Source organism: Cygnus olor, chromosome 1 (assembly GCF_009769625.2).
Source record: "Cygnus olor isolate bCygOlo1 chromosome 1, bCygOlo1.pri.v2, whole genome shotgun sequence".
NCBI lineage: Eukaryota > Metazoa > Chordata > Aves > Anseriformes > Anatidae > Cygnus > Cygnus olor.
The window spans coordinates 98077943-98149257 of record NC_049169.1 but is presented as its reverse complement, the minus strand read 5'-3'; the positions used below and the strand labels follow the sequence as shown (position 1 = coordinate 98149257).

Below are 71315 nucleotides of genomic sequence, written 5' to 3'. Positions count from 1 at the left end.
GGGAAGTGGTTGGGCTTTGGTCAATGGAAGAGTTAGTCACACATCAATGAGCTTGATGGGCTTGGGAGGAAACATGGAGACACTTTTCTTGTTCAAGGACTGAGAAGGGAGAGTTTTAGTCATAAAACCTGATTACCCCCTAAGCCTGGGCACCACCTTTACAGACTAGGCGTTGCAGGAGGCTTGTGGTGGTGCTTAAATAAAAGCAGAGAGTTGAGATCTGTTGAGATCTCCCCCTCTTTCCCTTCCCAGATCACTCACCCCTGCTCTGAGAGATTAAATCAACCACCTGATGATTTTGGGGTGCAACTGAGGTGCTGTCTCCCCCCCTGGCCAGTCTGCCTCATGAGTGCTCTGGGGATAAGTACAGTGAACATCATTGTAATGTTCGATGGTCACAGGGCAGATAAAATCTGCATTAGGGCTCTCAGGAACCATTAGGACATTTGGTTGGGGGAGAATTTTCAAGGGTCTCTTCTGAAACTTGTCAGTTTCCAAAGTTTGTTACTGATTTGGACTATTGCCTTGCCCACCTTGAATCAAAGATTACACCATCCTACTGAATTTCCTCAGGAGTGACCATAGGAAAAGCAGGGAATATAAGGAACTAATTTGGATCAGCATGTCAATACCCAGTTAGACATGCTCTGGAATAATATTGTGCCAATTCCCACTGGTTCTCATTTTCTCCATTGGGAGCCCAGCCAGAAGTCCTTCAGGACCCTGAGTTCGTGTTACCTTGGCCCTTGACTCTTCTTAGCTTCTGCTTTGGGGCTTACAGATCTGACTTTTAGACAATGATGTTTTGCAGAAGACAGTCAAACGAGCTTTGTTTTCTCTCATTTGCTCTAATTTCTGGATGCTGAATAACCAGCTTGTGTGCGTTCACCTTGCAGCCAGTCTCTTGAAGGTCATTTCAGACTGTTGGACTAAGCAGGGCAGCAAAGCTTGGCTGGCAGCCTTCACGAGACGTGGAGAATCAGTCACCTGGCACAAGCCATCAGGAGGACTCATGGCCTGAAGAGCGCAGAGAGTGGAGGAGGCCTCAGAAGGAAACTGATGGGGGGGTCAGGTTGGGAAGAAGTGGGTGTGAGGGTCCAGCCTAAAAGTTTCTTGGTGCATGAGGACTGGAAATAAGTGGGAGCTGTGTGAATTGCATAAGCCAAAGTCCCTCCCACATTCACTGATCTGCCCTGAGAGATGAGGTTGTGAAACCTTGGAAACCCGCAGCACGGAGGTGCTCACTTGGACACACACTGCTGCTGACGGCACAGCTCAGGGTATCCTAACCCACGCCACACAGGCTGTGTTGTGCGGTGAATATTCAGCCCTCGGTCAAAGCCCAGCTGTCTCACCGAGGGGATGGTTTCCAGAAGGAGCCACATTCCTGACTGTGAGGAGCTGAAAGGACTGCATATGGGCAATGCCTTAAAATAGACAGAGATATAGGAACACAGCTCATTTCCCAGGCAGCATGGACACGTGCTGACATCTCAGGCGTTTGCTCACAGAGGGAAGTGCTGCTAAAACTACAGCTGACAACCTTGGTGACAAATGTCACTGGTTGCCTTGGGGTCATTTTCAATAAAGTAAAGGATTCTGGTGGAGATTTTTTTTTCCAGCAAAATTTGCCTCAGCTTTATTGTATTCTGCCTCTCTAAAAGGCAAGTTGAATGGGAAATAAACTCCCCCTCTACCAAATAATCTAGATATTAAGGAAAAATATGTATCTTGAATTGGGATAAAAAGTTAAAATCTCTAACTTCTCAAAGAATTGATATTTTACTAGAAAAAAATCTTTTTGTTCAGTTGAAATGTTTTATTTCAGCAACCTAAATGTTTTATTTAGAACCACTTATGTACAGTTAGCCTTCTCCTTTTTGTTGACTAAGGATTGCAAATCTATGGTGAAGATCTTTTTTACTTTAAAAAATGTCTAAATATTATGATACTTACAAAAGTGATCCCCTGAGCAATATTTCAAGCTGACACGTTCTTTGAAAGCCGTGCTTCCCCTGGAAATGATTTGGATGTGATTAACTTCCATTAAAATTTGAAAAACAGTTTGGCAGAAGGGTTCTAGCAAATTCTACTGAAACCTGTATCTCTGAGCTGTAAAACTCTTCCTGATGGTTTGCGAACTATGCAGCGATGGGTTGCAAGACAGATCTTTTGGATGGCAGTGAGAGAACTCAGTGAGATGAATTTCTCTTGGCTGCCTTTCTTATCCTAGCTACATTTGCTCTTTGAAGTAGTTGTTACATGGTCCCCCAGAAATAATACACCACAGTGTCAGCTGTTTCTGGAAAACGCTGTGTGTAGTGTGTGTGAGGCTCGAAGTGCTGTTGGGACAGTGCTTGGCAGGTAGGAATAAACATGCTACAGCCATTCAGACATTGCTGGTGGAGAAACCCCAAACACCAGCAAAGTAAGGCAGGTCAGAGCACAACATAAATGAGCAGATGAATGAGAAATTATCTTTTTCTTTACTGCCCGCCTCATGCTGAGCTCTCCAGCCAGCACAGCCCCACTGCCTTGCGGTGTTGACTGGAGTATGTGGCAGCAGGCGACGGCGTGAGTTAATAATTAAACAAAAAAGCGTCATTACTCCCCTTGCCACTGCTGTCCCTCCCATAAATATCCTGCGTGGTAGAGAAATGATCCTGTGCAATGAGAACAAAGAAGCCTTTTCAGGATGAGCAGATTTTCCTCTGCTGGAGACCTGCTCTCACTTTACTCACTGCTCTCACCGGTGTTGGAAGGTTAATGCACTTGGTCTCCATAAAGGTGTAGTTCAGGAAAGACGGATGAAAAGGACACAGGGACAATCATAGCACTGATTTCCATGAATAATCTCCGCAGATGTTAGCCAGAGCCATTTCCTTATCAGAGAATACATTTCTAATAGTAATGTTTCAGAGTCTGGAAGGAAACATTTTAAAGTTACCTTTGGCATTTCAAGGCTAGAACAATTTTCACTGAGCTTCTCTGGACCTCTAGATAAAATATTAACTCTGAACTGGGTGCAGAGGCCCCAGCAGGCTGTAAAGCAGCAGCACAGATGAGGAGACAGGCTCTGGGACAGAGATGGTGAGATAGCATCCATGTCTTTAAAACCAATCTGTGTCTAGATTCACCTGACTGACACACCTGCTGAGTCCCCAAAGCCTTTGGCTGCACATCACAAAAAAAAAAAAAAAAAAAAAAAAGGCTTGCAGGCAAGCTCCACAGATGCCAGGCCCAGGAAGGGTGTCCCCTTTGCTGAAAAAGCTGGTCACCCTAACTCTGGAAGGGAAAAGTGGAGAGCCACTGTAATTTCTCTGCTGTGAAGCCTCTCTGAAGCCCCTTCTCTCACACCAGTACAGCTCCAGCAGCTCCCAGTGATGCTGGGTGGCACCTGCTGGCCTCTGGCATTTGCACTGGGGCGTTATCAGTGCCTCTGAGCTCCTGCCCAGCCTCTGTCCTGCCAGGTGCATAGGTGTTTGGCCCACATCCATAACGTGGAGTTCAGGTGCTTAAACTCTTGCATGGAGACAGATAACTGAGCCTCTGCCTTTCTCTGCTCTGCAGAATGGCCTCGTGGTGGCAGAGCACTGTGGGGTGGCTGGGAAGAAACAGATGGGCAGAAACAGGTATTTCCCCAGGGATTTGATTCCTGAGGACCTGTGCTTCAAGCACTTAGACAAGCTGCCTCTGTACATGACAGAGGTGGAAGACTCCCCCTGTCTTTGCTGGCCAGTGCCAAGCTGAGTTGGTCCTTTGCTGTTCTTCTCAAAGGGGGCAGATGTCTTGTGGATGGTGTCCTCTCCATTTCCACATGCAGTAAGAGCAAGGAAATGGAAACACCGGGGTCCTGTGGTCGAGGCAAAGCCAAACAACAAGGTGATGGGAGTGGGAGTCCTGGCTCCTGTGAGCCAGCTGCTGGCTTATATTGCTTCCCTGAAGGCTGGCTAAACACAAAGCATGTGCTTGCTTCTGCTGGGCTCAGTCAGGTGTGTTTGTGGTGGCTCTGTGTGGTGCTGGGCATCCCTGCATGCCCAGAGCAGCCCCTTTGATGAGGCACCTTCTTCACTGACACCTCGCCTGCCAGCTCACGCAGCCAGAGCCACCTGGACAGACGCTGCCTCTGCTTCAGGGACACAGATGCTGCATGAGAGGTCTGCAGTAACCTGCAAAGGATGTTCAGCGGGCTGCAAAAGGAAAGAAAAGCTGGTGAGAAAAGGGGTTGACACCGGGCACTCCAGAGCTGTGTTGTCCATTTTATCACTGACTCTTTTCTCTCTTTCACCCTGCTCCTCCATCCACAGCATCACAGTAGGATGGTACGAGGAGCTCCATGTTTGCAAAGACCGAGGAAAGCCTGGACATGCGTAAAAGGCAGAGCTGGCAAGCTGACCAGCTTCAGGGTCACTGCACTGTTTCATTCCCCGCTGAAGCAAGCAGGGGCACTTGTGCACAGAAAGGGGGACAAAGCCTATCTCCTTGCCATTGCTCTGAGCTGGACGGGTTCACAGTGACCTCCTGAGCTGTGCCTCGCTCCTGGCCTCCTGCCTCCCTGCTTGTCAGAGTCTCAGCCTAATGCGTGCGGAGGAACAGGCACCTCTCTGTAACCAGACAGCCTGCCTTGCCTGCCTAGGACCAGGACATCGCGACTCAGCTCTTTGTGGACTCTGCATTCCCACCGCTTCACAGGCAATGGACATGCAAAGAGTTTCCCAGGACAACTTTGCAGAAAGTGGTCACTGTCCCAGCAGGAGCAGGATGTCTCCACTATATGTCGTATCACTTTGGTTCAGCTGTGCCAATAAGTCTCTGTTTACAAATGGATTTTGTTTACTTACAAATGCAAGTGGATCTAGTTCATGGATAGAGTTTAGCTACAAAGAAAATAAACAAGTTTCATACAGAATTAGGATGGCTCTAAATTTCTTTAGGTACTTCAGCATCCTGTTTAGCTTGAGACGCTGGCTGGGTTGTGCCCTGACCCAGTACTAAAATGCTGAAAGAAGTCCTAGAGCTTCATCTTTACTGCCTCTGGCATTAAAGATAGATGAGGAGACACCAGGCCAGATGCTTTGGGCAGCCAGCACCTTCTTTCACCTAAAGGAAAATGGACTTCACTCCACTTGCCTCTTGCAAACCACAGTTTCTTTAGCTGTAGTGATGGGAAAACGCATGGAATTAAGTCCTTTTGTCTCCGCTCCTTCCCAAAGAGCCTTTATTTATTGTTTCTACTTGACACCTGGATGGGACGCTATTCCTGAATCCTGGTGTCGAAGTGTTTGCCCTGTCTGCAGCTCCCCTGTAACTGCACGAGGTTTATGTCACAGCAGGGGACCTGGCACAGTCTGCATCTTTCTTCCTCTGCTTGGAAAGAGTAGGGGCAAATATTAGTTCGCGATGAAACTGAATGTCTTCACTTTGTTCGGGACAGTGCACTGATAATGACACTGCCTCACATGCTTGGCCAGCCTTGTGCCATGACCTGGGAGGCTGCCAAGCTTGCATTCAGCTGATCCCTCGCTATCTGTGAGGGATGGCAGAGCCAATGCCCGCTCAACGGGACTTTGTCCTCCCGATGGCAGGCACCTTATGAAACATCAGCCATTGCGTGTGCTGGCATGGCAGAAAGGCTCTTGCCCTCACAATAGCGGCGTTCTCTGCAAACTCAGCTGGGAAAGACCAGCACAAAATTAAACCTGAATGCGTGCAAGCTCAGAGCGCTTTTCAGCAAGACCTCATCAGTTAGTGGCAGTACTGGAGGCAAGGACTGCAGGCTGGATGGGCTTCCCACAGCAGGAGTGTCTGAATTACGGTGTGTGCATGCATATATATACCTCTACACTTGCATGTGCTTTCTCTATGTGTAGGCTAAAAGCCACAGATATATCACCATCCACCACATCTCGTATATTCTGTGTACAGGTGACAGGGCAGCAGGGGAGGCCCCGTCTTGTGGAGGACCGTGCAAATTTGACACTGCCTCAGGCTGTTGCTGTCACAGGGCTTTTTTATGTGTTGCCTCCCTGTTCACACGGAGCACATCTTTGCTGATGCAATTGAATCTGTCCTGTCTAGAGATGCTTTCAAAGTGTGAGAAAATCCTGTTCTGGCTTCCATAGCCTTTTCAAAGGGTGGCTTTAGCTGTTGCATTGATGCCTTTGTGTGGGGATCCAGCAGGATGAGGCACATCCTCTGAGCACGCGTGGGCCCTGTGGGTGTATATAAGTAAGGGTTAAGGAGGAGGCGAGGCTCTAAAGAGTGTCCTCTTGTTCCTGCCAACACCTGAGCTGGGAGGCTTACCTCTGAGCCCAGGCTGTGCCAGCTGCTTGCAGAGGGAGCTCTGCTTGTGCCCTGGTGGAGGGAGCAGGACTGGGCGCTGCGGGCAGTAGCAAAGCAATTCACCAGTGTGGCTGTGGTTTCCCAAGCGATCTGCCCTTTTACTGGAGTGCAAATTAGCTGACACAGGCAAGGGGAAATGTTTGCTCAGTTTGAGATCAGAGGCCCTTGTTTTGAAAGCTCAGTTTTATCCTCAGTCCTAACTTCTCTCCACACAGCTTAATCACTGGTCTGGGAACAGAGGATTTGAATGGTCTCCAGAGCTATACAAGCAGATTTGGTGGCTCTCAGTAGTGCTCTGTAAATAAGTCCCAGCGGGCAGCTCTGTAAGTAAACAGCTTCTTTGCAAGCACCAGTGCCTTTCTCCATAGGTCACTCCATCTGGCAGAGGATGCGAGAGAAGGGCTCTGCTAGCTATTGCACGGACAGCCTGAGCACCGCAGAGAACAGGCAGGGACAAGCTGCAGCCACCAATTTACAGTCTTACCCCCTGCTTCTTTGCAGCTTAGCAAGAACGGGATTTCTATCAGGGAGCCAGGAGGCCAGCTGTGTGGCCCAAACAGCTGTGCCTTGACATCATCTTTGTCCCTCGGTGCGTGTGTGTTACAACATAGGCTTTAATTACACAAGTGTGAACTCACCTTACCTACAGGGCCTGCTTTGTTACAAAGCGGTTTGTACATGCAGGAGGAAAGGTGTGGTTTGGGGATGAATGACTGAGGGGCAAATTCTCTCTTAACACTTCATGGTAGACTTCTAAAACAGGGCATTTTGGTGCAACCAAGAGTAATGTGTGCCCTGAGACCTTGCCAATATTTTCTCGAACATTTCCCTAAGAAAATTATATTTTTGAACCATTTGTATGGAATATCTCAGAAATTCCTCATTTACACATGCACGTGGTTGAAAATTTAAAGAAAGGGAATGCATATGCATAAGCATTCCATATGCATTAAAGTATTCATTTCCATCAAAATGCTGTTTTTCTTTTTAGATATGTGGTTTTTGTTTGTTTGAGAGTGTGTGTGTATTTTTTTTTTTTTTGCTTTTGGTTGTGTTGGTTGGGTTTTCTTTTTGTTTGGTTCTTTTGTTTTGTTTTGTTTTGTTTTTTTCCCAGGTGGACAATATCGCTTAGCCCCCGGGGACTTGATGCTATCAGGCAAGATTCAAATTATTGAACCACCGAGGATATAAATAAATGCCGCTAAATGGTTTAGCTCAATGGCCTTTGCCCTTCCTGGGGGATGGAGCTCATCTTCCATCAATATGATTAGCGGAGGAGATTGTGTATTGATTAATTGTCCAGACTCATTTCTCATTAGCCTGTGATGCATGACCTTTTCCAGTGACGGCGAAGCAGTGCATTTTACTCCTTACGGTTGGGTGTGTGAATCCCTCAAGCTCTTGAGGGCCCATGCTGCCAGGTCCTGGTGGCTGCCCCTATGGGTCACTGACAGCCCCCCTTCAAGGCATGCCTCTGGGGCAGAGCAGAAGCAGCTGGGGTGAAGCCTGCCCTGCTGCTCCCTTGCCTGTAGCCTGCCCCGGGGAAAGCATCCCGGGCATGCAGGTCTATGCAAAAAGCAAGCACAAAGCACGCCCTGGAGAGCAGGTGTGCACAGCGGTGCATGCACAGCTCACGCCTTGGCTGGTGCACTGCTGAATGGCCAGCCTAATCACCCTGCCTGGGCATTGTCCCTAAATCCCTGCCTTCCTGCCAGGGCTGGAGTGCTGTTGGCGGGGCGTTGCTCTTTTCCTGGGGAGGAACTGGCAGTCCCACAGCGAGGGAGTGCCAGCGCAGCTGGATGGGGCCCCAGCGCGTTTCCAGCACAACCCAGGCCCCCAGCCTCCGGAGCTGGCACCTTGCGCTGCCTATTGTGTGCATGGCTGGGGTTTCTGTGCGAGTGTTAACCTGTTCTTCAGCTTCACAATAACACCCGGGCACTGCTGCCGCACTTGGCCGGATATTTCTTTTCCCCAGGGGCTTGGCCCTGGGACAAGTGGGATAAGGAGGTGGCATTCGCAAGCTCTATTCCTGTCACTGCCACGCGGCGTGACCTTGAGCAAGGCTGACGGGAGGCGAGGGGACACAGTCTTGTGATGCTGCCACCGGGCTTTGCTGTGCTGGGGCGGGTTGTTCCTCAGCCAGCAAGTGGAAGCATCATTTCTGGGATGGAAGCTTAATGGAGGAAACAAACGTGCCCCACGTGAGCGATGCTGCTCAGACGCACTGTGATGGGAAGTGTGGTACCCGAGGGAAAGAGGCAGGGGAGCTGTGGGGAGGACTGGGATTCAGGCATTGGCAGAGGGGAGCAAGAGGTTTGACACCTTCAGGATGCTCCAGAGCTGCATACTGAAGCACGAAATAAGTCACGTATTTGCACATGCCTGGTTAAGATGGTTTTACTTCATTCTAGGCTATCAGGAGATGTGGAAACCCCACTGCAGCAAGGATCCTGTTCTCCCACCCCAGTCTCCGTACCCTAATTGCAGCACAGAGATGGATATGCTTGGGTCATCCTTACTGTACCTCCTGAGCAGACACGAGAGCAGAGCTCATCAGACATGTTAGCAAGTTCTTCCCTGCTACTATATAACTTGAAGTTCAAGAAAAAGCTCTAAGACTGGAAATGGGGAGGAAAAGCAACAAGGAAAAATGAAAAACTAAACTCATCAGTGAAGGAAAAGAGGAGGTGGGAACAACTCAAAGTCAGAGCCCAGGGAAACATGAGGATGACATCCAGGAACCCGCAAAGGAGAAGAGACTGCAGGAGGAGCTGCAAAGGGATGGGGGAATGGACAGAATGGAGCCAGAGACACCAAGGAGCACTAGGGAAAACAGGTCTGTGTGACTGGGGACTCTAAGAGGAATCATCGCCCTGTTACAAAGGGGATCCGGAACTGAAAAGGAGCCTGACAGAGAGAGAATAATCCAGTGGCACCCTTCATGTTGAGACAAATGAGGGCCAGATCCTCACTTAAGAGACTTGGGGTTTATGTGGGCTTTTTGTTTGGGACTTGTGTGTTTTTCATGTCTGCTTTTGATGTGTAGTTGGAGGAGAATGAGCTTTAAGATAGTGATGAATGAAGGAACATATAAGAGGAAGGATGTAATACTCATTGCAGCAAGAAGCTCTGTCCAAGACTACAGACCCAGTATGCATTGGAAACTGTGAGAAATGGTGGCAATGTTGTCATTACTAGTGGTTTTAACTTCCCCGTGAGGAGAATAATTGCTACTGGCATAGGCTGGACCCAGGTATTCCTGCACTCGCTGGCATATTTTCTCGCCAAAGAGGCAGCAAGATAATCAGAGCTGCTGTTGTGTTTGACCTGTTCTTGGTAACCAGTGAGACATTACAGAACAATGTGGCAGAAGATAACTTTTAACCTTGACTGGGCACAGACTGATTCTGTTTAAATTAAATGGAAGAGTAAATATCATGGGACCACAGCGAAGGTTTTTCCAACTGTGAAACGGGAATCGTCACAGAAGCTATGGGACTGAGGCGGTGAAGCAATCTGAGCGAAAAGTCTCAAGTACTCGTATGTCGAAGACAGTCAGACTCAGCATTGCAAAAGCTAACTTGCTTTCTTCAGAAAGGGAGTAGCTGAAGAGCACACAGAAAACATGCCCCTCTGGTGACAAAACTTCCTCAGTAAAAGACGAGAGTGGTCAGCAAGAAAAAATACATTGCACAGGTCACAAAGTTTAGGGAAAAAGACCTGTCAGTCAGCGGAAATCAAGGAGAGAGAGACCTGGCAAAGAAAATCATAAGTTGCTGAAAGAAGTTCTTTGTAAAGATAAGAAGATCAAGGAAAGAGACCAGACCTCTGCGCAGCGAGGCTAAGATCAAGGTTTGCCTCATAAACCCAACATTTTGCCTCATTTTGCAGGGTAAATGATGTAGAAGAAGGGGATTGTAAGTGGTAGCTAAAACTACCTGTAAACAGTTCCATCAGAAGTCAAGGCAAAACTTGCAAGGTTTATTCAGATCAGGAGGTTCCCAGAGATCTGAAAAAATGACATATCAAGTAGTAACAAATCCAAAAGCGAGGATGTTCGATCAACCTGTTAGACTGAAGTGTGGATAGGGATCACACAGTTGAACAGTACCAACTATTTTACTTAAATTTAAGTAATGGAACAAAAAAGACGTGCTGTTATTTACAGACCCAAGATGTCAGAACAACTTCTCTTGTTATTCCCAAACAAAGTAGGAACAATTAAACACGTTGAAGTTGTTCTGAGATCTTGGGTCTGTAAATAACAACATGCCATATACGGACAATGGGACAAAATTCAAGCTGGTTATATGAAATGTGGAGTGTTTTGGATTATCTTTATATTGGAGGAGAGAAAACTCATTTTTAGACATTGGTTATATGGAGCATTAAATGTACTTGTGTTTCACAAGGGTGGTTAGGAAGCTGTGAAAGCAGGGGAGTACAGGGATTCGCAGCTGAACTAGAAAGTGGGTAAGGAATTACTTGATAAAGAGACACTGGAACATAAAGCAGTAGGCAATTGCTGATGAAATTCCTTAGGGGCTGTTTTTGGCACCAGTCAAATTCATATCTTCAGTAATGACCTTGGAGAAAGAAACGTAGATGTTTGCTGAAGAGACAAAACAAGGAGGCACTGCCAGTACTGAGGAGGACAGAGGTACCTTCCAGAGCTGGAAAAGGAGTAAGAAAAATGTACCAAGTGCAAAGACTGGCAGGAGAGTGATCTGGAAAAAAGAAAGAGGTGATGGTAGGAGTCTAGCGGTCTTTGCTTTTTTTAGCCTAGCAATATGAATGTTAAGAGGGCATATGATTGCTGCCTATTAATACATCAGGTGGGTAAATCTCAGCAAAACAGAACTGCTATTTGAGCTAAAAGACTGAAGAGTACTGGCATGCGAACATATATGCATCACCTACTTAAAATAGAGGCCAGATACTAAGAGATGATTTTAACTGTAATAACATGGAGGCTTCCTTCTCACCGTTTGTAAGCTGTTTTCAAATGCATGCCATAAAAAACAGCTCTGGAGCCAAACTTTTTCTCTCCCTTGACCAATCTTGAATAAGCTGTCCCTCTGCTCTGTTGTGGGAAGTTAGCTAAACCATGCTGTTGGCCACTCCTAATTCCAGCTGCAGAAGGTCAATCTGCCCAAATGCCGTAGATTCAAGGGTAAGTGGTTTTGCCCAGCTTAACCTGAGCTACAAAATACAGACCCTCATCTCATTGTTCGAGGGATCTGGATGCACAGCTGGCTGCTAATAGCTAGAAGAAACTTCTAGAAGAAGAAACTTCTAGAAGAAGAAACTTCTCTGGTGACCTCCCCAAAATGCGCATGTTTGGCACAGCCTTCAGAGTTTTGCACTCTCTGATAGAAGTGGACATGTTACCACTGCTCCTCATGGGGCTCTGGGCAGTAGTCCAAGAGGTAAGGGAAATAAATACATATGGGTTAGCAAGATGTCTTCCACCACAAAACATCTTTCATCTTCCCTTTTCATTTTTCTTACCCTGCATACATGTGGAATCAGCTAGCCCATCCCTGCTCTAAAAATAACAGAGATCCAGGACCCAAACCCCAGAAGAGAGGCTGAGCTGTGTTCCTGAGTTGCTTGTGGAGGCCCCAAGACAGAGGCAGGTCTGTCCTCACGTGTGTGCCTGCTACACTTAATGTGAGCTGTCCTGCCTGGCCTCAGGCACAGACCAAATGGGGGAAAAATAGCTCCTGAGAGAGCCAAAGGGAGAGGAGGAGAACATCAGTCATGTGCCCCCTGTTCTGAATGATGTGGTCAGCTCCACCTGTTTCACCTCCATCCAGAGATGTTCATATTTCATTCAAGAGTGGCCTCTCCTTGTAGTTTGGCTACTAAGTATGAATGCAGCCTGGAGACAAAACTTCCAAGGAAAGATTTGGTCTCACTTCATCTGGACTGTGCGCGTACATGATCACCAGTGCGTGGTGTTCCCACTGAGTGCTTTGCATGGTTCAAAACTATAGAGGAGGCTGTGGCACCTATGTTGTTGGCTCCTCTGTACACTGTTGTGTGCTGCTGTCACTGGTTAAAAAAGTATTTCCCTATCTTCTGAAAGGGTGATACTGAAACATCAAATTCAAATATAACGTACTGTGCTTCTTTTGTCAGACGCCCTTAAGGACAATGACAGACTTAAGATTTGTTGTAGAACACTTGAGGATATCTTTCTGTCTGTCTGTCCTTATCTCCCTGTACTATGCTGTTTGTCCATGCAAGATCCTTTTTCCGGCATGTGGGGCTCTGTGCTTATGTTTCTGAACGTGTCTCATCAGGACCTGTGTGCATCATGGCATGGACCCTATTTTGTGTCTCTGCGTGTCTCTCTGCAAGTTCCTCCCTCTGTACCAAGAACGTGAGAAATGTAATGAAGGTGAAGTCTTTATGCTAACACGTTAAAGAGAGATGGAAATGTGTCTAGAATAATCCCATCAGCTTGATGGCTCAGACTAGAGCTACATGGCCTGTGCAGCCTGGGTCTACTGGAATCACTGGAAAAAAATGGGCTTGTAGGGCACTCCTAGGTGTTCAGATACTGTCACACTGCGTGTGCTCTCCATGCAAAACACACAGATGCCAGGAGAGGAAGGCTTCACTACCTGGCAGTGGGGTGGCAGAGGGGTTAGCAGAGGAAGCTGAATGTGGGAAAAGTGCCTTCTAGCTGAGTCCCTCGTCTGGAGAAGCTCTGCCATCAGGGCCACAAGGACTCTCTCCCTTGGCCAAATGCTGGACATAACCACTTGCTGGAGATCACTGGCTCTCAGACTGGATCTTCTTGAAAAAGTGTGTGCGACATGCTGGAACTACCCTGGCAGTGATAACTTGCCCCTTCTCAGATGCTGGCGAACATTTCTGAAGTCTTTTCTTCCATGCGAGAGGAGAAAGAGGTCGCCCTGACAAACTCCAGCCGGCGCTCACCACCACCACTCCCATTCCCCTACACTCACCTGCCGGGAGAGGCAGGAGAGCAGTGTCCAAGTGATGAGTTTAGGATGTGCTGAGGGTAACCAGAGAGGTGAACCACCCTGCCCGCCCCTTCCCAAGGGCTAGGGGGTGGCAAGGGGTCCTGAAGGGAGCCAGCCAAGGCATCCTACCCATAGCTGATGTGGTCCTAAAAGATGCACTGTTCCTACACATCCATGAGCAACTTGACTGAGGTAGAGGAAAGAAGGGAGCCCTTTGTGGCCGCGCTGGGAACAATAACCCTTCTGTGAGCCCGAGAGCAATACTGCCCCGACCAGCATCAGCTGCCGTTGTTTCTTCCGCCACGCTGACAATGCACAGTTGCAGGGCTTCTCTCCCTGCGCGGAGAATGGGATTTAGTGATACCATAAGTTAGTCAAACCGGCAGCCAAGATGCCAATTCAGGTCCCGTTCAATCGATGCAGCGTTTGCTTTGTGTTGTTTTTCTTCCACTTCCTCTCTTTCGCACTAAGGCTCATTTCCTCTCTCTTTCTCTCTGCAGTATGAGCACCACAAACGTGCACAGGCTTTCACTCATCTCTCTCCCATTTGCCTCCTGTTTTGGAGGAAGCAGCTGTGAATTTATATTGCTAGGGAGATTGAGTGTTTTTACCAATACTGCCCTCCGAGGAAACAAACAATATTAATCATCGGAATTAGTACCAGTGTGCACCAGCAGCATTGCATCCACCCGAATCACAGCATCACAGCGTGGTCGAGCCTGGCAGGGACCTCTGGAGGTCAACTGGTCCAAACCTCTGCTTGAGCAGGGCCACCTAGAGCACCTTGCCCAGGACCATGTCCAGGTGGCTTCTGAAGATCTACAAGGAGGGAGATCCACCACCTCTCTGGGCAACCTGAGCCAGCGCTTGGTCACCCTCACAATAAGAAAGTGTCTCCTGATGTTCAGGAGTGGGATTTTGGGGCTGTCTTTGCTGGAGGCTTGGGTAGACATGGTGTGAGGGTCTTCCAGCAAATTTCCTCTGGGGCCAGGAGAGAGGCCACAGCCAGTCCCTGCTGGTCTGGTCCGCGTTCAGGGAGCACGGGTGAGGAAGCAGGGCTGTGATGGTTGGGTGCTGGCCCTGTGGGCATCACATGGGTCCCGAGCAATGCAGCTTGGCTGCTGGTTGATGACCTTGCGTTGTCGTTAGATAACCCCTGGGGGAAGTGCCAGCCGGGAGCTTTGTGCACAGCAGCTGTCCCGGGAGAGATGCACGTACCCTCTGTATATATATAGCCAGGAGGGAGGCATGTGGTCTGGCTAGATTTTGTCTCCATCCGCAAGCCGCCTGCTTAACTGCTCCCCATTGCTGCATATTCCTGTAAAATCAGGACTGTCCTGACTGACTCTCATCCAAAGTGCTGGAGATTGGCCGTGCATAGAGACACCAGCTCATAGGTGCTCAGGTTGAGCCAGGAAACTTCTTGAGGACCTCCCTGGTCTGTCTTGTTTGTATATTCAAGGGTAAACTGGTGTCCAGATCCAAAGTCAGGAAAAAAGCGCTGTCATGGTTAGATTGGGAAGAAATGTGGGGATGTGATTTGAACCCCTGGGATTTCACCTGGCCGAGCTCATCCTGCTATTGCGAGGAGCTGTGAAACAACAGTCCTGTGGCTCCAGGCTTTTGTGCTGAAGGGTTTACATCAGCTATAGGCGCTAGGAAGCATTTCTTGGGTCAGAAAATGGGCAGAACGTGTGTGTAATAAAGAGAAAGGCACCTCCTCACTGACCATAGGCAGGTCCTTGCCATGCAAATTAGTGCCCAGATTGTGGAGTGATCTCTAGCCATCAGCAGGGCACCAGAAACACGGAGGAAATGTCAGAGCAGGAGAACGGAGCATTTACAGCTCCACCGGCACTGCGGGGCGGTGGGAAGGAGCAGAGGAAGTTCAAAGCCTGTTTCACTCTGTGCCTGGACAAGGTGTGAGGAAACAAAACGTCCTCGTGAAGCAACCCCTGTGCTTACACCAGCTGGCTCGGGTGTACTTGATGGGTTTGGTAGTTTTAGGGGAGGAGGAAGGAAAAGGGGAGTGCAGACAGCTCCTTTAGAGGAGACCAGCCCACAGCTGGAACCGAAAACAAGACGGGTGGCTGGAGAGCCAGAACTAACCCCAGCTGTGCCAAGCAACACAGCGCATCCCCTCCAAAGAGTGGCTGCAGCCGGGCAAATAGGGATCCGAATCTGTTTGTAGAGCTGGGAATCCACAGCACTGCAAGAAAGTGCCCTACAGCAGGAGTCAGGAGCTGCAGAGCTCAGTGTGTGGGCCAAGGAATACTGCACGCAGACCTTCAGGCCCTCAACTAGCCGTGCAAGCCACGAAAATGTGAACATGGCTAGGTGTAGCTGATATCTGATGCTATGACATGGTAATGCGTGAGACTGGCTGCGGCTCAGTGGGTCTGCGGTAGAGCAGCCTGCACAGAAGAGATCTGGACTGGTAGCTGCTGATGCCTATCATTGCCGACACAACGGAGGAATGCACAAAAAGGAAAATAATCCTGCTCATTTTGAAAAAGATCCAAAGAAGGGCCTAAACTGGCCCTGAAACTTGCCTGTTTAACCAGCCATGTCTGTTGATCTGCTGAAATAATTGATCTCAGGGTTATCCTGCTATCCCAGTGACATGTGCATAGCACTGTTGAGCAACTAGTAATGTGGTGCTGTGGTGTAAATATATACGCAGATAATAGAGCGAGATATACATGTCTGGGTGTACACATATATTCGTATATGTACGTATATACCTACAGGATACACTCACAGGCATGGATATGTTACGATATATATATATGTTACAGTAGAGCACTTAATGAAGAGTATGTTTCTATCTGCTGACATCACCTTCAAGAGAAACCCGAAGAGAAAGACCCTGCTGCCAGAGGCATTGGAGATTTGAAGCAGTGCTGAGAGACAAGGAAGATAAAACAACAAACACAACTGCCCCAGGATCTGAGGTGAGGGAGCAGGAAAGTGCTACGGCAGAACCAGATCCCTGAGCACTGCAGGGACTGTGAACCACCCAGCTGAGGAAAATGCCTGCTCCTGGCAGCAATTGCAGATGCCCCGGAGGAGTCCTGCGAGTCTGAACAACAGCAGTGGGTGCTGCAGCAGCTCTCAGACATTGCTCTCCAGGTGGATTGTCCTGGCTCTTTATTGCTATGCCCCAAGCTAATGAACTCTGCTGTTGTTCTCCCACTTTGATCTGAAAAGTAAGCCTGGGGTGGGCTGAGGCCAGTGCTGCCTGGCCAAAATTAACATGCTCCTTATTGCCTCATCTCTGAGGACCTGAAAAACCCTCCTGAGCACAAGCTGAGGGTGGAGGACAGAGCAGCACCTTGCTGGAATAGTACTATCATGTGTCACCCTAGGCGAGGGTGTGCTTTTGTCACCACGTGTGATAACTCACTGGAAACCTTTCATATCCCAGAACACAGAAACTAAAGGGACGCAATGGGATTGCATCCCTGACTTCAGGACGTGTAACTGAGCTTCCCAAATATTGCTTTAACAGAGAGTTGGACACTGAGCAGAACAAGAACAAGAACAGAGGGTGTCTCCCTCACATGGCGTGGGGACACCAAGCTCAGTTTCATGTAGTTCAGTATAAAGGAAGAACAGCAGCAAAAGCATCCTTGAGATTCAGCCAAAATCAGCTCCAGAGGGAGCTTCAGGTGCCACTTCTGCTGGGAGGTCAGGCTGGTGCATGCAAGGGCAGATTCCCGATGGAGGCAGCTCCATTTGCTGCAAGGAGACAACCCAGTACACATACCCTGTAAAATCTGAACTGGTTGGCTTGACCAGTGTGGAGTGATCAAGAAATGTGATCAATGTTAAAGAAAAGGGGGTGAGCCTGGCTTGCTCGTGACAGAGGAGATCAGACTGGACCAGAAGGACGGAGGAGGGATCCAGCCTGATATTCCTCACCTTCATGCAACTCAGGATGGGTCAGAGCCATAAATGCGCATGGCAGGGAAGCGGTTAAGCAAAGAAGGGTGGAAAAGGTAAAGCCACAACTACCCCCATATGAAGGCCGGGATGGGAACATTCTGCTTAGCTGCCTAGGACAGAGGTTTATGATTTTTTCCTATGCAGATTGGTGGTGTTATCCACAGTGAAAAATCATTGGCCGTGGAGATATCTGATAAGAACTGAGCTGGCATCAGTTGGGAGAACAAAATGTCAAGAATGCATCGGGCTGCGCCCCCCACTTTTACCAGCGGGCAGGACATCAGCATGGGAACAGCGTGTTGCTTGCCCTTATCTCTAATTGTCCTGCCTGCTTTGTTTCTTTACTGCCTCCTAATGAGTGCAAATGCTATGTTTTGAGATTTGATCTTCTTCTGAGAACCCCCTTCTCCTGCATTCCCCAGTGGCTGGAGATGGGAAGCTCAGGGCACTGGGAAGTGGGGGATGATGCAGGTACAGAGGAAGACCTGCAATTTGGCTAGCTCTGCACTCCTAGGTGAAGGGTGACATTGTTTTCCAAACAGAACAGCAAAAACCTGCCATTTATAGCAAAAGCTGTCTGCTCCCAAGTGCTTTACAATGAAGAAAAGCAATGAATAAGCCTGTTCAGACTTGTCTTTCTGACAAGAAATGAGATACAGGCTTTGGGGTGCTCAGCAGCCTCTGCCTGCACCACAACCATCCAAGGTGCACTGGAAATGTCCCACTGGGTGTCAGGGGCAGGCAGCTGGAAGAAGAACATCTTCAAGGGGAACCAATGCACCAAGGTGGGACACACCATGCACGCCCTTGTTTGGTAGCTGCTGGGCTCAAAGACATTTCTTTTGCCCTTACCACGTCCCTTTCCATTGAACGTACTCCTCTGCTGTGCTCGCCTAGGAGCATGCAACTTTGGGCCTCACCTGTGCAGGACTGGAGGATTGCATCCCCACTGTCCTTGGGGAGCATGGAAACTCATCCCACAGACGTGTGAAGAGAGGTGAGACCAATAGTAACACAACATGTGGCATCAAAGGATGCTTTTGCTCCTCAGCAGGGTGGGACAAGTCTTGTTAGGTTTGGATCACAAAAGCTAGCCCAAAATTAAGAGAGGGACTGACCCCCTTTCACTGCTTGGTATGAGTGAAGCTGTGGAAAATAAAGGCTTTTCTGTACTGCTTCCTTCCTTCCTCAAGCTTCACTCCAGCAGGATGCCTTTCCCAAACCTGGATTGGGAATCCTTGCTTTCTTCCTTCCCTTGTGAGCCTTCATGTATTTATGGCCCCAGAAGACACATCCTAAGCTGCTCCCCGGGGCTGCAGGCAATTCAGCTCATTTCCATAAAACCTTGGGCAAAATACCTGCCTCCCTCTGCCTTTCTCAGCAGAGGGTGCAACTGCTGTCCCTGAGGGCTGCTGCACCTTTCCCACGCTGCTGCTGGAGGACATCCAGGGCCTGTAGGGCATGGCTGCTGGGGGTCAGGCCCCACTGACGCCCTGGGAGAAATAGCATTGCTGTGCTCTGCCTAAATACTGGGACAAGCGTATTCAAGCCTGAAAGGTGGTCAGGCAAAAGAGTATTTAGACAGCTGTAGCTCTAAGACATCTCTGGTTAGGTATGTAAACAACCAGATGTTGCCTGAGTGCTCAGGTGTTAATATCCCACTGATCTGGGTGAAGACAAGGTTTAAGGACAATGTGGCAGAAAAGTTCTGCTACGTCCTGAAAATTTGGTTATAGCATGGTTGCTCCTTACAATGAGGGAGTGTTTTTGAGAGGTGTGTTCGTGTGTTAGGTGAGGATCCAGCAACCATGTGCATGCAGCAGTGTGAGTGGTGAGCTTCATGTGAGGGACTAACAGGAGGATGATGCACAGAGAGGAAGGGACGCTGACCTCTTTGTGATTTTGTAGTAATCTGGGGCTTTCACACAACCTCATTGGTGAAATGGAAGCAACTACCTCATGACGGCATAAAAAGGGACCCTCCTGACACCAGCACCCATCCTTTGGTTCCAGTAACAATACCGCGGGGTTAACAATGTCAGTGAGTTCAGACATCTGATTGCAAAAGCACTCTGAAACCCACAAGGAAGAAGGGAGGCTCAGACAAACCGCAGCTATCTGGCTGCTTCCAGAGGAGGTAGTGAGCACCCTGCCTTGACCATTCTCTCTCTGTGACCAAAATTGATCTTACCCAGCAGATCCTGAGGGTGCTCATCCTCGCGCTAAGTTTTCTTTCCTGTCAGACTTTCATATTTCCACTGTTTCCACCAGTTTTGCTGGATGCCAGCAGTGCCACTGATCCCTTCCTGTGCCCCGGTCTACAGTAACGAAAATACTTTGCTGAAAGCCTGCAAGGGGAATCTCTTGTTTTGAAGCAATTCATCCAAGGTGGTAATTTTTCACCGAGGAGGAGAAAGGTCACTTGGAAATATTCTTCCCTCCAAAGAAAAACTCTCTTCATTTCTATTTTAATCTCCCTAAGGATAAATCAACTCCCAAAAGAACTGGGAGAGCACGCAAGAAAGGAAGTGGGCAAGCATGGGTCAGAAAGAGGAGGCTGGGGACAACCATGTTTCAGAGTGGCTGTGGCACTGACTTGCTTTTAGAATATATTTTTAAATGGAAAAAAAGGGAAGGGGGGTAGTGCCTGGATGGCTAGCTGCAGTTATAACTGAAAACAAGAGGGGAAAATAGCCTCAGTGGAGAATAGATCCAGGTCCCTGCTAAGCCTCTTTCCCTCCCAGGGTTCCGGGTTTGGGCACCGGGACAGCAGGGAGGGAAGAGAGATGATTCCCAGCTGACTCAGGTTGTAGCTTGACAATGTGGTAAACCCCACTGCTGGGCTCCTGACATCAGATCAAACGCACCCCGGCAATGCAATACGAAGGGCAGATGAGTACAAACTTGTTGGTTCAAAATCGCTTGTGAATTTTTGAGAGAGTAATTCGGCACAGCCAGGCTTTACAGCTGTGCTGCTCTTTTTTTTTTTTTTTTTTTTTTCTGGATCAGACGCTGCCTGTCCTGTACTTGGGACAAAGCCAGCACAAACACCACATGGTGCTCATGAATGGCCAGTTTGACAGAAGTGCAGCACCTCAGCCAGATCAGATGTATATGGCTGGGTAACACAGACTTTGGGCTTTGGATGGACATAAAATGACCATAACCTCACTACCTTTTATATATAAATGCCTTTGGCCGGTGCTCTGGCTGAGGAGCTCCATGAGGAGCTCTGCATCCTCCGTAATGACACTCTGTCTGCTCCTTGCTGGCTCCTGATCTAGCCCAGGTCCGCCTAGCTGTGAAATCCGAGAGCAGCATACTGTGTCTGGCAGGTACGAAGACCAAGGTAAATAACCCTCAAAAGAAAACAAACTTGTTACAGACAGAACGCGTGTTAGATTTCATAATTCACCTTGGGACTCACTCCCCTATGGCTGCTCTCAGCCCTTACAGCCGGTCTATTTTTAACTGTGATTTCAGTCAGCTGTGGGTTCAAGCCCATATGGATGACACGTTGTCAAGAATCCTCTCTTTTTCTTTTTTCCTTTTAACATTTGAAAACCCCGTGTGTCGCTATTCTGCTGGCCATTCAACCTCTGCACAGCACCATGGGGAGGAGCTGAGCCGGTCTGCGTGGTGAGAGGTTTCCCATGCTTCGTGGCTGATAGTTTCCAAAGGATCCCTCCCTCTCCACCTTGCCTTTGTGCCTCATGTGCATCACCCATCTTGGCAAGCACGCCGCACCTTGGGGTGCCAGCCAGGCACACCTCCAGCAGGGTGACACCGACTTTCCATGGCGCAGGGACCTGAGTCTCGTGCTGCTGAGGAAGCACGGCTTTTTCCAGCTGTAGTAGGAAAGTTCCCATGGCATTTCGCTCAAGAGGAGGTTTTCGGTATCTGCCTCCTGATCCGGTCTCCCCTCTTGACTGTTTGAACTGGCTTTTTGCCTGACAGCAGCACAAGCCTCCCAGAGGCTGAGGGAGATTTTATGTGTACCCTGCAGGAAATTTGGGGGCTTTTAAAGTGAAAGGAACCATAGAAATGTGAGAAGCTATTGCTGCTGTTATTAGAGCTGGCCAAACTCCCCATATTTGCTTTCCAGCCTTCAGAGGGTTCCAAGGTTCAGGCAGGTGAAGATGTTGCTGTGTTTGGGACAACCAGGTGAAAGAAGCAGGGAGACGGATGATCTCGCTGGAGGAAGGATGAGTGTGATGAAAGGTGTAAGGAAAGAAGTAAATTTTCCCATAAATACAGACCCTTCACCATGCTCTTCATCAGCAAAGGCCAGGAATCCAGAAGCTCCTGGGGATACACATGGAGTAAGGCAGAGAGAGATGGAGGAGGGCTGCGGGGGCTGGAAATGATGAGAAGAGGGGAGGAAGAGAGCAGTGTCTGAAGCAAGGGCAGGTAGGATCTGATCTGAGGACTGCAGCTGCAGGAGAGCACAGAAGGGGCCCTAAGCACACACACTGCCTGGGAGCTGATGAAGTGTGAAGCTGCGAGCTGGAGCTACTGGGCCTCCATGGTCCCTGGGGGGTGTGCTCAATGCCAGGCTCCTGGGGAGCCTATCCAAAAGGCCCTCAGCTAATCACTCCGCTTTACTGTTTGCTTACACTTTTCCACCTAATTGGGGTTAATCTGCTTGGTGTTTTGGCTGATCGGATGGTTGGAGGCCAAATACATTGAAGGGGGGGTGTTTTTAACCCCTCCTCGTGTTTTCAGGCCATGGAGTCAGGGGAGGGAGACAGGCTGAGGCCTGTCCTGGTGGGCACCGAGCCTTCTGGTCCTGCCTGGCCCTTCACCCTGCTGCCTTGGGGCCCCAGGCAGAGGAGATGTGTGGGCCAGGCCCACGCCTCTGCTGTCCTTCTGTACCCTGTGAACTTTGCCTTCTGGGAGCCCTTCTGCACTCATCTCGGCCTCCGTTGCTATTTCAGGTCCTTTCGCTGGTGGGGAGGGGTGAGTCACAGGCATCTCATGCAAAATCCTTGTCGTTGTTAAGTTAAAGGAGAAACTGCCACCACCAGGAACTGCCACCCTGCCCTCTGAGGGTGGAAGAAGAGTTGTGGTGGGGGGGAGCTCAGCTGTGTGGCAAGCATTCATTGCACTAATGAGAAGCTGTGGTGAATGCCACCCCTCCTCCCTGACCCGATCTTAAAGAGCTTTTCCTGCAGGCTGTGATGGAGGAGCACAGCTCCATGGGACATGCCAGCAGTGGCTGTGCCATGTTGGCATTTTGGACCTCCTGAATGCAAGGCTTGCCAAGCAGACGTTTGCTCCAACACCTTCATGCTCACTAGGTTGAGGATGGGTCCGATCCCTTCGGAGGTTGGAGCTGGTGTCCAGACTGGTCCCTAAAAAAGCCCTTGTTCCTCTGCAAAGCCACCGTGGAAGAGACAACACACACCAGCGTGTTTTGGAAAGCTCCCAGTTCCTGGGCAGGAAACAAAAGGGAGCCCCAGATCTGATAAGTTGTATAAAAAGGGGCAGAACAAAAACTGGGCTGTCTCCAGGAGCTCTCACACAAGCTCTCCCCCGTCATGGCGACAAAACCACAGGAGAAACTACGCCGGCAGTGCGACGACGCCGAGCCGGCTGCCGGCAGACACTCAAGGTCTGGCGGTGTTTAATCACAGCAGACACAACCTTCCTGTTATTCTAACCCGTCCTTGTGCCAGCTAATCCCCAGCCGTCCCGCAGCCCGCCACCCAGCTGGGCCGCCCTCCCAGGGGCTGCAGAGGACCCCGTGGGGCAGTTTGTGACCATCCCACTGAAAAAAGGGATTCAGTGGCTTTGCCCTCCTGCACCTGTGCATTTTGGGGTGCCCCCCATCGCTGCTCACACCACCTCCTGAAGAAAGGGCTGCCCTCAAAGCCTCACTAGCCGGGGAAGGAGCCTCTCAGTGAAGCCAAGGTCAGGGGAGCGAAGCAGCTCCAGCTTCTCCCTCCTACTGTTTATGCAAGATGCCTGCTGCTTGTGCTTGGCCTGCCTGCCAAGCCCGTGGGGCAGTGATTAAAGCTCTGCGCCTGGCACCCGTGCAGCAAATTCAGGTGGTTTCCCTTTGGGCTTTTTCACCTCCCTTCTGCCCGCTAAGGTGGAGCGTGCCCTTGCCACAAACGTGGCTGACCCTGTGCTTCTCTGTGCAATGGGGTGGCTGAGCTGGCCTCCCAAAAAATCAGGTGGGCTGTGAGGCAGTGGCTTTGTCAGGGACACATGGCCTGATCACCACCGTCACTCCTGAAGACACCCCAGAGGAGGTTGCTGAGTCCCTCATGGGATCATGCTGAATCAAAGCCCCGTCTCACCACCCGCCCACCTCTGCATGGGGCAGGAGTGACCAAACAAGTGGAAATACCCTTTGGTTGGGACACTGTGCCATGCTATGGTCTCACAGGGGCCAGCTGACATTGCATCCTCCAGTGCTCTAAGTCCTCCGTGCTGTGCCCAGTCCTCTGTGACACAGCCCAGGCTTGTCACCTCCACGATCATAAGTCTAGCTGATGGCCCATGCATGGTGGACCCACAATGTCATGAAGTGAGAGCCTCCACAAAGGTGGGCCTGGGCGTTGGGTCCTCTGTGGCTGTGCTGAAGGAACCAGCATGGATTCAGCACATAAGAAAAGTCAGCACACTCTTCTTCAAGTGCAACACCATTTAAGCATCAGATTGCCAGAAGCCTGGAAAACCACCACCCATGGCACGAAATCACCATAAGGTGATCAACACGCATGGAACAGAGCAAATATTGCCATTAGGGCGGTCTCAGCATGGGGAAAACTGCTGGAAGGAACCTGCATTGAGATGCGGTTCCTTTCTTACCATGGAGGGAAGGCAGAGGGAAGGGTTTGTGCCTGGCCTTGTTTGTGCAGTTCCAGGAGCTCCCAGGGCCAGCTCTCCAAAGTGGTGCGAGGAGTGTGCACAGGCCACCAATTATAAAAACCTGTTACAATTTTAGCCTACACCTTGTACTCCACCTTTGTTGCCATTTAATAATTTTAGCCTCTAATTAATGGGCATTGCTTAGCTTGTAAATATTGACAGATACCCAGGGGCTATATAAAACATCTTGTGTTGCTTTCAGGCCAACACTGATCCTGGTTACCTGCTCCCTTCCCAAAGTATCAGAGCTTCCTTTGCCCCTTCCTCTCTCTCTCAGCCAGACTGGTATGTAAAATGTCCCAACAGCCAAAGTGGGGTAAAGCTTTCCTTTAACATTAGCCACTGGTTGCTCTAGGCTCGGCTTCAGAGCAGTTCTCTTTCAGGAGATCACAACTAGGCTAGCCAACGGCAGCAGGAAATGCAAGAGAGCCCCTGGACTGGTGGCGTCCAGGTGAGATATTAGACTGAAGCAGCAGGTGTAGCCAGGAAGCATTCCTGCAGGGCATGGCTTGGGCACAGCTGCTCTCTGATCAAGTGGTTGGCCCATTCGGGCCCCCCAGCCATTCGGTTGGCCCCCCGGCCTACATTTTTTGTTCTACTGAGAGGCCTGCTGCTAAGGCTGTTTAAAGCTGAACTGCCAGGGGGAGGAAGAGCAGGTTCCTTTTTTTTTTTTTTTTTCCTGACAGCATCAGCAAAGCTGATTTTGCAACTCAGTGGGACTCTGAGGAAGGCTCAGGCACTAATCAAAAAGTTCAAGCAAGTGTCACGTCTGGGTGGAGCAAGTGTCATTTCTGCATCACTACCCCATCATCATCAGAGCCAGTAAAACTCATCCCACCTTCCTCCCTCATCGCAACTCCTCATCTCCCCCTTCCCACCTAGTATCACCACAATTGCATGGATTCAGCTGTTGGCATGGGCACTCACACAAATGCAGAACTTTTTTTGTTTTAATAATCTCCAATCAGGGGTTCTACATTCGAGCATCTCAGCTAAGGTACAAATTTCCACCCCCAGCTTCTCACTTTCTATAACCCTACCTCCCTGCTGTACTGCTAACGCTGTTCACAAGTCTACAGCGTACAGAAGATGATAGAAGTGATCACTTTAAAATAACATTCAAAAAAAACCATGGAAGGATGGATGACAACATGAGAGTTTTAACTGCAGATGCTTTCTGTAATATGGTTTAGAGCAACACTTTGCAGAGACAGACACATACGCAGGAGGCGCACAGACTAGCAGTTCAGGGATAAGACTAAGGGCCTGAAGAACCTTCAGATGGCTTAAGAACAACAGCACGAGGAACATTAAGTTAGGACTTTGAGATGATGACTGTCCACACATGAAACATCAACTCTCCCACTGAGCTCTCAGCAGTCAACCATACCGACATTAAACCATACATCATAACATATAGAAAACAGCTGGAAATCCAGAGTGAAGCAGCATGACTCCCTTGAGCCCAGAGCCAGCTTAGAGCCCAGACAAGCACTGCCTTGCAACAGCGATGAGTTATTTAAACCATTCATGATGTGGCTGAAGGGAGAGGCATTACCACCTGCCATTTTGCCCACCCTCAGTGCCCAGACCAGGGTGGCGTTAAGAAATGGAGATGGGGTAGTGTGACGTGACTTCCTCATTCTCACTCTACTCTAGAAAAAGCAACGCAGAGAGATACAAGAACAGAAAAAGCTTAAAGTAAGAGGGGGAAGTGGAAAGCTTTGCAAGATGGACTTAACCACCCTCACTCCACCGAGGCATAATGCCTACCCCTCTGCTGCCACTGGCTTAGGGGCAGCATACACTCTCAGTGCGTATACAAAGAGGGTGCTAGGAAACATGAGCCCTTGCTTGGCAAAGCAAGCAGGAAAACCACAATGTCAGGGTTGGGGGAAGACAAGGGTTTGGGTTCAAGTGCCAGTCAGTGGAAGCCTGTTCTCATTCTGAGCCCAGCCCACAAGTCACAGCCTGTGGAAGCAGGCCAGAGCAGACCTCTAGCCACCACTTCTCTGCACCTGATGTTACATTTGCACGGCACAAGACTCTTCCAAAAAGCAGCCAAGATACATAGTTAGAGGCCAGGAGGCTTCCTAGGCTTAGGGCATTGCAATGCAAGTGTTTGCTAGCAGGTTGTCCTGTTCAGCACTGAACTACACAGTGGAAGGCACCATGGCTCTTAAACTGCAGGTGCTGTTGGATCCAGCTACAAAAAGGGGAAGCCAAGGGCTAGAAACCTATGCTGTCAGTGCCACATCCTGAACGGGTTTTTGCCTTGAGAAAAACAGCTGCCTAAGACCATGTGGGGGCATCCTCTTAGAATCCATCTTTATTTGTAAAAATCCACATATAAAATCTTCTGTTTCCTTTTACAAAAAAACAAAGGCACATAAAGCTACTCAATCTCTCATCCCCATGGACTGATGGTCTGACACTTCCCCCCATTCTTCCCCCTTGCTTCCTCCTCCAGTCCATGTTTCTTCATGCTTCCTTCAGTTTCAGCTCATTCCTGCCCAGGCACAGTTCTGCGCTTGCAAAGATGAAGTACATGCACACAGGGGAGATGGTGGAGAGGTGGCATGGGCTGTGTGTGGAATGTTCTACAGGCGCTTTTTAGTAGTAGGTCTCTTTTTCCACCCAACCTAGAAGATAAAAGGACGGAGAAGTGAACTTTACAGCTTTAAGACTAATCCAGAGAGCTTCTTTCAGGCTCTGAAAACTTGTACAGCCATACATGTGCTAGAAAGCGACCTGGTCACATAAACTCTTGCCAGGTAATTGGGGTGCTGCAGCTTTCAGGCCTTCTTTTGGCTTTTTAAAATGTCCCAAGCATTAATGCACAGAATTAAGTAAAAAAAGAATTATTAATATTTTCATATACTTAGGGAGAAGACAGGGAGAGGGACGGAGTCCTTAATTTGAACCAACTGCACTGTTGATGGGAGGGACATGCCACCAAGTCTCCAAGGTGGAGGGAAGAACTGCCTTGCAGCTCACTGCAGCTTAAGTGGCTCAAGTTATCAAAGATAAGAAAATGCAGCAAAACACACCCCCACGTGGTGCTCAGCACTGGGGGTCCCCAAGCACACCTCAGCAGCACAAGGAGGTAGGGAAGGAAACACAAATTAGCAACGCATTCTTACCACCAGGGTTGCGTCTGATAATGAGCTTTCTGATTTCATCGTAGAGGAATATAAGGAGGGAGTATGGGAAGGCGCAGAACCACCACATGGGCCTGTTTGGGAAAGACGACAATGAGAACACAGGCAGAGGAAATGCTCTTTGCCTAGAAGAGCTCTGATTTGATAGCATAGAGTACAGATCTGGAAGGCTGGCTACTCCCAGCTTGCCAGTGCACCCAGTCCCACGAGGCTGTGGTTCAATGAGAATGCTCCAAGCCAAGAATTACCACTTTTTTACTGCAATACGTTAATCCACTTTTGGATATTAATTCCAACACAAGGTGTGTCATAGCTCCTTTGTTCATCTCTGTACCAGCACCTCCCCACCTATTAATCCAGCAACATTTCCTCTATGTGCCTATAACCTTTGTACCCACAGTCTAGCTCATTCAAACTGCATTGCTTTCCCTTATGACTTACATGTGCTAACATCCAGTTGCTGCAGGCACTGGGCAGATGCCAGCTTTTTGTTAAGAAACTCTAGCACTTCAGCACTTAACTCCAAACAACACTTCTGAGCAGAATGCAAAACATATCAGGAGTGTTTTTTTTGTTGTTGTTTTGTTCTTGTGTTTATTTTTTTGTCATGAAGATTTCATGGAAGTTAAGTGACAGTTAAGCTTGTTTGAGACTAAATCCTGTCATGAAATGTTGCAATGCTGTTGGGCAACGCTTAAGATGCTGGCACTCTCTCAACCATTAGGAATATTAGTATGCACCAACTGATCTAACTGCACCTACGTAGCAGCCTCTTGAAAGATTTTGTGCTAATTCTTTGGAAGGTAGGAAAAGGCACAAGATGTCATCTTCAGTAAAGAGGAGATAGCTGGTCTATATTTTATAGCAATTCAGCTTGTTTTCTTTGGAGGTACAGTCCCCTACCCATAAAAATACCCCCATACAAGTACAAGAGTAGCTGCTCTTCTCTATCTCCCCACTCAAGCACTCTTGTTCTGTGGTGTAGCCTGCTGCACAAAACACATGATACAACTTACTTGAGGGGATACATCCTTAGAGCAACATCCATCCCAGGACAGTAGGAAAGGAAAGCAGCCAGAGCAGTCTCCTCAAAGAGACCAAATATTAAGATCTTGTTCCTAAAAGAAACAAAAGAGAAAACAGTCAGGCACAAAATGCTCCTGTGGACGATATCCTAGAACCCACCCTTGTTTCCACATGGTAGTGACTGAAGACAGACATTCTGGGCTAGCCCAGAAGTCCATCAGGTGGGGACTACCAGGCAGTCCAAGCTGCTGGCTATAGCTGTCAGAACGGTCCTGTTATGTCTCTAGAGTGAGTATTTCACAACTGCACCAACCAGCATTTGCCTTCATCACAAGTTCAGAAGGCAGCTGGGGTTCAGGTCACCAGCTCAAGACCTCAGCTGCTCTGTCACCGCACAAAGCTGTTGTGCTGGAATACCTCCCTGCCACTGTCATTCGAGGTGAGCTAGCTTCTACAGACTGTGTCAGCGCAAGTCAGCATTCCACTCCGTCTCACCCCAACAGACTGCAGCAGGTAGAACGAGAAAGACACCTAGTGCCTTTATCCACCATCAAGGCAGACTGTTTATGACTTAGGCCAAGTTGCCCAAACACTGCTAAGATGATGAACTGGAATGCCATGTGCTGGGGTCCCACCCCAAATCCTCCACAGATGGCCCTACTTACTTCATCCCCTGCTGGAAGACGGAATTCCTTCGGGTCTTACAAATGATCAAGTCTGCCCACTGCACAACCACAATGCTGACAAAGAAGGCTGTATGGCAAGTGAACTCCACTATTTTCCTCTGTTCATAGGTCTAGGAAACAGACAAAGTAGAGAACATTTGTTCAGATGCATTGCTTTTGCTCTCTGGTGTGAGCAACAAGTCCAGCAGATGCATTACTGTTCTGTCTGACAGCCTCTAAGCTGTGCCTCAAAACATACCCACTGCTGTCCGTAGCTGTCTTCAACATCGTTAATCCATCGGTCATCCCACTGGACTCTGATTCCTAGCAATCCTGAGGGCCAGAACCCATTCTCTGCCATGATTACAAAATAGGTGAAGAAACCTCCAAGGGCCTGGATCATACCTGAACGGATAAGAAAAGGGAATGAAACTGATTAAGCTACCGTGCAGTGCAATTAACAGAAAGCAGTTTACTGGAGGCCTCAGGCACCTCAAAAAGTTGCTCCCTGTGGGGCTCAGTTTCCCAAAACGGCAGCTGTAGGAGTAGTTCATGCTAACATCAAACTCAACTGCAGACCTTTTGCTGAGCATTTTCTGCTCCCAACTTTGTACACAGTTACTTCTGTTTTGCTCTGTGCCGTGAAATGCATGGTACTCAAGGACAGCAGATAAAACTCCCTTTGTATTCTCATTAAGCCTCACCCACCCCCAAGTCTTTGCAAAATACAGTCAAGAAGGTTCCCAAGGTCTGCTGCAATTAAGCACGAGCTCCCATCCTGTGAACCAGGCACGTCTCTGTAGCTGCCTTTAATCAAGGCTCCTAATGCTGTGTGTTTAGGGATATGCTGGAGAGAATCCTTTACTTCTAATTAAACTAACAATGGGATCTATGTTCTTGCTGAACAAGTCTGAACCAGAGGAGAGCTGGTTGTCAGCCAGCTCCTTTACAGTGCTATGCAATTAAACAAAATTACTGTGAAAGCGATTCAATGGATCAAGCTGCACAAGCCACCGCTATGTGCCGTAGGGGCAGGATCACGGAAAGTTCTCAAAAGCCTAAAGGTTCTGGTTTACATAGCCCAAATTTCAACCCTACCAAAATAAACAGAACAGTCACTGACTCAGGATGGCAAATAACCCCCCCCCACTACCACTGGGTCCAAGTCAGTGCCAGAGCAACCAGACCAGCTTACCGATCTGCCCGTAGGCCATGCTGATCAGCCTTTCATTCACCAGCTTGTCTGTTTTGGGATTTCTGGGCTGCCTCTTCATAATGTCACTCTCCGCTTGTTCGTATGCCAGGGAGATAGCAGGGACCTTTGAAGGTGGTAGGATTGCCGTTAGAACCACTTCTGTTTTTCCACTGTGCATAGCCTCCCCTGCCTCATACTTTCAGCCTGAGAAACAGCACTGCCTCAAAACCCTAGATGTAGTATTTGGTAATGACCTCCACCCTCCCCAGTATGTCCTTACACGGAACTGAAGGATGCTCGGACTTGGGAGAGCCAAGAAATAGGGAGTAGGTTCTACAGGAGTATCAAGTGGTCACTTATTTAAATCAAAGCACTCAAGAAAAACTGTATTTCCTTCCACCTATCTTTTTTTTTTTTTTGGGTACCTAAAAACATCCACAATTCTTTTTGAGACAAAAAAAGACATTCACCATGTCAGTGCCCAAGTCAATGCAGAGGATGGTGACTGTTCCCAGTGGAAGGGGGATGTTCGCTACGATGAAGATCAGGAAAGGTGTGATTTCAGGAATGTTACTGGTCAAGGTGTAAGCAATGGACTTCTTCAGGTTATCAAAGATCAGACGCCCTGGGGCAGGGAAGAGAAGAGCACAACCCTCGCTTATCAGCAGAAATAGCTCACAGGCATCTTCATTGGTAACAAGGAACGGCAAAGTGCTAGTGCAATAAATTGAAGAATTCTCTTGCATGTAAGGGTGCTATACAAGGCAACAAGGACTGCGTACATCAAGCATTGCATCACCTGTATAAAAGTAGCATTTTCTGGTCATCACAATCCTTGCCTGCAAGGTTAACTGCATACAGCAGTATGATACTAAGCCCTGCTTGCTGAAGGTCGAACAAGAGCCCCTGGAGGTACCCCCCTCTTCTGCTTTTCTTTGAGAGGTATCCTCCAGAAAGCAAAACATGTTGTAGGTAGAGATGACCATAGGGCCAAAGCAATAGGCAAAAGGACAAAGCTTTTGTTACCCAACTGCTTTCCACTGTTAGCTGTCCCAAAGGGTAGCGCTGGTCCCAGGGAAAGACAGAAGATTCAAGGAAGAAAGGAAGTCCCTCTCCCTCCTTGAAAACACTTGTCGTGGCAACAAGCTTCAAGAACGGAGATCTCTCCAGGAACTTTTATATCATAGAGCAATCGGTAACATTGCTGACGTGTGCCCACATGCTTTTGGATGCAGTTATAAACTCACCTTCTTCAACGCCAGTGACAATAGAGGCAAAGTTATCATCCAGCAGAATCATGTCAGCTGCCTGCTTGGAGACATCTGAGCCAGAAATACCCATAGCAACACCGATGTCTGCCTTCTTCAGGGCTGGGGAATCGTTCACACCATCACCTGTGACTGCTACAATGGCACCCTAGTCATGAAGGGACATAAGGGAAAGACTGAAAATATCTATATGGTGTTTTGGACAGAGAAGGTTTCTCTTATCTTCCCCTTACCCCTTTCTATGTTCTGATCAGGTTTGGCTTATCAGTAAGGCATGCCGTTCCCTCCAAAGCCTCCAAAGATGGTGGAAGAATTACAGCCATGTTGAACCCTCCCCCTCCCCAAGTACCTCCAGAGCATTTAAGAATTAAGTGTAATCCACCTGTAAGATCTGCATACATAGGTACTAGGAATTAGCCTGACATCAGTAGCCCAATGGATGCTGATAGACTGAAGCTTAGTCCTGTCCCATTACTTGACGGCACTGAGAAAACTTAGCCCTGCTACTTCGGAAGGCAACACTGCTTGATAGTTTACTTGCATGTCCAGGGATTGCTCTGATAAAAATCCCTTGGTCTCCTGTCTTTTTACCTGTCGCTGACAGCCTTCCACAATTATAAGCTTCTGCTGAGGAGATGTCCTGGCAAAGACAATTTCTGTATGATGCATCAGAATGTCATCCAGTTGCTCACTAGTCATGTCCTTCAAATCTGAGCCATGAACAACACAAGCCTTAGCATCCCTGCAATCAAGAAACAAGAACATTTTACTTCGTAAGTTAGATTTATGTTATTAGTTGTATTTGTCCCATAAAGCTACAGCTATTCAGTACTCTGGGTAAAGATCAACCCTTGCTGTGGGTGACTAAGCACCAATCCAGGCAGCCTCTGCGCAGAAGTTTATGCATTTAGTCTAACGCTCCAAGTTTAAAGTCAGATGAGCAACACAAGGCAGTGCCAAGCAACAGACAGAAATCCCCACGAGCAGCCTAGTTCTTTCTACTGCTTTTTCAAAAGGCATCAAGGCATACACAAATTGTTTCCACAGCTCTTGGTCTCCCTGCAAGAGAGGAACCCCTGGCTCAGGCAGTTAGCTTCTAACATCACAAAAGATGCTCTCGTCTTCTGCAAGCAATCCTTTTTCCAACAGACTGTTGATCTACACTTTGCTTTTCAGAGAGCTCGTGCTATGCCAGTTCAGCCTATTTTACTCTCTTCAGCAACAAAAGCACATGTTATATTTAGACTGGTTTGGTACCCTGCATGCTACGGCAAAATACCACCTCTCTAACCCAGCATACCATCCCTTATAGGTCTAGGGGATTATCCATGCAGCTAGTGACTTCACACAGCTTAGACAGGGAAATTCCTTCCCCACCCTTACAGCCAGCTGTTGATATGCTCAGTCACACAGCCCAGTGATCCCCAGCCTGCATTGCTAGGCTGTGAAGTTACCCTCAATAAAAGGGAGAAGAATTCAGCCACAATACTTGTCTTCCCCTAACAATTCATCCCACAGGGCGTCTCTATTCACAGTTCATAAACTATATGGCTACCCTCCAGGCCAAACACAGGCTGGGTCAAGCTAAGCAATGCAGACAGCCCAGCCATTCTGCAAACAGCCCACTTATGCCAAAGCACATTTTCTTAGGAAGCCTCAGTTCTGCACTAGGCTGTGAAGACGAACTTTAACCCCTTAAAGGGAGAGAATTTCATCTTCACATTTATCCTGCTTAGTTACTGACCAGCAATTCCTCTACCCAGCTCAAGTCCTGCTCTTTGCCTACCTGCAATCAGACCCAGAACTGAGCCTGCAAGCAAGAGGAACAGAACTGGACACTGAGTGATCAAGTTTACATGTGGTGTTTCAACTCTTCTCTCAGCAGTACAGAACAGTTAAACCAACTTGACTTTTTGTAGCCACAATCCAAAGTTGGCCAACAAACTAGTCTTTTTTCTTTTAGCAAAGTTTTCCTATGAACCTGTAAGTTAACTTACTAAAGCAGCTTAACTAAAATATGTTAGAGGTTAAATCTAGTTTTACCCCCAATTTAAAGATCTGAAATCACAGGAATATGTGGTTTCGAGCTCTGCAGAAGCACTGCTCAAAACAGTCCCTAAACCTTTCTCTCCCATGCCACTACCTAGCTACTCTTTCCTGCCCAGTATGTTCGGTCAGCATGTAGTGCTTGTGAACTCAGTGGAGAGGAAATACTCAGCTCCACGGGAAAAAAAAGTTACACCCCCCACAAAAAGAGACTCCACCCAGCCCACTGGTTGGTTGTTTCCCCCAGCTGGGGGGCAGACCATCAAGATACGCAGTTACGGGGCAGAGGAAGGAAGGAACTGCTGAAGTTTTCTAGATAGGGCTTACTTTTAACTACACATACATTCAAGGCAGCTTTATGTATTCTTCACACAACTCACGATACATTGTGGAAGAGCCACAACAGGCTCAGCTAAGCTTAAGCCAAGCTTTTCATGTCTGGGGAGAAATGCCGACAGATTATCCAAGGCAAGGAGAAAGGCAAATACTTAATTCTTTGAAGAGCTTTAGTGTTCCCCACCAGTCAGTACCTAGGGTTTACTTGGCTGACAGGAATGTTGAGTCGAGCAGCAATATCTTCTACTGTTTCATTGCCCTCAGAGATGATGCCAACACCCTTGGCAATGGCTTTGGCTGTGATCGGATGGTCTCCAGTAACCATGATAACCTGGAATGCAAACAGACTGCCGTGAAAGCCTTGCCCATGCTGCAGAGCAGCACTGCCCATCAGACAGGATCCCTTGAGACTGAAGGGCCACGTGGCTTTTGTTCCATTATCGAGTCCCGGTACAGAGCAAGCCTGAGGTACAGGTAGTATAACCTGTTATGCATTTGCAAGGGATTGAGGTGGAGGGAAGACAAAATTGGTAACCCCAGAGCCACATCTCCAGTTCATTCTCCAATTTGTGCTTTTTATTCTCTGATTGCAGTCAGTACTGTGGGACATACAGAACGGCACCTGAGCCAAATCACATGTTTCAGGACAAACACCACTACAGTGTCTGCCAGTGTCCTACAAGTCTGGAGTCCAACTAATTTTTCAGTCACAGATAACCACTTCAGTTGAACTAGAAAATGAAACCTAAAGCAGCACTGGTTAGATCTTGACCAATACTTCCTTTCACCCACATTACAGCCTCACACACAACATGGGTAGCCCTTCCCCTTCATATCCAGAGGTTTAAAGCTAGGCAATTTCAGCCCAGGAAGTAGCTACCTTAATCCCAGCGCTTCTGCATTTGCCAACAGCATCTGGCACAGCAGCACGAGGAGGGTCGATCATAGACATCAATCCTACAAAGCACAGTTTGTCCACAGGAAAGTTCACTTCATCCGTGTCAAACTGGAAGCCTTCGGGGAACTGGTCATCAGGCAGAGCCAAGTGACAGAATCCTGCAACACATCAAAACCCACGTTTATTCTGTTCCTACACATCAAAGAGGCAGAGAGCGTGAACGTTTATTGCTTCTGCAAACAGCTCTGCAATAGCAGGGCAACGTCATAGGTTCAGCCAGAGCTATTGAAACAGGAGTTTTACTCATATTCTGATAACTAATAGCTGTTGCTAGGTGCCCAAACACAGCTTGGTTCACGTGTAGCAGAGCAAATCTAATATGATGTGGCCCCATAGAGATTGAAGGGCTCAAATACTTTGCTTCACTTTGATCCAGGCAACCCAGCTACTGAGCAGGACAAGACCCTGCAGGCTACCCTGTAGGTTAAGAGCTAAAGGCAGGGCTGTTCCTATACGTATCAATGAAGTGACCTTGACTCAGCACACTTCATTCCTGCAGTATAACCAACACTCCATCTAATCTATGGGGAATCTGCACCAGAGCATGAGGGACAAGTCTCTCCTTATCATTAAGGTTGTTTTTCCTTACCCAACACTCTCTCCCCAAGGCCTCCCAGCTCAAGGTAGGCATTCTGAAAAGCATCTTTCATTTCCTCATCCAGTGGTTGCTCTTTGCCATGAAGAAGAATGGAGCTGCACCGATCCAAGATCCTCTCTGGAGCGCCCTTCATCACCAGCAGGTAACGCGATTCTGAAGGATTTGCGTTCTTGTGAATAGACAGCTAGGACGGAAGAAATTAATGTTTTAGACATTTACTCATGACCTTCCCAGCACATCACCATCACTTAAGTTTTTTGTGACTAGGGTAGCTTAGGATTATTGGTGACATTCTGCTCTATTTTTCATTCATCTAGAATTTAAGAAGGTCCCTCAAAGTAAGGTTTTCACAGAATGGCTAGGGTTGGAAGGGACCTTAAAGATGATCTAACTCCAACCCCCCTGCCATAAGCAGGGATGCCATCCACTGTATCAGGCTGGCCAAGGCCCCATCCAGCCTGGCCTTGAACACCTCCAGGGATGGGACATCCACAGCTTCTCTGGGCAGCCCGTGCCAGTGCCTCACCACCCTTACAGCGAAGAATTTCCTCCTAATATGTTTTACTACATATTCTTTAACATTACCATAAAACTACAGAATGTGGCACAGGCCTTTTGTATCCAAGCTTCACCTCTAAGATCATTTCCCTGCAGCTCATTTATAGCCCCAGCTCTGAGTTCTTCTATTCTCTGTGCACTACTGCTGCACAGGTGGGAAACAGTCTCATCTTCTTTCAGCAACTGATGCCTTTTTGTCAAGGTAGCTCCAGCAGCTCTTACACAGCGTAACTAAGTATTTTTCACTAGCTTTATATAGCCTTGAGCAGTCTACAGGCAGTAATGGCTAGACAAGATTCTGGTGTCAAGACAAATTTTGAAGTAGTCTTCATGCAAATTTACATAAGTACTTCACACAGTGTCTCCCCCTCAAGAGAGAAACGAGAAACATGCTTACCTGGTACTTATTGGTAGAGTTAAAAGGTATTTCCACCACTTTGGGATACCTCTCTCTCATCTCCTTGACAGAACCACAGCACAATTCAATGCATTTCAGAAGTGCTGATTCGGAGGCATCCCCTGCCACTGCTCTCTGAGGAAAAGAGACAACTATCAAAGGGCATGTTCCAATGAACTCACCACAAGATCAGACATGTCAAAAAAAAAAAGTGCTTTCAACTCAGCCCAGTCCCAGGTTCTACATAACATGTGAGCAGTAAAGAATATTTCCATCATCCAGTCCTGACAAAGAGCTGCATTTCAGAATGCTAGGCCTTTTGTCTGAGAGAATAGCAGTCTTCTGATACCAAAGCCAAGCCCTTTTAAATGGTAGAGAGAGTCAGCTAACCAGGCGAAGTCAGAAAGAGAATAAATGGTGAATTTTAAGAACTGATATGAGGGATTTCTCAGTCACCTACCATAAGCTATTTGTCATGAAGAACAGCAAATGCAAGATGAAAACTAATGACATGCACAGAGATAGATACTTGTACGCCCTCTCCCACCCCAAGACAAGATCACCTTAACAAGCCTCTGGATGAGAAGGTTTAATCTATTCCCTTCCCCACTCCCCAAAGTAAAGTTAGCACTGGTAGAGACTGCAGGTGAGCCCTCAGCCTTGGAGATCTGTGTGTGCTCTTTGTTCTGCCTGAATTTCCTTTGCTGTAATTTAAACTATTTCTTGCCCTTCTGTCTCCTTTGTCCATGAATATTGAATATTTTCTTCTACTTTTACACTACTACGTTGGTACCTAAAAACTTCTCTAAAACTATTCTTTGCTCAGTCTTCCTTAGATTGGAGGAAGTCCAGCTCTATCTTACATGTTAAAAAAAAAAAAGACCAGAAGTTACAGTCAGAACTGCTATGGAAAAATAAGTTATTCTATCACTTTCATCACCACATTACGAGAATATGCTTGGGAAGAAGTTTATGACATAACATGACTAATATTTGACAGATTATGAGCATTGTACAGTTAATTCGGCCCTGGCTTGGTCACAGTTCAGAATCAGGAATCCATGTTGATGTTATGTCGGCATTTGCACCCATGCTGAACCAGCAAAAACTTAAAAAGCTAAGACTTGCCAGTGAGAACAGAATGGCCAAAGACAAACAGTCCCACAGCTGCTGCTCCCGCAACTCTAGTGTCCACTTATCCTGGCTCCCAGAAATGGGTGTTTGTGGCTTTTAAGTATATACGTGACAGAAACAGCAATTCTTGGAACAGCCAGACAGGGGAAACTGCCTAGGAAAAGTTTCTGGCCCTTCCTAGTCCTTTCCAATGCATCTGACCCCCCAAACAAACCAAAGATAACAGTGGATGGCAAAGAGCCTGCTGTGGAAAGCATCTTCCCTGTCCCATTTCCTCTGCCCATAGCAAATTTCCTATAAGGGCACTAGACTGCAGTTGAGATCATGAGTTACAGATGTCTCTGTTTCAGAGTTCCTGATGAAATTTAGTGTCATTATGGGAGACTGGTGGGGAAGGAGCAATGCAAGTGTTTCTTTTAGGAACTCACCTTAAGAATTGGTACATTTTCCTGATTGGCCTGGAACACAGCACGGTTGCAGAGACCTGCAACTCTGGACAAAGCAGTCCAAGTAGCTGAACTCTTGTCAAAGGAAGCACCTGAAAGCAGAGGAAGAATGTCAAAAACAACCAAAAAACCCCACAAACACAATACTCCACAGGCTTAACAGTGAGAAGCCTGTACCTCATGAGAAGGAGACTCACCTAGAGCCTGTTAGCACACTACAGCTCCTTCGTTTCCCCACCCCTTTCCCCAGGTACTTGATAAGCAGCTGATTATTTTAAGACCTGATGGTGAAAAAGTGATAGCACAAGAAAACACCTCTACTGCCAAGTAACTGATGCATTCAACAGCAAAGACCACGCTAGCACAGTCAAGGAAAACTGGACAAGCAACATCCCTTCAGAGAGGGGTGAGGAAGGGATACTGGGTGTCACTTCTGGGGTGATAGGTAAATTGAGACAACCTGTAAGTTGGATGAAACACCCCCAAAGAAACAATGCTTAAGTACATAGAGAGAGAATGCTTCTCCCATGCTGCCTCTTAAGTTGGCTTCAAGGGAGATGAAGTGAACAGTTAACTGATAAGCTGATGTACTTTCCACAAAGAGGAATCTTCTGTGTTTATTTCTACTGCAGCCAAGCCAACTGTTGCCAAGCCAGAACTAAGTGCTTCCAAATAACACTTTATTTATAGCTTGTTACTTTTTGCTAGCGTTAAAGACCAAGAACAATAAAGTAGCTTTAAGTGGTTCGGACAAGAACAATGTTTTGTAGTGGTTGGGGGAGCAGGGCAGAGAACAGCAGCACCACTGGAGGAAGGTTATGCCGGTAACGTGTTGCAAGCACAACCTTTCACAAGGTAGATGACAGCTAGAAAACTCCTGAATTTGGTTGTACTTACTAAACATAGTTCTAGAGAGATAAGTACCTCTCAATTGCACAGCATGCAGAGATTTCAGATTCTTATCAGTATCTGGAAGAAATTTCCTGCTCAACTCTTACAGACGCTTCATTCATTGTTACCACAACCAGGATGTTCTGGGAAAACCCCTGTCCAAGAGTAGCTGTCTACTTCAACATGGGACATTTCAGTCCATGTCTAGTCTCAAGGAATTCATTATCAGCGTCAACATCTCTTCTGTCCACTATTAAAGCTTCACACACAACTTAGGATGAGGCAATTTGGGATACATTTTGGCAGAAGTAATTTGCTATTCAGTACTTTGCAGTACCTGATGTCTGTCCTTTTTGTGGAAATAAGGACCTGAATGTTCAAGAGGTTAAAATTCCAATGGACTGGTTTGATGCAAAGGCAGCCAAGGGATTTTTTCCTGTTTATGGATTTAGGTAATCCGTTTATGGATTAAACAACTGTGGTATAGTGCAAAGCTTTCTATAATTCACCACAAGCTTTTTAGCAGATCATGATAGGAGTCCCTGCACCATGAACTTCACTTGCACTAAAGAGCTAGAAACACAGGCTCTTACACAAAACCCTTTTTAAAAAAGAGATGCCTGCAGCACAAAGATGGCCTTACCACTCTGGTTCTCTGTAGTATCAGCCTCATGAATCTGATTGTCAAACCACATGTGTGCAACTGTCATGCGATTCTGTGTCAGAGTGCCTGTTTTGTCAGAGCAGATGGTGGATGTGGATCCCAGAGTTTCCACAGCTTCCAGGTTCTTCACCAAGCAGTTCTTGCGAGCCATACGCTTGGCTGTTAGTGTCAGACATACCTGGAGATAAGGAAAACAACAGGTTAGATATGCTTGTGCACTAATACAGTGTCACCCCACTCACTGTGGGCATGGAATGACAAAATTATGCACCCTGCAGTGATTGCTATCGCACACCAGCAGGGTGAGCATGAACTGCAGTGCTTAGGCCCAGCTCTTATACTACGTTTAAGTGACAGTTTTCTCCAGAAAATGGCTTAAGGTTTCAGCCTCCTGCTTCTCAGTGCATTAGGAAGGAGATAACATGCCCTAGACTAACATTTTAGTGTTAATTAACATTTAACATTACAGTTCCCTAATCAGAGGAACTCTCAAAATAGGTAGAGGCAGACCATGTAGAAGAAAGCCCAAAATAGCCCTGGAGATAGGGCAACAACTTACTAGTATAGGAAGCAAGCAGACCCAGTTATTTTCTTGCCAGAAGTTCTGTGGGGTTCAAACTCCCAAATGTTCAGTTGCTGCTTCGGCTGCTGCTCTGCAGTCTAAAGCTGCATAGAAGCCTCTATACCTGTCCACCACCACCCCCTACACACCTAAGAACACCTAGATTCTTCTCTGTCTATATGGGAAACCAAGCTTACAAGAACCTCTGCCAGCTCCCGGATCAAAACCGGGGATAACAGCAAGACTTGCTAGATGCTCTGGTAGCCCTTCAGGACTGGGGGGCTAGTGTGCATGTGGGTATAAAAAAAAAAAAATCAACACTCAGTAGTTCTGAGTAGAAGGACCCCTCCCCACCACAGAAAAAGGGAGAGAAGCCAAATTCAGGACTCCTAGCCTTACTCACTTCATTCTACAATGCCAAGCCTCTGTGCAGGTCTAACTCAAGAGACCCACCTTCATCGGATAAACAGCTGCAGAACCGAAGACTGATTCAGGCAACTGATCAGAATACACTAAATTTATAAAACCTAACCCTATACACTCACCACACACAGAACCTACAGAACTTTAGGTTCACCTCTGCAAATACATGCTGAGCATGAAGCACTCCATTTCCTGAAGAACCATACAGTTTATGCATTAAGTCAACGTCTTCTTCCAACTTCACTCACCGTGACTGTTGCGAGCAGTCCCTCAGGAACATTGGCAACAATGATTCCTATAAGGAAGATTACAGCCTCCAGCCAAGTGTATTCAAGGATAAGCGAGAGGATGAAGAAGCTGACACCCAGGAACACAGCCACTCCAGTGATGAGGTGGATGAAGTGCTCAATCTCCATGGCAATAGGAGTCTTTCCCCCTTCCAGTCCAGATGCCAGACTGGCAATACGGCCCATCACAGTGCGGTCCCCAGTCCTGATAACAATGCCACGGGCAGTGCCTACAAGAAAGACAGGCTTTAGAAGACAATCCCCCTTCCCAATACCCTAAACTGAGCTTGTTCAGCCTGTCCTACGGTTTGGGAAGCCTCATCCAAGAGAATGCAGGTAGGCAATCCAACGGGCCAAGGCCTCCCACCACAGCTTTTTTAGTCTCCAGAAATAAGTGGAGATAAGGGCTACAAAAGATTTATGCATGACTAGCCATGCTGTATGCCCTCTCCCTTCTACCCCAGGGAATCAAGAATCCACTTGGTTCAAGTACCAATTGCATAAGCAATTAATGGGAGAAAGAAGTCTTCAAGAAGTGGATTATGTCCTCCTCCCTCCTTTAAAGGACCTACCACAATACCTGATGCTACTACAGAAGTCTTGCCAGAAATGTTTGGAATTCCAAATTTCTACAGCAGCTGTATTGTTTCCTATACCTCAGCCTAGCCCTCTTTGTTCAAATAACGGTATTTTGTGATTTAACACTGCTGTAACATAGTCGTCATGCTTGAAAACGCACCATATAGCTGCTCCTCTGGGAAAAGCATACAAAAACAGTAGTGCTGTGGAGTCTTTTGCCCATTGTACCGTCCTGGAGTTGGAATGGGCAATGGAAAGCCTTCATTGGGAACTTTCAGCCTGCTCTTGCATGGCAGGAGTGGGCTAGCAGCTAGTACACTAAACACACACAACATCTGCACTGCTTACCTATGGAGTTCACTCCCTAGCATTGTTAATACTTTAGCAAGCTAGGAAGAGCCACGTACCTTCCACACAGTTGGTGGAAAAGAAGGCAATGTTCCTGGTTTCCAGTGGGTTCTCATTGGAGAAGTCTGGAGACCTGGTCTGAGGCTCTGACTCGCCAGTAAGCGAGGAGTTATCCACCTGCATGGACGAGAGTACTACTTCATACGCAGCCAGACAGATGATTCAGCAGCGACAGCTGATAAAACACCAGGTGCTCCCCCCACCTTCCTCTTTTACTCCGCCACTCAACCCACTCACAACATAGAAGAAATTCTTAGAAACCAGACTAATTCATCATCCTCCATTATGAAGCTTTCAGACAGCCTGTCGCTGCTCACCTTGCAACCATGTGCAGATATGATCCGAAGGTCAGCTGGAATTCTGTCTCCTCCTTTCACCTCCACTAGATCTCCAACTACAACACCTTCAGCATTTATGCTCATCTTCTCACCATTTCTGACTACAAGAGCTTGCTGAAAGACAGTAAAGAAACAACTCATGTCAAAAGCAACTCTTAAGAAAGGTGCTCAAAATATCCAAGCATCTTAAAATAGCTGTCTCATGCATCTAAGGAACTTTCTGCTTGTGCTAACATGTTTATCTCAGATGCATTTAAGAAAGATAGCTGTTCATGTTTTCTCACTACTTAAATTCCTTGTTGCCAAGGTGACAGTAAGATGGTTAGGTATGATACAGACTGTCCATGTCCTCTGAGTTTTAGCGCTCATTTATCACAGCAGTTACAGAATTCCCTATGCTATCAAGAAAGTTATGGACTTAATAAGCTGGTGGAACTCACAGGGTGCCAGGAACTGCCCTGGATCATTAGCATAATTACCTGGAGCAAAAAGAGGAACTAGCATTCCCCTCAACATTAAGAGCAAGAAACCCACACTAACAGCTTGGCACGAGAGACATCTTGCCTGCTAAAAGCAAACACACAGCATTCACCGCAAGGCATTTTGTGATTGAGGCTCATGTTTAAAACAGTTAATAACTCAGAGCAAGTGCGGCAGATCAAGGGAATGAGGTATTCCATACCTGAGGCACCATGTTCTTGAAGGACTCCATGATCTTGGAACTTTTTGCTTCTTGGTAATACGAGAAACAGCCAGTAATGATAACCACAGCTGCCAACACAATACCTAGGTACAGCTACAAGGAGCAGAGAAAGTGATTCAGAGCGTGATCTGCCTGAAAGGCTTCCAGCTTGTCCAGATAAATTGCTTGGTATTTAAATGCCCCATTACAAAACATGGAGGTAATTGCTGCTGTCTCCGTACATTTTGTACACAAAGGCTGTCCACAAGCTACTGTTGTTAACACAACATGAAGGAAGTCGGCTGTCCGTTTCATTATGTGGAAGCACTCCAAAACATGTTAAGCTCACCCACTGAATTTCCCGTACTTATGGAAAAAGCTTCTGGACTGAATGCTTAGAGGAAGCTGATATGTTTTATGCCAAACAGGCTGCTCAGCCTGCCTTTGAGGTAAAGCAGACATTTTTTTACTTACGTTATCTTTGTTGGGCTCCTCCTCCATCACACTTTGTATGCCGTAAGCCAGAAAACACAGAATAGCACCAATCCACAGCAAGAGTGAGAATCCTCCAAAGAGCTGCCGACAGAACTTCACCCATTCGGGAGTGGTGGGTGGGGGCGTGAGGGTATTTGGGCCATCACGAGCCAAAATCTCAGCTGCACGTGCAGTAGTCAAACCCTAAAAGAGAAGTTACTTTTAGAGGCATTGTGGCAAGACTGGCTGGGGAACGTAGTTTTAAATTTGTTCATCTTCTGCTTGAGAATGCAGGTAGAGGCCTGCCACAGCAATAAGGAGATGCTAACAGATAATGGAAACCTCCACAGCTGCCAGGGCTCTGCAACAGAAGCGCAGGATGTGAAAGCTGCATGCTAGAAGAGGAGCTACAGGATATTGGATGCTACTTGAGGAGCCTGCACATCATATGGCTACAACACAGAAGGCAGGCAAGGGAAGAGTGCTACAGCAGCAGACTTTGATCACTGATGAACAGCCCAGTGCAATCCATCCTATCAAATTATGGAACAAGTGAAAGCTGGGGACTATAAAGATGATGACACTTGAGATTGTCTTTCCAGGAAGTTCAGCTTTTAGAAGCCAAGGTCTTTGACAGAAGCATGCAAGTCTTCTGTAACAGAGACAGAGCAGACTTGTTGCTGTATGCAATCCTGGAAAAAAAAAAACACCTTAAAGCAAACAAGAGCAAAGGTGCACTGCAGAATCACTGCAGTGCTTCTGCACTAGCCTTTGAGGTTAGCCAGAACACTTGCACACCTGCTATTATGAAAGGGTAGAATTTTTAACTACTACTAACCATCGCCAAGTCTCTGGCATGTACTAGCTCACTAGACTACATCTGCAATATAACAAACATTTGCCTTTATTACAAGCTCCTAAGGAAAAAAAAAAACCAAGAATCAATTTGACCTTGGAACAATTCAGAGGCAGATAACAGTGACTTTGTTAGAAAACAAAGTCACTAAAGCATTGCATGCTGGCTGTACAGTGGGAGGATGAAGAGGAGTATTTGTGAGCTCAACAGTTCTCTCAAAGCCTGGGAAACTTAACTGGAAGAGCAGAGATTAAACAAAAAAAGGAAAAGAAACAGACCACCCAGATCTCCCTTTGTGAAGTGCCCTGAGCCGAGACTGCTCCTTTTCCAATCAGAGCAAAGAGGGAGGGAAAACAAAGCCTACTTACCCGACTTAAGTCTGTTCCATATTTACGATGAAGTTCATCAAGGCTGAGCTTGTGGTCATCCTGAAAGAGAAGAAAGATGAGGGGTGACCACACTACCTGCAGATTGGTCAGCACAAGCTCAACAATTCGCCCCGTCACCAGGTTTCATCTGCAACACCTCAGTAAGATTAAGATTCTTGTCACAGAAAAGATAAGCTAGAATCTTCCTATCGCATTCAGGAACTCAAAGCAGTCTCCTCTTCAGCATTCTTCTGGATATTTGGGCACAACATAACAGCTTTTTAAGCAATCTGACTATCTCAGTGCAGTCAACGCTCACAGCAAATTCTGTGAGGCTTCTTTTTTTGTTTGTTTGTTTTTGGTTGCAGGAGGTGCAGGGATTGGAAAGAAAGGTGTACATAAGATTAGCTGTGTAATTTCACGTGTTTAAGTAATGCTGCCAGCTTAAGTAATGTTTTTTCCCCAAAAAGGCTCTGTTTCACAGCCAGGTTATTTTCAGCTTAAAAAAAAAAGTACACAGCAGTATCTCACTTAAACAGTGGCACTGGAAGGAACAGATGCCTTAAGCTAGCATCACTACCAAACACAAAACCGGATCTTCGAGCAACTTTTAGCAGTCCCTCTCCCTAACAAACAGGGCCAAAAAAAATGTGAGCCCAGTCTTCATACACAGCACAGAAATAAAGCCTTGTCAGTTTCAAGCAGGGCAGATCTAAGCCACATGATACTCATACATATGTACAGCATCATCCAGCATTCACGGATGGGGATGGTAGACACTCCTCACATCCTCAAACATGATTCAGGAATACTAATACTGAGGTCAGTCTGAGCTGAGGCCAACAGTAAATGGAGTTGTACAGATTCCACTCCTCAGCTGGAATGAAAACAGCAGTCTCACCCACATGACAGCACAAAGAAGTACTGCTGCTATCCAGACAATGCTCGCCTGGGTGAGGAGAAGCAGCTACGCTTTGATGCGTGTAACCCAGGCAAACAGAGACTTGGGTTCTGTGTCAAATGCTTTTAAGAAGTGATGTTTTCAGGGCCTACTGCATGGCCATCTTGATGCTGAAATGCTCACAGGGTGTCTAGTTTGGAGGCAGAGGGGACAAGAATGGAAATCAATGCCTTCCATGCTGTCAGCTCACCAGCACTTTTCTACAAGAAGCCACGTGAGGCACAAGGCTTTGTGAACATTCTTAAAGCTGCTCTTTCCATGCCTTACAACTCTTACCATTGAGACTTCCTTTTTAAGCTCATCCATGTCCCTCTCCACCTTTGCCCCCTTTTTCTTCTTTGCGCCATGTTCGGATGTAGCAGTAGGCTCATACTTGTCTCTTCCAGCCTACAAGAGAAAACACGGTACTGTTAAGAAACCCCTATGCTCAGCTTCTACAGCAGGAGATATGAGCCATATACACAAGACTGCCAGGCGGACAATAATTATGTGTTTTTTTTTGTTGTTTTTTTTTTTTTTTTTTAAAGTTACGCCACTTTAATAAAGAAAAGAGTTAGTGAGCAGCTAAGTCTGCTCAACAGCATCACAGCCTACAGCCAGACATTTTACAAGTCTGGCTGGGAGGAGAGCAAGCTACATGCTATGCAGTCAGTCTTGGTGTGCGAGCCCCAGCTCAGGCAGAAAGTGATGAAGAGCAGAAGAAACCAATTCCTGAGTGCGTACGTATGTTCCCTTCAAGGCATTAACTCCTCCTCCCCCTGCTCAGTCCTCCACATCCTCCGGCAAGGAGCAGCCTATCAACTGAAGATAAGTAAGAGGTGGTATCTCTAACTCAAATTTTGGGGATAAGTTCCAAACATTTTCATTCTCAGTTTGGCACTCTAGCTGGGCTGTTACACAACGGAAATCTGCTTTCAATTTATGGAAGTCTGTCCAGTAAGAACGGTATACAGAGTAGTTCACTTTCACAGCCCTGATCCGTGCTCAGTCCTGCTTAAACTTCAGAGAGCAGATGATTTGCTTAAAGCCTCTTTACTCAGATGGATTTTTATTCCCTTTACTCACGGTTAATTTTACATTAAATCACACAGAGACTCAGATCTTGTCACGAGGGGGTAAATGAGCATCTAAGGACAAAGAAAGCATGAAGCAGCAAATACAGGCATCACTTGAGACCAAAAAAACTACAAGAACCTTGGACTGCCTGCAAGGTACCGAAGCCAGGCACCAGCAGGGCCTCACAGAGCAGTTCCTCCTTTAAGTACTCCATAGGCTTCCCAACTCTCACAAGCCTCCAATAGCTGCTTTCCTCCCCCCTTCCCTCCCGTGTAGGGCCTACGACATCCTGCCAAGTTTTATGCGATGACATTTTCACCCAGTAAGATCTCCGAGAAGTACTTTGAGATGAAACAGCCGCTAGCAACACCTCAGTCAAACCGGTAACAAGATTAAGAAGAGGTTTCAAAGGCGCTGCCTCGCTCTTTGCATGAGTGCCTCAAATCACAAATCGGATTCCTGTGAGTGGTCTGGACACAGAAACTATTGTGAGGATCCAAGAATCGTCCTGTTCAGCAGCATGCACAGGAAACTTATTTTTATTATTACTTACTGCAAGAGAAGTGGAAAACCAAACTAAAAGTGAAACTACACTAAAAAATAATCAAAAAATCACAGCTTCCCTACAAAAATCATCGGGCAGATCTAGACAACGATTTATATTGTTCTAAGAAAGCTTTGGGCGCATCATGCTGCAGACATATTCACACATTTCACATGTACAGAGAAACCCCTCCTTACCCTGATCAGTAAAGGTGGGCTTTGCATCCCCTGTGTGCCTGCACGCAGCTGCAGAGCTGTGCAGTGGGAACGGTTTTAAAGAAGTGGAGCAGAGTCTAGCTGTTTGCCACCTCCCAGCCAGGGAAACGACACACACAACTGCAGATTGTCAGCATTCTTGACATTCTCTTCCCTGTACCTAAACTCCCATTGCACTATTTCAAAAAAAAGCAAAAGCCACAGAACTTCAAACAGCACAGTCCTCGCATTCCAGCATCATAAGAATTTGCCATGGGGCAATTCACAAAGTCACCATGAAGCTTCTCTCTTTCCGTCAATCTCTGAAGGGAACAACTTCAACCACTGCTAGACCTCTGGCAGAGAAGTTCAAAACAGTCTCCCACGAAACACATGCTTTTTGATTACTGCTTTAAATAAGTGATTTCTAATGAAGGTGGAGAAGCTGGTGCCCTGATTGACATGCCAGCACCTCTGGCTTCACCCCCTCCCCACCAGAAAAGTGTGGCAAGCTCTTGGAAGTGATGTAAAAAAAACCCTTGGCTCTTGGAAACTTCCACAACAAGTACAGTGACTTAGCCTAGTGGGGCAGCAGTGACTATAGCCCAAGAACATAGGAAACTTTAGCTCTAGCAGCTGCAGAGACAACCTGCAAGGGGGCCAACATGAAAAGGCTCACCGCCCTTGTTCATGCATGATTCATTCAGAAAAAACTCAACAAAAGAGCCCAGCATCAGCTGCAGGCAGGAGAAAAAGCAGACAGTTACTTGTTTCTGTAAGAAACCAAGTACTTGCTAGCCTACCAGTTTTTCAGTTTAAGGAAAAAAAAAAAAGCACAACCCTTCTGTTGCTTTACCACCATATCCCACCCTTATAGAAAAGGTGGGCCAGTAGTATTGGTCTCAGCTCTCGAGCTTCCTGCTCTGTCATTCAAACATGACCTTGAAGCACAGATCAAAGCATTGCCCCTGTTCTCTGCCCTCAGGGCGGCTGCCTCTGTGCTGGCAGAGGAACCTCATCAGCTCAACAAAGGCTTGCCCTGGGACAAGGTGTCCATCCTGCCGCCCCTCAGCGTTGGAAGATCTCCCTGCTCTCCCCTCCTTTTCCTGCCAGACATAAGAGAAAGCATACGGTAGTCCTGACCCGCATCTTATCAAGATGCGAGCACAAGGCCTGGACACAAAGGAAGGTCTGTCTCATCAGAAATGTCACATCTGCTACTTTGCTTAGCTGAGGAACTCTTCTGACTCATCAAAAGTGCCACGGAGAAAAAAAAAAAATTTCCTTCCCTTATAAGTTTTTTCTCCATTGGCTTAGGCAGAACATTTGTAGACACCGGTGTAAGCAGTCTTACACATCCCCCAGAAAACCCTATTGTCTTTGAGGCAACTTATGCTTTTCCTCTCTGGACTAATTGAGCCATTCATGGCTGATGTTTTAAACACAAGCCATGATTGACCAGGAAACGAGAGGGGTGCAAATCAGCAGACAAGTTCTGAAGGATCCTATTCTAACATTGCCTAATCCAACAAGCAGTGTCAAGAATAAGCCAAAACAAATTAAGCAGTCTCTGGAGTCCCAGTCTGTTCTAGTACTTATGTCATTACAATCAACTGTGCAGAGAAAACAGAAAAGTTACTGTCTTGCTGTCTCATGGGACAACCTTCAGTAAATATATTAACCAGATGAGTCATGATAGTGACCATTCCTACTGGACTGGAAATGTTGCTCCATGACCCTACGCAATACTAAGCAAGGAACATGAATGCCTTCCCAGGATCCTTCTTACTGCCTCCCAAAAAGCAGCGTTCAACCTCCCATCTTTCATCAAAAGCCCAACTGCCTGCCTTAGCTGAGCAGGCTCTCAGCAGCTAGGACAGGACAAAGCAGTTTTTACTTGACAGCCAGCAACTGCTCATCATGAGCTCTCCTTACTGAGATTCAGCAAGCAGACAGCTGCCTCCCTAACTATGGGAGGACAAGCCTTCCCCGCATGGCAAGAGGACTAAAACTTGCAAGGGTTTTCATCCTCAAGGTTGAAAGGGGACTATCCACATTCCTCAAGTCTTCTCCACATCCTGGGACAAACATTTCTTCTCATGGAGCTGCCTGAAGAGCCAGGTGCAGAACTGGCTTTCCAAACACCAGAGTGTTTTTCAATGTGCTGTTTTTCAGTGCTGTATCATTATAAACTGTAGGAGTGACATCTCCTACAGTTCTTTGTGTGGCACATTAGTGCATCTCTACAGTCAAAGACAGCGTCTCCAGTGTCTGACACACACGTGAAGACCAGAGGAGCTGGTACCTTCAGCAACCCCTTGGGAAGGTCTGGGTAAAGCATGACCATGCAGCTTTCAGTGTGTCAGGACCCCACTAGGCTGTGGGATAGCAACCCACAGGCCCATACAACCTGTCAGAAACCTTTTTATCCTGTCACACTGCTTTGAGGAAGTGTGCATTGACTAGGTCCAGGCTTTTCTTTGGCCAAAGGAATATCCTCTCAACATACCAATAACAAGTGGGAGTGAAAGATGTAGGTAGAGTAACATTGAGATTTCTTAATTGCACCAGATAATTGATTTGATTTGCATAATTTCCCCTCAGTTGGTCTATTACACAATACACCTTCCTAGTTCCTGACAGGAAAAGAAAATTTAACCCAGGTTCAGGCATTAGTATCGATCCCCAGAAGCAACTTCATGCACGCAGTAATGACCATCCACCCTGCAAGCGTAATGAGGACGGAGTCTGTGGACGGAGATGAAATCCTGCCCTCCTCCCCTGATAATGCACATACCCAGACAGCTCACAGCCCTCCCATTGCCATCTAAAGTAAAACAGCCGCCCCACTCAGCTGCTCTACACAGCCTCCACACACAGGGAGCTTGTTCTCACACACACACGCTCTTACTTTCTCTTCAACGCCAGGCTCCCATGGGAAGGAGGTTTCCTTTTTGGGTGCCCTAAGTCAGGGCAAGTGCACGCTGTTGAGCTGTGCAGTCACGCCCTGCCCTTTTTTCCACAACCTTGCTCTTTCACATCCCTATTTTTTCAGGGGGTCCTAATTACTGCATGTTCTCCCTGCTAAATGAGAGAATCTTGTGACTTCAGGAATAATGCAATAGTGTGTGGCTGCCTCAGACTTCCCGGTAGTATGCTGGTGGTTCGGTTCCAAGCCAATTGTTTACTATGCACACACAACCCACGTAATTTGAAGTGAAAATGAGCTGGGTGTATATATATTAGAGCTAGCCTTCTATATTGGAAAGCACTTAACTCCCATTAGTGAAGCCAAGATAGCCTGAGCCCCCAAAGCCTGTGGCACTGCTGTCACACACAGAGTTAAAAGGTTTCTTTGAGGATTTAAAGCATCCAGAAGACTGCATCAACGCCTCCCCCCGCCAAAAAAAATATTATAGATGAGATTATTGTACGTATTACCTGTTGCCCATTAGCCTAAAATGAATCACGCAGGGCTATCTGACTACAACAGGACTTCACCAATGCAAGAAAGCAACCCTCCTAAACTCCCCCTGTGTGCTCCTCAGACCCTTTTCCAAAAAACCATCCTTTCAGCCGTGTTCCTCCATGTCTCCTATTCATGCTGTTGTGTCAACACTGCTGGTTGTACCACATGGATGAGGACAATGCGGAGTCGGGTAGTGTTTGAGCAGCACTGTGGAAGCACACACCACCTGTAGGCAGCAGGCAGGGAGAGGGCCGCCACCTCTGCGCCTCTGGGCACCTCACAGCTCTGCCTTCCACGTGGAAGCAGAGACGACCGGGAACATTTTGTTTCTGCTCCCCAGCCGGGCATCTGACCGTAACATCCAACTTCAAGTTCCCACTTCTGTTTTCAAGAGCCTTCAAATGCGTTTATAGTTAAGAGATATAATCTGGATTAAGGACTTCTCGCTGCGGGCTGAAGGCTGGAAGGAAGCCGGGCTGACACAGCGCCTTGCGAGCACATAGAAACTGCTGCACAGCATGCTGGGAGGCTTTTATCAGCCCAATTAGCAGGATAGACATGATAAAGTCATGAATGATCACCTTCCTTATGCTATCAAGCCTTATCTGCCCTCGCGGCTACTAATAAGTAAATTGGCGCTAATAAGCAGCCCTTTATCCTGTCACACCCCCCGGCCACACACCCCCGCGGGGGCCTGCTGTCTCAACAAGTCTAAAGTACTCCTGCAGAGGCCAGGAGCCACGAGAGCGGCCGCGCTGCCCGGCTCGGCTCCAGAAGGGCAGGAGATAACCGCAGCCTCCTCCAGCACCGGTCCGAGGACCCCCCCGGGCCCCGGAGGGCCGCGCACCGGGCCGGCCTCCGCGCCTCGCAGGGGCGCCGGGCGCTCCCTCCGCGGCCATTTCTAGCGCCTCCCAGGCTCCTCACAGCCCTCCAGGGGCGGTGGCGCCGCTGGGGAGCCACCTCCAGCCGTCCCTCCCTGGTTCCCCGATCCTCCCTCCCTCCCTCCCTCCCCGGAGCGGGCGGCAGCCCGGCACCGAGATGTGTCGGGGCGGCCCCGGCACCGCCCTCCGGCGGCAACCCCACCGCACACGACATGGCCGCCCCCCCGCCTCCCGGCGCGGAGCGGACAAAGCGGGCGACGAGCGGCGGCCAGGCGGCCCCTCACCCCCCAGCCGACAGACCCCCCCTCCGCCCCCGAAGCCCCCTCCCCGGAGCAGCAGCGGCGCCCCCCGGCCCCGCCGCTCACCCCCTTGCCCATGGTGCGGGGCGGCGGCGTGCGGACCACGCGGCAGGCGGCGAGGAGCGGGGCTCAGCGCGGCCCGGCAGGTGCGGAGCGACGGCAGCGCCCGGCCGCCACCACCGTGCTCCTTCAGCGGCTGCTCGCTCTCTCCCCCCGCTGTCCCCTCGTCGTCGTCCGTCCGCCTCCGGCACCGCTGCTCCAGCCGCAACTCCAAAATTCCGCCGGCTTCCCGCCGGATAAAGAGCCCCGGCTGCACCGCCCCGCCCCGCCCGCCGCCCCGCCCCTTGCGGGCGGGGAGCCGCCGGGGACGGGGGCAGGCTTTGGGTGGGAGCCGTGCCCGCAGACCAGACCAGACCTTAGGGTGCTTTCGGGCTTTCGTCGGCTGCGCCTCGCCGAGGGGACCGGAGCCCCGGGGAGGGCCGGGGTCTCCTGCTTGGCCCTGCCGGCCCGGGGCGAGGCCGCCGGAGGGCGCTGCGCCGGCCCCCGCTGCCGCCGCCATGTCGGGTCGGCGCCGCTGCCCCGTGAGGGGCCGCCCGCAGGGCCGTGTCCCCTCAAAGGCGGCCGTGTGGAGCCCCGAGGGACCCAGCCGTGAGGGGCTGGATGCCTCCCCAGGTCCTCGCCTGACCCTGCTGCTGCCCTCGGTGGCGGCGGGCTGCGCTGGGTAGACGTGGTGGCCAAAGTGTTTCATACCTCCCGAGGTTAAAGCTGATTGTCTGTGCTAGGAGATGCGTAAATACTGGTAAAAACCGCAACTTTAAAGCTTTGTGATTACTGCAAACGGGGGCCGGGACCACAGTGAAGAGTTATGGGGTGTATTTCCATGCCCTCTGCTGCTCAGAGCACCTAACAAGGTGATGATACCCATAGTTCATTTACACTTGAAAACGTGGCAAAGACAGACAGATTCAGAAGCTGTAGCTCTGCGCATTTGCTTTTTACTTCTCTCTTTATACTCTGGCAAAGATAATCAGTTTGTGCTCTTTCACTTTCTTGACAGCTTAGAAGAGACATCAGGACCCTCTATGTACCTGGAAATGCCCAGGGACAGCCACCAAGGAAGTGTTTTGGTAGCCAGTTCCCCGCAGGAGGCTGCACTTGCTGAGGGCCCCAAACACATTGAAATATATCTGTGAGGGCATTGGGATCACTGTTGTGGAAGAGGAAACCTTACATTTGGATAAGTAAGTATGGAAGTAGGTAAGTATGGAAACTTACATTTAGGTAAGTACAGTTCTTTTAGGATAAGTGGGGTGTTGAAGTTCCCCTCAGCAGGAGAAGAGAACTGAACTCAGTCTGTAAAAGTTCTGGACAAGAGCTTTCTGATCAAACTGTTTGCCCACAGGCCCGTGTATGTAACAGGAAGGGATGCCACCACAACCATGGCAGATGACTCTTTTAAAGGCTGGTGTGAGGCATCGCACCACTGGTGGAGCTTGATGCTGTCACTGCATCCTGGACTTGCTTTTGGAGCTTCTGATGGATGCGGTGTATGTGCAGACAAACGAACATTGATCCATCTTGGGATTCCAGCTGGACTTAGAAATGGCTTGGCCTGCTCAGTACCAAGGCACTTCTGGGACTCAACATAGTAAACTTTAAAGTAAAAACCTGCAATGAGCTCAGATACAATTGTAGATGGCAGGAAAGTGTTTCGGAGCCATGTTTTTAGTCTGCTTTTTAAGCTCTGTTTTATCCCACTAATGGTCTTTATTGGATCTGGCATAGATCTGACAGACTTGGAGACTGGATCTTTCAGTTTACCTATAAAACCCACGGTACCTGAGCAGCAGTCTCCATCCCAAGCTGCACCATCTTGACCTCAAAGCAGAATTCCCCTTTAGTTCCCATTACTCATCTTTGAGGTTTTCTTTTCCATGAAAGCACTAGGTCTTGCCCGTGGGTGGAAAGATGGAAAGAAGGAAACTGGGTAGGAATTAGGAGCTGTGTAGAAATTTCAGAGCCTGAAATCACCAATTCACTTAATTTTCAATCCTTAACAGCAATTTACTGTATCAAGGTTCAGTTTCTTTCAATGTGGCTGTAAAGCATCATCAATAGGACATTAAAAGAAGATCTCCAGACAACTTCTAAGCCATTCTGCCCCTTGATGTAAAACAGCTGTTATGCTAACAATATAGCTGAGCTGGAACACTATGAATTTCATCCATCTTTTGCTTTGAGTTAGTTGACGTGTTGCCATTTCTTCCTGACTTAAAACCAGAGGGTTCAACTGTGATGCTGTAAACTTACACCTAGCATCTCTTCCAGGAGAAAAATGTTCTCTTGCTGGCAGTGAGTTAAACAGAGGGCAAATCCATATGGATCAAAGGAAACTTTATTATGTAAGACCAGGCACAGAGGGTAGCGTACTTGTGTTCTCCTCCCATAATAGGTACCAGAGAGATTAAGAAAAATCAAGAGAAGTCTGTTTTCAGTATCTACAAGCAATTACAAACTCTTTTTGATACCTTGGCACGGTGACTGGAGAAGCAGAGATAACGTACAGGGAACTTCACTCCTGCCAGTGGATTAGGTCCAAGTCGCTTTTTAATGCCTGAAAAATCCTGCTCTTTGGCTTGCATGTCCCTCTCAGTTCATCCTGTGAGTAATCATGAATTCCTTTTGAAGATTTGAGGCAAGAGGTTGTTTTTCCTTCCCTCCTTGCTGGGGTGCAGTTGTGGGATGCTGAAGGGCTGTCAGATTCCAGAGGGAGGAAACAATGGACGAAATGAAAAGGGTGGGGCTTAAGTAGATAGTGCAGGGCACTATATGAATGCCTGCTGCTGGCTGCTGTTATTAATAGCTTGTCCATCGCACTATCTTTCTGTAGCAATTTTTACTTTGAGAACCCGAGGGTGCTTTACAGCAGGGAGTTTTATTAAGTCCATTTTAGGGATGGGAAAATGGAGTCAAAGGGAAGCCAGGCAGAAAAGCTTTAGCAGATTCCAGGTAAGTGTCCAAGGCTCTGATGGCCCTTTGCTCTTGCTGTTAGGGACAACAGCTTCTGCTCAGGCATATTCCTGCTTTTGGTAGCCACCTGCATGTAGCTTGACGTAGAGAAGCAAACCTTTATCCATTTGCAACTGCTGTAGCTTAGGGCTACATTTGCTGGGAAAGCTAGGATGTTAGATACCAGTAATGGATACTACCTGGAATAGGAAAGAATGTCATCTCCCACCTCATTTTTCTTCCTGTGAGATCTACTGTGTCCACGAGCATTTTTCACGTTGTAATTAGAGCCACGGTTTGGCCTTCACCTTGGAAACCACAGCTGCTGCTTCAGTGGCAAGTATTACATGCACACTGGGGTAGTTTGCCTGTGGGCAGTACGATGTCCTTCACATCAGAAAAGAACCACAGAATCATCAAGGTTTGAAGAGACCTTCAAGATCATCTAGTCCACCCATCACATCTCCTGCAGTTCCCACTTAGCAAAATAATTATAATCCATTCTCTCCAGAGAATGGAGTTGTGTACAGCACACTAAAGTAGGCAATAAAAACAGCAGCAATGCAGATAAAGCGAGCTGTGTTCCTCCGTGAGATGTCTGTATAAATGCAGTTTAGAAAGGCAAAGAGGATTCACTTAATAGAGGACACGGAGAACCCCAGGTGATTGTATGTAACTATTTCTCTCCACAGGCCAACCGTAATTACAGGTCTCACACCCCCTGCTGGCTTGTCTCCTGTTTTTAATGAGATCACTTTAAGAGATAAGGCTGTGACTCTACTAAAACGAGAAAACAATATCTAACTATGGGGTGAGCAAAGATCAAGATCCACTACAGCCAGTCAGGCTTGGCTAAATTTCTTCATGTACTTTTTTTCCTCCCTCTGGCTGATAGATTCAGCATTTTGCATTTCTGACAGTGCTTTGCATTTTTCTGAAGCCTTTCAACTAAGTCATTCAAATGCTGTTTACAAAAACATGACAAAGAGTTCTTAAAGTCCCTTTGAAAATTAAGCTTCCATCCTTCGCCATTGCACATGAATGGTACTACCTTCATTCAGAGCCACAGCATTGTGGGTTGCAGAGGCAAAGGGCAGAAATATCAAACATTCCAGTCATTTTGAGTGCCTCAGTGTTACGCTTATATAAAATTCCTAGGCACTTGGTACTTCCGTAGGTGGAAACTTTAGCTGCTCAGCCTTTCTCAATAGTAAGTTGAAAGTGTGGTGGAGTTGGTTTGTTTTTGTTTTTTTCTTTTTTTCTTTTCTGCTTTACTGAGGAGGTGGCAGAGGCTTGCCATAGTCATGCAGCAAATCAGGTCAAAGTCTGGAATTTAGGAGAGCTGGAGTCCTGTCTAACTGCTTGATGAAGGGCTTTTATTGCTGGTTCACAACACCCCAAAGATGACTAGTAGGGGGATGCAGGGAGAGCAAGAGAAGCAAAGCCATTGACAGTACATTCAAATATGCCATTCAAGGATTTGCACTTCCCCAGGAAAAAAAAAATTTTGGGAATCCACAAATAAAAAGATTTTAAACTTGTGCTCTAGGAGTTCTAGAGCCACTTAAAGCTGTAACCTCCTTGTGATGCCTTTTTTATAATGAAAAAAATCCACACCATAATCTATCATTCCATTTTTAGTTACTGACACTGTTTTTAATTCACCCTTCTTTGCCAGTTAGCTATCTGGGAGATAAAGCAGCTTTGAAATCCTCAGACTCCCTGGAACCACACTTTATATCTGTCCAGGGTCTTATGTGCACTTCGCGGTTCCAAAGCAGATAAACCAAGTGCCACCTAACTCACTGCTTCTCTGCAAATTTTTGAGCATTAGTGGCTCTATGGGCATAATTGAAAGAGCATATGATTGAGCTAAAAATGTCTTAATGTGCTCTTTTTTTTTTCTTCCCATTTGATAACTTCCTGTTAGAAATTTGCATTAGGAAAATGTGACGTTTTCAAAGAGAAACATGACGAGGCCAGGATGTGCCAAAGTCCAGCCTCTGGTCTTTCCACCTGTCTGCACCCACGCTGTGGTGCAGTCTTCAGTTACAACAGGCTGCTGCATTCAGCATTTCAGGTGAAATGCTGCCTGATAAATAAGAGGGAGCAAGTTTCTGTAGACCAAGGTTTATCGTCATTGTTCTGATCTCTGCCAAATTCATTTTATCCACGCCATTTTGTTCCCCAAAAGGCTTGCCCCATTAATACCTAGCCTTTACTTTGTATTCTCTATTTACAAGCATTAAGTCAAATCTGGTCAAGAATAAAACGCTTGGCCTTGAGTTCTGTGAAATCCTGGACCCTTTGCTGAACGTGACGCAGCTGGTGCAATCCCTGAGACCACGGGAAGGATTGGACGGAGTCTCATAAAAAGAAGGAGATGGTGCCAATGCAAAGGCAGCTCACTTGTTACTACATCAGAAATTGCAGTTCTACATTTTAATGTTACTATCTGTAACGGTCTCAGCTTTGGCACTTCCATGCCACCTTAATGCTTCTTTTTACAAAATTAATGTTCTGAGATTGAAAGCACTCTCTTGCAGGACACTGGGAGGTGTTAAGGAGAGGAAAGCAAGCTGATGGAGATCCTCCTGGCTGGCACCTGGCTGAGGCTGCGCCTTAGCTACTCCTGGAGACCAAGGTCTGTACAGAGCTCACCGCCTTGCCTGTTGACTGAGTGCCAAGCAAGGATGACAGCAGGATCCTGAGATCTGCCTGGTGATGCTCTGATGGAGCTCACTGTCTTGATCGTACCATCTGATACCTGATCTGGTCTGCAAGAGCTGTGCCTCGCTCCCCCACATGTTACACACCCAATAGGGCTCCTAAAGCTCGGTATTCTTGGCAGTGAAAGAGAGGATACGGCTCAAACTTGTTGAAACAGCCTGAATGTGCTGAGTTTCTAGGCTAGCTACATAAGCCATCTAATTGACAGGGCACTTGGGGAAGACTGAGAATATTCTTCCCAGCACAACAAGGATGGATTTTCTGGAGGTGGCTGGTTCTGTTCCCGTAGAGATGATTACTTTAATACAATAAAAAATGAACAATATGAGTTTGGGCACCTACAGCCCTAAATAGCTGCGTCTTTAAATTTCATTTAAGTCTGCATCCATCAATAAAATATTTGATATTTTTTCACTAGACAACTGAGTTCTGCACAAGATGTTCAGTCTGGCCCTGGTTCATCAAAACACTTAAGTGCTTTGCTGAATCAGGGACTTGCTTCTCATTAAATCAGGCACTTTATGCAAGGAAGCAGAGAGCATACTGCAATCTTACCTCACTGTGTGGTCTCTCTTGGCAATTGCTGTGCACAGTAATAGGTTATGGATTAGGACCCTCATCTTAAGGCCCAGGCTCACTCCAGATCTTCCACCAGACACATTTTCAGTTGGTATTTATTGAACTGGCGTGGGAGTGCATGAGCGTCAGGAGTGAGCTAGTTGTTGGTTAGGGATGGCACTGAAATAAGTTTCCCTGAACCAATGAAATTCTTCTATACAGCCTCAGGCTTATAGAGAAAAGGTTGAAAGTGCTGGGCTCTGAAAGGGAGTCAGGCATTGTGCAAGTTCGCTTTTGGGATAGTCCAGTCCCCATGAAGGTTTTAGCAAAAAGTTACAAAACCAGATATTGTGATAAGGCAAGCACTACAGAGTGGACAGTCTAGTAGCTCCTCTCCTTTGTTGTCTGAAAACTTCTTCGGAGTTTTTCTCTGGGGTCTGCTCTCACATCGGGTTCACACAGACAGCAGTGCCAGCACAAGGCAGCATTGCCTTAAACTGGCATTGCCACTACAGCTTGGAAGCCAAGAGTCCCCAGATTTGTTGGTAATCATGTATAGCCCCTATACAGGTCCTGGAGCTTATAACACCCGTTTGATTCACAGCTGTTTGGAAAAACATTATGCACACCTGGAAATGGTAAGGAAGTGCTCATGTCTCCATTACTGGACTGAGGCACAGGGATAGGAATTCAAGATGCTCCTGGGGTCCTGCAGAAGTGACAAGACTAGGAAATACCCCAATCCCACTGCATTTGGGACAGTGTGAGGATGGTCCTGATCCCCGATGCTCAGCAGTACTCCTGACTCATGCAGTTTGCATGCAGAAAAAAATTATCCCATTTGCTGGGGGGTGCAAGGTGTCTTGTAAAGAGCAAGGATGTCAGCTATACCAGTCACAGCCAGGTAAGGCAGTGGCCAGGAGGTGCAGTCCCACAGTAGTTCTCCTAAACTGCATTTACATAGTGAGTTTTGTGCCCTGGGAAATGCAAAGCATATACACATGATCGGTGTTTATATGTGGAGCTATTTCAGGGCAATGTAACCAGTGGGAAATATGAGGATTATAAAAAGGTCTTGAAACAGACAAGATACCTCCATAAAATCCTCCACTGCCTTAAGTGGAAAGCCAACAGAAATAAGCTTCGCCAACAAACACAATTCATTCCAGCTCTTGTGGCAGGGAAATAAGACAAGAGAACTGCCAGAACAGTGGGTTGCAGTTCATCTCGGGAGTACATCAGGATCATTATAGCCCTGAGATGAGCAGTTGCCCTTAGTAAGAAAAGCATACTCAGCAGCAAAATTGTTCTGTGCAGATGGGTGATAGCCCAAAGGTAACTTGTGTTCCCAGAGCAACTCGGACAGATATGGATAAGCAAAATGCTGACCAGCTGTAGGCTTTCATTTTAAGTTTATGGGTCCTTCTCATCTGTAACACAATTTTAAAACCGACCTGTTAACACTGATCACTTGTTCTGGGACAGAAGAGCTGCCTATCAACACTCTGTAATTTTACCCTACAGGAAAAAATAAGAAAATTAATTACAAGAAGAGAATTGATGGGAGAGAGGGAGAACTCAGATGATAGATGTGGCTAACATGGTTGCTGCCTTTCACAAGAAAACATTTTTGAAATATTTTGTGTGTGTTCAGAATGCAAGTAAATGAACTTAAAAAGCAGACTTGGAGGTAGTCAAGATCTTGAGTGTGTTTCCTCTGAATGTTGAAGTACAGCAACTCTTTAAAGCAGGTACTTAGAAATCCATTCAGTCCTTTGTCACAAAGAGCCCAGCCTAACACCCTCTCCTAACTTCAGCAAGCCTTGCAAAGAAAAGGTTTGACTGGGCACAGATGCATGACATACCCAGGGGAGGGTGTCTGGATGTTGTCCCCCCTGCGTGAGCCCAGCCCCTGGCCAAGGCAGCAGGCAGCTCATCATCCATCCAAAACTTAACACAGAGCAGCAGTGGCTCTGAATCAAAACGGGCAGGGACCCGTTTTGTGTCATCCAGGCGTGCAAATCCAACAGTTCTGGTTGCCAGGGCAGAGCCAGCCAGCAAGGAAAGGTCTTGGGGAGATTACTGCTCCAGGTCCTTTCTTCCCTATTGGAAGATGCCCACCTCCACCCCATCATACCAGGCAGGCTATCGTGTGGCCATCACACTTCTGGGCACTGCTTCTGGCTGCCTGAGATAAGAGCTGGGCAGAGGCTCTGCCTGAGTGACAACATCCAGATTAGGAAAAAGAGGTCCCACATGCAGAACCCCATCATGCCATTATCTACATTGTGCAAAAGGGAGGGAGGGAAAAAAAAAAAAGACATCAGAGGGAAGCAAGGGTTGGATCTATCTTATTGCTGTGCTCACTACAGAGCAACCAACCTCTCCAAAGAGCAATTGGTTCCACCTACATCAGCCCCTGAACCAGCATGAGAGGAATCACATGAATTCCTCATGTTTCTCCACTGACTTTGACCCAGTTCAAAAACCTGAACTTTTGGGCAAGCTAAAGTTCACCAGGATACCGATGGTTCCTTTTAATGTATTTCTGGGAGCATCTGGTTTTGGGCAAATGCAGCTTTACATTCACGCAACACATACTTTTACTAGGACTGTAACATTGGTTTAGCAGCACTTGAAATTATGGCAAATCTACTGACTTGTACTTTTGGATTTTTCCCTGATGGAGCGAGGTGTCTCCTGCTGGGCTCTGTTCTGGTTGCTTTCCTGTTGCCCTCTTTGTTCTTTCTCCCAGGCTGCTGAAAAAGCAGCGTTCCCTAGGGCTGTAGCATGTACCTCTAGCACTCCAAGATGCAATTACAGTGGAGACTGTAGATCAGGGGAGCAGCCCAGAGAAGAGAGCGCATGTCCCAGGAGAAAGTTCTTCGCTCCTTGAATGACACGGCTCTCTCAAGGCCCACAGGTATCTGCCAAGTACATTCCTTACCAGCAGCCCAGCTCCCTATTCTCCACTGTCGCTTGTTTTTTTTTGATTACATAGTGTTTAGATAGGTTAAGACTTCAGCTTGCCAGCACATAACTATTGTCTGCATGGGCATGTCCTCAAGAAACAATGCAGAGAGCCCATTATGGTTTGTGATAGACCTGAGCTGTATAATTGAGATCCACCCTTAAGCCTCAAGATGTTCTGATCTAATGCTCAAATCCATCAGTCTCCTCTCTTGCAGATAAAAGCAAAAAATCACCAGACATAACATTTCCAGAGCTGAATTCTCCCAGTTTTAAAAAGTCTGAGGATTTTATTTTGGCTCAGTGTAAGAGTTCAGTTCCTGTTCAGCGTATCACTGTTCAGGAGGAGAGCTGGATGTGCTAGCTGTTTCAAGCCTGGTCTGTAGTTACATTGAAAGTACCTTGTGGGGAGAGGCTAATCATGAGTTTAGTAAATACCTGGGAAAATTCATTGTAAGATAAGTCAGTAAAAGTCTTTTTTGTGCCAGAATAGCAATTATTGTTAAGGCACTTTTTTTTTTTTTTTGGCAGATAATTTGAAATTTCCATAATGGCCAAAACCTTAATGCAAATGCTGTTAAATTCACTTATAAGTCTTTTTGCCAATATGTGGTCATTTTTTTTTTTTCATTTATCAAGATCAGCTAAACCAACAAAATTCTCCTGAGAGAGTAAAAGCAGTACTCCTACAAGAAAGGTTTGCTAGGATAGCTCTTTTGGAATACTCACACTTGGAAATTTTAAGAATAAGACCCTGCTGAGGTTAAAAAAAAATCTATATATCCATATAGATTGTGCAAAGAGCTAGTGATGAGAACAGCTTAAAAATGAGTCTTCTCCAAGCTATCCCAATGGGCAGATGAGCAAACTTTGCCTTGCTTCCAGTTCCTACATAAACAGTGAGAGCTTCCTCTGTTATTTATGCCCCGGTGAATAGAAAGACAGGAATAACAAACACCAGCCTTGTCTCATTCTACTCAGCTTATTACCCTTACAGTGCGCATACAGACCTCTCCAAGGGCATTGCCAAGCTCACCAGACTGCTTCCCTGAGGTATGTTCTGGAGAGCTAAATGCACGTCACGCCCATTCAAACCTCTTTTCATGCATCTCCAGGCAAGGGCATGGACTGCCCATAAAAACATGCAAATGATTCTCTAGGCATTGTACAGACATGTAAAAAACTATTTCCTTGCCCTGAGGAAGTCACTGACAACGAAGACGAGACTCAGAGAAGACTGGGGAAGAAGTGGAGGGGGTTGGCTGCTCTCAAGCAGAAATAAGTAGGGTGATGCAGGAGGCATAATGGTCATGCCTGCTGACAGAACTGGGAGGTAGGGCAGAATTCCCCTCCTGGCTCAGCTCAGCCTGAGCAGATCAGTTGTGGTGGCCCTCTCCTCTTCCTTCATTTTTAGGGTGACATTTTCCAGTTGTACTTGCAAACTTAAAATGCAGCTGTCTCAAAGGCTTCCTGGTGCAAACAGAGTGTGTTGAGCAAAACGCCAGCGTTACTAAACTGGAGTGGTACCTCTCCTTCCACAGAACCACAGCGGAGGAAGCGGAAGGTTTTGCAGACCTCATCAGCTAGTCCTATGGGAAGTCATGAGACCAGCTCTCGTCAAACCAAAGCACTGAATGCTTAAACAACAAATTCAGATGTTGATTAACAGGAAAAAGCCTTTTAATCTATATTGGTCAATCAAGTTCAAAAGGGAGGTTTATTGTTGCAAGTGTATATACTATAAATAAGGGGGTTATTTGATGTTCTGAGCATTGCACAACAGGCTGTTTTATATGATCTTTCAAGAAATGATTTTCACATGAGCTAGGTGGGTGGTTCTCTGAGGTGTTGGATTTCATGAATATGCTGAGGCTTTGGGGAGAGCTTCCACCCTAAGAAAGATGGATCTGTTGTGTTGGCTTTCTGCCTCTCCCAGGTGAGAGAGAACAGAGTGATAAAAGGACAAAACCCTCTTTGAGGAGGCAAAGGAAAAATAGAGTTGTTTGGGTGAAGGAGGAGGGGAGATTTGTTTACTGCTCTTCCAAAGGAGTCCGCTCTGCATTTGAGTTTTGGAAATACTTTTTGTCCATGTTGTCAACACAGGCAGCAGTGCACCAGGAGCCTGATAGATCCTAGCATTGCTTCTAGAGTCTCCTTTAACAAAATACAGATGCTTTCATGGCCTGTGACCACCTGATGACCCTGAAATCAGCTTGTAAGGGGATGAGGAAAAAATCGCAGCAGAGCAAGCTAGTGCATGACGGGACATCAAGGCAGGGTGACATGACACCACTGTAACAAGCTGGAGTGCAGTGAAAAGGTGGCAGCACCCACACATATGAACATCTTCAGGACCTCAGGGCAAAAATGGGTGCTCCACCTCCCATGGTTATCTTTTCAAATTCCTGCCCTCCTATCATGCCATGTGGAGCCCCATTTCCTCTGCTCTGGATCAGTGCAGCAGATTGCAAAAAGATCTCTCGTAGACACAAGACCATTAGCAAATGTACTGCTCAGAGAAGGCTGGGGCAAAAAACAGCTGTGCAGCTGGATGCAGCTCTCACCTATGGCTGCTGCTGGCAAACAGTGCTTGTGCCTCTGGTGATACAGGATTTTTGTTTGTTTGATGTGGCTGGGGCAGGAAAGCCAAGATCCTTGCTGCCAGTCTACCCAAGTTAATGAGTATGAACTGGGTCACTGCCACTATAACAGGGAATGCCTTAAAGATAGATTGTAGTGTAATAAAAAGGTAACCCAAGTACTGAAGTACTGCATCTAAGTGCTGAGCACTGGGTAGTTGAGATCTTACTCACTCTTGCAAGAGTTTTACACCAGTTTAACTATGAGAATAGACTTCTGCCCTAAATCAGAAATAAAAGGTTAAAGTTGAGCCAAAGGGTAGGATTTACAGCTGAACTGGGAAGGCCACCAATCTGTGGGCTTAACAGCACAGGTATTACCCTGCTTCCCACCATACTGAAGCCTAAAATACCCTGTGGTAACTGGTGAGGATTCATCACAGAGTCTAGGGAACTCCAGCTACATCTTAAGTGGAAAACCATTGTTCTTCTCTGGACCCCACACCCATATACAAGAGTGCCTACCCGTGCCTTCTCCCACAGCAGTACAGCAGGGCTTTGATCACCCAGCCTCTTGGAGCCAGATGCAGGGAATGCTGACTAAGTAGGTGATGCATTTCCCTAAAGCCTTCATCTTCCAAAGATGAAGGTCATGGGCAGTACCTGATTGCCTCACTGGTTAGCTCATGCTGATCTAACATGTTTGTCGGAGGTCGTGTTTTCTGAGCCCTCTGTCTAGCTTGCTTTCTCTCAAAATTTTTGATCCCCTCTCTGGGTTATTTCAGATTAAATAATCTGAGATAATGTAAACTTAGCCTGAATCCTGACACCAACATAAAATTCCCCTTGACCTTAAGTACACAATTTCCCTGTTGAGAGAACAGATATAAGACTGAAACATGGGCCCACCTGTCTATGGGGATGTTTGCCCCTGGATCATAACATCATAGGTTTTTTTTTTTTTTAATTAAAAAAAGTCCAAATCCTGCCTTTAGCCATCTCCAAACTTTGGATAAGCTCACATTTGAAATGAGTGCATAGGTCCATGAGCAGAGCCCAACCCACGTTAATTCCTGAACCAGACATTAATAATGCAGAGGAATTAGAAACTTGGGATACTCAGCTTGATTTACCAGAGGTCACACCTGTGGATTGAGTTGCAGGGTCCTAGCACTCAGACTTGCAGGGCTCCTCTGTGAAGGCAGAGGAGTGTTTGCAGGTGGCACTCCTTCTTGCCCTCCCACAGGCACCAGCAGCATAAAGCACAGTGTTTGTTACTGATTTGGGTTTCAGCACAGCTACAGATGGTAACCAGAGAGGCCATAGCAGAGCCATGGGGAAGGCAAGCTGAAATTGATCCAAGAAACACGTAGCCCATGGGCTATCCTGTTGCAAATCCTACCGAGAGGATGCCAGTATAGCAGTAACGGAGATTACTAGAGAACAGGCCTCATGTTTTATGAATTAAAAACAAACAAACAAACAAACAAAAAAACCCACAAACCCAACAAGTTTGCAGCTTACATATCCCTGTCTCAGGCACCAAGTCTAAAAAACCACATGTAGGAGAGCAGCTGTAAGAAAACCGGATCTCACGGGCATCAGCTTGGTCTCTGGAACCCCACATCCAGGAGGAGGGCCTTTTCCCCTTCTCAGGAAGGGAAGCAGGGAGTTAACAGTCCTGTAGCTACCTGCTGCAGCTTGTGATGGCACCCTGCATGCCCAGACCCAGAGGATGGGCCCTCAGGCTGCTGTGTGAAAGGAAGAACTGCACCCTGCTTCACCAGGCTGTGCCAGCACCTACCCATGGCCTCGGAGGGGCTCTGGTCAGCCTGACACATCCCCATGCACTCACCTCCCTCCTCTGGAGCTGGCGGGTGGGAAATTCACATCTCCACGTCCATCTCCTTCTCTGACCATGCTACAGGGCTAAGAAGAGACACGCCCCTGTGTGCCAGCACTTATCTCTTATTCCCAACCCCTCTCAGCTGCATCCAGTTAGCCAGAAAAAGGCACAGTGCTCAGGAAGAGTTTGCTGCTGGTGTTGCCCTAGTACTGCTGGGTCCTATCCTGTGGGATGGAGGAGAGGGGAAGGTGGACAATATCTGGTGATGGGACATGGGGTAATGGGGCATGAGCTTGCTCCTCGTGCTCACTGACACTGGGGCTTCACTGTAAAAACCAGCATTGTCAGAGCTGCTTTGGAAGCCGTGGTTTTCCAATAGCAGGTTGCAAGATCTACATCCTCTCAAGCCACGCCTCTTGTCCCCTTCACCACACTCTATAACAATGAGGTGAGAAGCAGATAAAGTTGACACTTGTAAGGTCCTTTACCTGGGTTACCTGAAAAGCAGTACCTAGATGACAGCTTCTGCTTCTGAGGTGGGATTTTTTTCTGGCTGATTTCAGCTGGCCTCACTCCCATCCTCCTCAGCTTTACCTATTCTCTGCCTTTTCAAATTGAAGGAGTTAATGCCCTTATTCTCACAAAGTCGGGCAAATATCCAGCTGAGTGTGGAGACAGAGAAAGGACAGGGGTTCATTAGCAACCTCGGAGTAATGTATGAGAAATGTCATGCTGTATTCATCGCTCGGCACCACCACAGAGATTTGGACTGGATTGACGCTGCTTCCCTGCTTGTAAAACAGAGATAATCAGAGTGCCCAAATCTGTTGCTGGGACAAAGTTTGTTATTGCTTATTAAGCCCTTTGAGGTTGCTAAAGGACAGGCTAGCTGGCTGAAGGAGGTGAGGTCTAGCACCCAGCTGGCAGGCGCTCCGACTTGCAGTACAACAGCAGGGGAGGTGGGGTCGTAAATTCCACAGAGCACCAGATAAACCAGAGGCAGTGGAAAGACAAAAAGGCAGCAGCCACTTCAAGTCCCTTCCCCCCATCCCCTGCCTCCTCCCACCCACCTTTGCCATGCCAACACAACAATAATCCTGACAGTCCTCTCCATCAGCTCTCCGGGTGAAAGCAGCGTGCATTTATGCTGCGCCAGGTCCTGCTGCCCATGAGCCACATCTGTCCTTCATCCCTCTTCCTCCTCCCAAGATCGGTCAGCAGGTGGACAGCCTGACCGACCCCTCTCCTGGAAAATGAAGTTGAATGGTGATGGAGGGGGAGGACAGAGGAAGGTGGGGAATAGGGTGGGATGGAAAAGCTGGAACAGAGCAGGAGGAAGTGGAGATCCTGGGGTAAAAGGAGGGGGGAAAGGAGTACACAGACACCCTCGCGAAAGATGTGAAGGGGTGTCAGTATGGAGGAGAGACTGTTTTTTGGGGAACCGGTGTTGCAAAACGTAGCAGAGGCGAGAGGTTGCACAGAGCTTCCTTCCCTGCATGCACATCTCCAGGCAGGAGCCTTGCACACCCAGGAGGCAGCACTGATGAACACGCTTAGCAGCCATCTTCACCTGCCACTGCTGGTGCAGAGTCTTGGGACCAGACCAGAGACCCACAGACACGATGCTGCCTTTGTTTGGTGCAAGAAGTGCCTGCTTTGCCCAGCTCAGCCCAGACTGTTTGCCTTTTCCCGTGTGGGGTGGCAATCAGTCACACACTCAACTTGTTCTACTGCTTTGGTTGGACAATGCAGAAAAGCTACAGGAGCCTGGAGGCTTTTTGTGAGGGTGAAGGCAAAGAAAACAAGGCTGCACTTAAAAGTTTTACCTGTGTAATCACTTCGGAAGGGGGCAGGGAAGAGGAGGGAAGGCAGCACTTTGTCGGAGCAGTAACAACCCATGCGTAGATACAGTCATGCTGCAAAAGAGCACTTTAACCAGGAAAGCTCACTTCACTTGGGAATTATTGCAAAAAAAAAACACAACACTGGCAAGTGCTTTGTATGGAGAAGTATGTTTGCAAGACTGTAGGTATGCACCCAGGTCACCGTGGTGTAGCAAAGTCCTGCACATAGCTGCTCGTTGACAGAATTCAGAGTTTGCAGCACATGCAAGGATATTGAATGTATAAAAACAAACAAAAATATTTTTTGGGGGGGGAGGGGTAGATTGTTAGCATCAATACCTTGACAATCTGTCTCAGCTCTAAAATGGTTGGGTCCTTACACTCTTGGACTCACCTCCAAACTCCCCTTCATCCAGAAGCTTAGTCATTAGTTGGTCCTGCTGTGACAGACTGGGACCACAGGCTACTTGAAGCCTGTAGGCTGAGAACTGCCTTTCCCCAAGTGAACGGTAAAAGAATTTGCCTCTTTGTTTTAAGGATCGCTCTCCCCAGTCCTAAGCACAAGCTGAATATTCATGAACCCCCTATGTGAATTGGTTATCTTCTACATGCCAACACAAAGTCCCCATTCTGCATGAGGTGCCCAGGCGCTGGACAAAGCCGAGTGTCTGTTCTAACAGTGGATTTCCCAGACACTGTGCACACTGCCGTAAACCAGTTATGATTGCCTGCTAAAGCAGTATCACAACAGAACAAAGACAGAGACTCTTGCAGAGCTGTTTGAGGCAGCTGCAGCTAGTTCAGACTTCTACATCTCTTGACCTAACATGACTCCCAGGCTGCCACAGTGTCTGGATGAGAAGCAAGAAGGGAAGATAATGTGTTTTTTTGTGACAAGTGCTGCTCACTGGTGCAGCCAGGCTAGTTTATATTAAGAGTTCAGGTTGCTAAGTAGCTTGATAGTGCAGAGGTTCAGATTCGTGTTTGTGCTGTATTTGTGGTAGGAACAAATGGGTGTGTATGTGCACAAATATATATAATGGCTTATTTACAGGTGTTCTTGGTAGCATGCGTGAGGGAAATGTGCGTCTCCATCTGGGATCTCTCCTGAGGTTGTTGAGGACATCGGAGAATTGTTCATTATATACTTGACTGAGCTGACATGACAGTATTTAAGAAATGGATGTCACTGAGGAGGCAGACCCAGGTGCAAGTGAGATGGGAAAACGGAGTGAGCAAAAACGGAAGAAAGGAAGAAAGAAAGGAAGAAAGGAAGGAAGAAAGGTGGAAAGGAAGAAAGGTAGAAAGGAAGGAAGAAAGGAAAAGAAAGAAAGGAAGAAAGGAAGAAAGAAAGAAACAGCACTGATAACTGTCTTGGCTGTTGCAGAGCCATGCCTGCACAGCGTCAAGGCTTTCCCTCTCTTCCCTGTCTTGACAAAGGCCAGTAGGCTGGGGGTGGCTGAGAGGCAGGGAGGGGACACAACTGGACCAGCTGACCCCAACTGGCCAAAGAGGTATTTCAAGCCATATGACCATACCATGTATCATAATAAAAGCTCAGGGGAAGAAGGAGGAAGGGGGGACGTTCATCTTATTTCTTCCCATATCCCGTTGAGAGCACCTGGGTGTGCACCTGACAGCCACCAAAGCCAACCCAGCAGACTGTGCTTTTGTTCAGGTGGCCTGTGTCCCTCCTGGGTCCCTGTGGGTAGGCAGTGAGGCTGTTAGGCCTATGAGGAGGCTGCTGAGCAATTCTGAGGGCCCACATGGGGGATAGGAAGGAGTACCAGGGTTGGTCTGGCATTCTGTCCAGCTACCTGGGAACACGAGTGTTGTTGCCCCTCAAAACACCGCCACAAGTGCTACAGAAGTACCTCAGGACAGCAAGTGCCTCTGGGCTGGCCCTCCCAAACCAGCAGGGAGCCGTCCTCTCTGGGAACACGGAGGCCCCTTACCCTCAAAAGATGCAGAGGGACCCCAGCAAGTCTGCTTGCTCCATGAGCCAACTCCACTCCCACCAGCAGCAGCAGGGACAGGCATGGTCACAGCACGGTTCCTGGGACCCTAGACACAAATCTCTTCCTCATCGTGAAGAGATGCCCTTGTTGCAGCCCCAGGAGGAGGAAGATGAAGAGGGGGAACCAGAGTGACTATTTCTCTCCCCATGCTTTGGATGCTTGCAAGGAGGTGGGCTATGCTCTGGTTCCCTGTTCTTGCACTTCTAACCCTTTGACCCTCATCCTTTTTCTTCCATGAGTTGTCCCCATTTCTGCTGTTTTTTTTATATGCCCCCCGGCCCAAGCCCCATGGTTCAGTTAGGATCAGCTGACACCCAACCTACAAGGTCGGGTTTTCCCCAGCAGGCCTTGGCTGGTGGCCACACCACTGCAGGCAGCAGGAGAGCAGCAGGGGGAACCCAGCCTGGCATTAATGAGGGCAGGAGGTTGCCGTGTGACCCGCTGAGCAGCAGGAGCCTGGCCCAGCAAATGCTGCCACGTGTAGCAAAGCTCCTCTGTAGCCTAACGCTGACCCCTGGCACACCCAGGGCTCTCAGCATCCCAGCTTTGCTCTTTCCTAACCAGAAAAGACTGGAGGGTGCTTGTTCCTTGCAGCAAAAAATAAAATGGCTTGCATTTCAGCTGTAGTAGTGTGTGTATCCTGCCCAGCTCTGGAGGTTGCAGTGTCCAGTGTCCTGTTTGCAGGACACAGTTGCATTGGGACCTGCCTCTGTTCCCTGCTGCCATTCAGGCACCAAAACTCTCATCCTTTCCTTATGCCAGTGCTTTGGTGAGGGCTGCATGCAGGCTGTGAGAGCCAAAACTCTCTTGTCTGGCCAAGCTCTTTCTCTTGCAAGTCCCGTACTAAGAAAACCCTTCTCAATGTAGCTCACTGGTAATTGCACAGTAAAACACTCCGGGCTTTACACTACCAGTGTAGTTTATCCCCACTTCTCCAAGTCGAATACAGCAGGGAGTTGCTGACACAGCTCGGTAAGCAGAAGATCACACTTCTTCACAGCCTTAACTGATACCACATGTAGGGAAGGCCTGGCCCTAAAGCCCCTGAGGTGAATGTCATCAGGAGCAATTATGTAGTTTAGTTATTACTGTACCCCTGCACACAACAGTGGTCCCCAACTGGAAGCCTGGAGGCAATCCATAATGCTTGTGCAACCCTGAGAACAGATTATAGTCTCAGGAAGCCGCTGTCTATGCGGGCCAGAGACATCAAAACAGCGTATTGCCCACAACATGCTCTCTGCACAGTATTGTTAGCTAAGGAATGACATATAATATGTGGTCATATCTATCATCTGTTTAGCTATGCCAGCATAATTCACACAAAGAAGTTATGCCAGCAAAATTTCCCTAGTGGACAAGCCTCATCATGGTTTTCTGACAACCACATAATACAAAGTTCTTGTACTGTTTAGAGCAGACAGGCAAGGATCAGACCTGGCTCTCAGTTTAAGAAACCCTGTGAACAAAAGCAGTATGCTTAAGGGTAGGTCACCATCAAAGATATTTTCCTGCTCTTCTGGAATTAGGAAAACAGAAAAGTTTCTGGCCTTCTAGAAAGTGAATTCAGAATAATTTTTGCCAGGGACTTCAAAATCATAATTCTGGGAACACCAAATGACAGACAGTGCTGGGTCTGTATGTGTCAGGAGAACTTGTATTTGCAACTGCATTTCTGCAGCAGAGATGTGGCTCTGTTCAGACCCCAAGTGGGAATCAGGCTGGTATAGGAGTTTGCACAGAGTGTGTCTGTCAGCACAGATCTCCACTGCAAAACCCTGGTCTCAGGGCAAGGACTTCCCTTTGTAGCCTCGACAGAATTAACACGTAATCACTGATGGTTTCCAGGATGTTTATTTTCCATGTAACC

At 47.5% G+C, this 71315-nt stretch overlaps 1 protein-coding gene across 1 annotated transcript; it reads right to left on the bottom strand.

Moving 5' to 3' along the window:
- Positions 1–26470: 26470 nt before the first annotated feature.
- Positions 26471–52400, bottom strand: ATP1A1 (ATPase Na+/K+ transporting subunit alpha 1). The gene is made up of 23 exons (XM_040571594.1): positions 51958–52400; positions 45725–45835; positions 44488–44547; positions 43264–43467; positions 42790–42903; positions 42087–42221; positions 41769–41886; positions 40744–41012; positions 39490–39688; positions 37938–38047; positions 36376–36510; positions 35412–35604; positions 34745–34920; positions 34059–34195; positions 32074–32224; positions 31462–31630; positions 30685–30839; positions 30215–30338; positions 29279–29424; positions 29020–29150; positions 28345–28446; positions 27311–27402; positions 26471–26809 (listed from the first exon to the last, which is right to left on the bottom strand). Exons 1-23 carry the CDS (start codon positions 51967–51969, stop codon positions 26781–26783), a joined length of 3072 nt encoding a protein of 1023 aa, XP_040427528.1. The 5' UTR covers positions 51970–52400; the 3' UTR covers positions 26471–26780.
- Between the last annotated feature and the right edge of the window lie 18915 nt (positions 52401–71315).

Excerpts from the sequence above, each read along its gene's own strand:
- ATP1A1 (XM_040571594.1), bottom strand. Across the intron at positions 44,548-45,724 it reads TTAAAAAGGAAGTCTCAATG|GATGACCACAAGCTCAGCCT; the intron begins GTAAGAGTTGTA and ends CTTCTCTTTCAG. Across the intron at positions 36,511-37,937 it reads AAAATGTACCAATTCTTAAG|AGAGCAGTGGCAGGGGATGC; the intron begins GTGAGTTCCTAA and ends TCTTTTCCTCAG.